The sequence below is a fragment of the Marmota flaviventris genome, chromosome 9, assembly GCF_047511675.1.
Source record: "Marmota flaviventris isolate mMarFla1 chromosome 9, mMarFla1.hap1, whole genome shotgun sequence".
Taxonomy (NCBI): Eukaryota; Metazoa; Chordata; class Mammalia; order Rodentia; family Sciuridae; genus Marmota; species Marmota flaviventris.
Window position 1 is genome coordinate 118,926,261 of NC_092506.1, and position 71,361 is coordinate 118,997,621.

General features: G+C 44.2%; 2 protein-coding genes across 2 annotated transcripts; one reads left to right on the plus strand and one right to left on the minus strand.

The window, feature by feature from the left end:
* Nucleotides 1–11,843: 11,843 nt before the first annotated feature.
* On the plus strand, nucleotides 11,844–38,281 carry LOC114100677 (beta-galactosidase-1-like protein 2). Its single transcript, XM_027945458.2, has 19 exons — nucleotides 11,844–11,881; nucleotides 12,349–12,546; nucleotides 14,281–14,349; nucleotides 14,997–15,092; nucleotides 17,160–17,268; nucleotides 20,416–20,508; nucleotides 23,788–23,869; nucleotides 27,499–27,569; nucleotides 30,596–30,680; nucleotides 31,948–32,085; nucleotides 32,690–32,770; nucleotides 33,197–33,303; nucleotides 33,929–34,069; nucleotides 34,340–34,411; nucleotides 34,680–34,758; nucleotides 36,669–36,756; nucleotides 37,095–37,206; nucleotides 37,833–37,949; nucleotides 38,195–38,281. Exons 1-19 carry the CDS (start codon nucleotides 11,844–11,846, stop codon nucleotides 38,279–38,281), a joined length of 1,863 nt encoding a protein of 620 aa, XP_027801259.2.
* A 6,804-nt stretch (nucleotides 38,282–45,085) lies between these two features.
* B3gat1 (beta-1,3-glucuronyltransferase 1) lies at nucleotides 45,086–51,423 on the minus strand. Its single transcript, XM_027945537.2, has 4 exons — nucleotides 51,282–51,423; nucleotides 46,760–47,268; nucleotides 45,762–46,058; nucleotides 45,086–45,172 (listed from the first exon to the last, which is right to left on the minus strand). The coding sequence occupies exons 1-4, from the start codon at nucleotides 51,391–51,393 to the stop codon at nucleotides 45,086–45,088; spliced, it is 1,005 nt and encodes a 334-aa protein (XP_027801338.2). The 5' UTR covers nucleotides 51,394–51,423.
* Between the last annotated feature and the right edge of the window lie 19,938 nt (nucleotides 51,424–71,361).

Consider the following 71,361-nt stretch of genomic DNA (forward strand, 5'->3'; position numbering starts at 1 on the left):
ATTTGTACAGGAAATGGATTTAAAACAACCAACAGGGGAAGATATTCTATAATACTTGATCCAGTGAAAAATCATTTGCCTTTCTGGAATTTTGTACAATAAAATCTGAATTTTGTTTCTGGGAAGTGTTGGTTTATGATTGTCAAAGCAAAAATTTCACCCAAATATTACATGATATCCTTTGGAACATGGTTTTGTGCCATGATAATTATATTGTTCTTTCCTAAAATGTGAGGATTTTATCTGTAAAATTTAAAAAATTTAAAATTTATTTATTTATTTATTTTAAATTGGAGGGCTGGAAGTTAGGTCCAGAATAAACCTGTGGAAACCAATGCTAGAATAATTTTCTCTCTCTGGCCACCTCACAGCTATTCCAACATGAAACACACTAAACCATAAAATACGTACTAAAAAACATTCTACAATGCTCAATGCTCTGGCTTTTCACATGAATGGAATTATTACTTAATTTTTTTTTTCTTCGAAGTTTGAATTGTTGGTTGCTCCCGCTTGACAGGCGCCTTTAATACCTGCTTTGTAGTGTAGGCTGTGGATACAAAGGTATTCAAGAACCCGACAACACTTGCCCAATATTTCCGCTCCTGCATTTCAAGTGCAGGCAAAGACCTTTTGAAACTTGAACTGCTTTTCTGTAACACGGTGGGAGACCAGAGCTTGTCACCTGAATCTCAGGGGAGTAGGAGATAACCCGGGCCCCGTCCCCGCCCCGCCGGAGCCCCGCCGGAGCCCCGCCTCTACTTACGAGCTTCCCGGCCGCACGGGGCGGGGCCGCGGACCGCAGCCAACAGGCAGCAATGGGCCTGGCGGGTCGCGGCTGGGTTGCCCAGGCTACCAGCGCGCGGCTCCGCCCTCACTTCCAAGGCTCTCGCTTGGCACAGAGGGGCTGGCTGGAGTGGGACCTGGTCTCTGCGAGCAGCAAGAGAGCAATGACCACGTGGAGCCTCCGGCGGAGGCCAGGCCGCACACTCGGACTCCTGCTGCTGGTCATCTTGAGCTTCCTAGTGATCCGCAGGTGAGAGAGAGTCCCGTCCAGCACCAGCGGGACTGCGTTCACCCCAGCCCTCCACACCTCAGGTTCTCGCCTCCTGCAGTCCACGAATCCCGACTTCCCACGGAAGCGTGCCTAGACTCCTCTTTCTTGGAGCTCAACACCCTGGAGTCCCTCTGCGTCTCCAAGTACTCTGATCCAGGAGTCTGGGCGACACCAGGCACTGCCCTCCCCTAGTCGCCTGTGCATTGGAACTTCTCACTCCCTGTCCCTATTTTCGAGGTTCTGCTCCGCCTTCTCAGCACTCTGGGAATGTCAGCAGAACTAACCTTCACACACTCCACCTAACCCCCTTCAGCTGTTCTCCCAGGCCCTCAAGCCTTTCCTCCCAAGCCTTCTGGGAGTCTCCTCTTCCCAGAGGTCAGCGCCTCAATGCCTACAGCTATGGCGGATTTAGCCCACTCAGCAAGGTCATAAGGACGTTGTCCATTGCCTTCCTGGATCTTCAGATCTGATGTATTTGCACGATGCTAGTATTGATAAGTGGCTCTCTCCACTTTCCCTCATTCACCAGCTGACTCCTCCATCCCTGCCCATTTAGAATTTTTTTTTTTTTTTTTTTTTTTTGGCTTGGGCTCCCTGATATAATCATACCCAGCACCTGTGTAAAAATTTTCTGGCTTCTCTACCCCAGAATTTTTCTAAACTGTATTTGTTTTTAGACTTGGCCATCTTTCAGGTCATGCCTGGCACTTTTCATATTCAAAACCGTCCGTGTTGCTGGGGAAGCCAGCAGCAGCATGCAATGGTTTGGCACTGGAGGTTGGTGAGAAGCTGAAGGAGGAGCCACTGGAACTGGTAGCAGGGATATCACCCCTCAGCTTTGTCATTGGCATCTTCTCTATCCCTTTACTTCATTTCTCTGAACTTCCCCTGTGAGATAGGGATGTTTTTGATGGAGGTAAAGATCTAAATGTTTTTGCTGTCAGAAGAACAATTGGAAACTTTATATTTACCATTTACACCTTCTTTGTTTTTTGTTTCTAAGATGAGGGGATGTCATAACAATGTTTGAAATAAGAAAATGGCTCTACTCTGGGGTGCAGAACACTTACAAGGCATTTCATTTCCCATCTTGGCCATGATCACTCAGTCATCCTCTTTGAAGACTGGCCCTGGCTTTTGTAGGGTGTTGAGCTTTCCTACAGGTGCTGAGGCTGATGCAACTCCCAGAAGAATTGCTCAGAGCAGTGGCAGCAGGAGTGTCTTATATACAGCATGATGTCAAGGATCCTGGGCTCCAGAGAGAATGGGTTAGCTGTGTGCATATAGCCTGTTGTTGATCAGGAATACAGTAGTTTTGCATCAGACCCAAACTGAGGGCCAGCACTAAAGGGCTTGAGATAGCATACTAATAGCCCTAGGAAAGTGCATGAGAAGGAGAGTGGGTGTTTGTTGTTGTTGGGCTAAATAGAGAGGAGGTGTCAGGCAGCTGAATGGGCTGTAAGTCTGACCTTCTTACAGGTGAATTAACCATGTTCCTGCCCATGTGGGGTAGCGAAAGAAGAAGTCAGGCTGGGGCCTATGGAGTTGCCTGGGAATGGCATTAGAGAATAAATAGCTGTGACTCAAGCCTGGGAATAGTTTGAAATGCTTAGGAAAGATGTTGTTTCTGCTACCCCTCTTACTTAGCAGGTAAGACAGAGACCAGAGATGCTCTGAACCAGGTTCAAGACCATCTCTTAGGATCCTTTAGAATACACTTCTTGTTTATATTTTTGATTGTCTCACCCTCCTAGGCACTTTCTGCCCAATTCCTTCTGTTCGACTTGGGCTGGATATCAGTGATTGTGAATTACTCTAGTAGCCTGGAGGCTGGAGGAGAATAGACTCTTTGTCTTTCTCTCTTCTTGCCTTACCCCAGCTTTGATTGGATCATTAACTGAGTGGGAGGTGGGGGCCTCTCCCAGCTGTTAGTGGGGAATGTTGGTGTGGCCCATGGAATATAGGTCACATGGAAACTGGCTTCTCAGTTCACAGCATTGTGAAGCCCCAGTTGTCAGGATTCTCCCTTCTTCTGTACCCCAGAAGGCAGGTATGTGGATGGCAGTGGTGGTGATGGTAGCAGAAAGAATTTAATAGTAATATTTCTTTCTTTTATTTCTCTCCCAGACTTTTCCTTGGTTTGGTTCTTGGATAAACATAGTTTTATGATTACATGATATCTAAGAAATAGGAGGACTGGATTGACTTGAGGAGGATTTGAACTTTAGGTTTTTTTAGCTTGAACAATGGTCTTTCTTAAAAACTATCTTTTTTAAAGTATAATTTTCATGAAACAAGGTGGACATATATACATATAAAGTTTGATAAACTTTGATATATATATATATATATATATATATATATATATCTCCATCTTTCTCTCTGTCTCTGTCTCTCTCTCTCTCTCTCTCTCTCTCTCTCTCGATGTATGTATGTTCACTCATCTGGGAAAATACCATAACAATTAAGAAAGTGAAAATATCCTTTAGCCCCCCCCCCCCAATATCCTTGTACCCTTTTGTCATCCTTCCTTCCCACAGTTTCCTTCTCCCCAAGCACTGTATATTAGTTTGTATTTTCTAGAGTTTTATAGAAATGTAATGTAAAATGCATACTTTTTTTTTTTTTTGCTTAGTTCCTTTTACTTAGCTTATTATCTTGAAATCTATGATGCTTATATCAGTGTGAGTCAGACCATTGAGCCAATTGCCCTCCTCTTTCTTCCACTCAATCTGTAAACAAAGAATGCTTGCTAAGGATGTAGTTAAGTTGGTAGAGTGCTTGCCTCGCATGCTCCGTTCAATCTTTAGCACCACCAAAAAAAAAAAAAAAAAAGAATGCCTGCTTGATATGATCAAGGCAGTATGATTGAATTTTCCTTAATATAAATGCATCACTGAACAATAATTCAATCAGCTCTGCATCTCTTACAACTGAAATTTTAGCTAGCAAATACTGAGAGAAAGGAAAGCCTCCAGTAGGCAGCCAGCATTAAGCTCCTGAAAGATATGTTGATTTCTCCTTTCATCCCTGTCATTCTCTGTTCCTGCACTGCCATTATCTGGATTCTGGACACCAAGCACTTCCTGTAAAAAAGAAAAGGGGTAGGGGAATTCCATTAACTCTTTCCCCTTGGTAAAGGTGGATAACTTAGCTATGCTGGTCACTTTATTTGATCCAAATCGTAGCCTGTCTTCCAAAGGTATGTGAATGGATGGTGTCTCTTCCTGTGAGGTCATTGATTTTATGAGCTTTGCCTAGATGGACTCAACTCTGCTTGGAGGCCTGAGTCACAGTCCTTGGAATGTTCAAACCCTTTGAATTCTGTCCTTTCATCCTCTAGAGGTGAGCCTTTCAGCATTTGGGAAGTGCAGGTAATCACCTGTTTGACATCAGAGGTGAAGCAAAGCTCCTTGTGCAGTGTCTTGTCATGCAGGAAAGGTGGGATGTTTGATTCACTTTGTGCTGGTGAGATGGCACCTGGACTCTTGCAGGACCATGCTAGCCAATAACTGAAGGAGACCAGAGTTTTCTTGGAGAATTGACACTATCCATGAGTTTGCAATTTAGGAGTTGGGAATACCCAGAAAAGTGGGGGCAAGGAGCTGCACAGACTAGGCAGCAGAAATATCAAAATACCAAAAGGTTCTTCCCAACTTAGATCAAGGAAGTAGCAAATGAAATAAAAGCACTTAGTCTTTGAAGAAATGATGCATCGTGTCACCTCAAATGCTTCTCTGGAAAAGAATTCAGGAGATTCTGGAACGTGAAGACAAAAGCTTTAAGAACATCTTGTACCTGGAAAGGACCCTGGAGCCCATTTGCTCCCTCCCACCCTTCTAACCTGCCATCTCCAGCAGAGGCAGTGTTCTTTTGGTATGGGGCTATTTGCTTCTTTGTCTCCACTCAGTTTTTTTTTTCTTTTTCTTTTTTATTTATATATGACAGCAGAATGCATTATAATTCTTATTACATATATAGAACACAATTTTTCATATCTCTGATTGTATACATAGTATATGCGCACCAATTCGTGTCTTCATACATGTACTTTGGATAGTAATGATCATCACATTCCACCATCATTAATTACCCCATGCCCCTCTCTTCCCCTTTAACCTATCTGCCCTATCTAGAGTTCGTCTATTCCTCCCATGCTCTCTTTCCCTATCCCAGTATGAATCAGCCTCCTTATATCAAAGAAAACATTCAAATTTGATTTTTTGGGATTGGCTAACTCCATCCACTTACTTGCGAATGCCATGATTTTATTCTCTTTTATTTCTGATTAATATTCCATGGTGTGTATATGCCACACATTTTTTTTTTATCCATTCATCTATTGAAGGGCGTCTAGGTTATTTCCACAGTTTAGCTATTGTGAATTGTGCTGCTATAACCATTGATGTGGCTATGTCCCTGTTGTATGCTGTTTTTAAATCCTATTGGTATAGGCTGAGAAGAGGGATATGGAGATTTCTTGGAAAATTGGGAATGGAACCACCATTTGACCTAGTTATCCACTCAGTTTTAACTTTTCTTAAATCAGTTGCTCTGGATATTAAAGACCATTTTAAAAAACAGTGCTTATTGTGTGGAACTTCTGGGATAAAAGAGAAAGGATTGTTTTTAGAGACTTACAGTAAGGAAGCAGATGTTTTTTGACTGATGTCTGTTCATTGGACTCTTGGTGGATACTCATTCTTCTGTACTCTGACACTCAATAGAACAGTGGGGTTGCTCTTTCTAATAACAGATTGTGTTTATCTTAAAATTTCAATTCATAGGTAGATAATAAATAAATATGATGACTATTCAAGGATGAAGGGGGATCTAATGAAGTGAAGCTCCCACTCTTGTCTCCTAGGGACCTTCTCTCTTCCCTCCCACCAGAGACTGTTTATGAAAATGTTTTCTCTTGGAGGTATTGTATGCATCCACTTGTTCATTGGACAACAGTTCTCTATTGATGGGTATTGATTTTTAAAATATTTTGGCTACTAAAGTAAACCAAGTGAAATGAATATCTGTTAGATATATTTCTATAAGTAGAACTGCTGACCAAAACATTCATTTTAAATCTTCATAGTCATTTTCAAAATAGTACATGTCATTTCTGTTGGATTAGTATAAAGGAGATTCTAAGCTCAACTCCACAGCCTAACAGGAAGAAATCCTGTTTAATATGTGTGGAAGACAATGTGGATTCCTTGGGTCTTACAAGAACTAATCCATCTTTTATGTACCCTTTTCAGTAAGTCCCATGTGATAGATTTTAAAATATATGTAACACATTTATGTTGTTTTTTATTTCATGAGGTCATTGCATTCAGATTTTTAGAACATCTCAAAGATCAGAGTCTTATTAACTGTAGAGTCCTTTTGAGTTATCTAATAGGATTTTCACTTCTCTCTAGACTGAGATAATTGATCTATTTTAATTTACTTATTTTATCTATGAGGCTATTAATGAAAAATTTCCCATAGTGAATGTACAGTGTTCTAATAGTGGGGCACCTTGTTGCTATTGTATGTGGTAGGTTACTGATGAAAGTTTTTGTTATTTTGCATCTTAAGGTGTTGGCCTAGCACACACTTCCTTTAGAAAGTCTTGCTCTCCAAACCACAGTATTATTTCTGGTCAGGTCAGTCACCTGGTCTGATTTGCAGGAGCCTGGGTATCAGCCAGTTCTGGCTTCCTGAACCTCATCAGGAAGAAGAACAGAGGTAATGGGATGCATTCATGCCTTAGACCTTGTGTCTCTGCAAAATGCATATACTTGCTTTGGGCTTGGCATCATCCAAGTCTTGTGGAGCATTTGATTCTTCTAGCAAAAGAACCCAAAGTATTGAGCTCAGATCAAGGGGCACATCTAAGCTGGGCCAGGCACACGGAGTGAATTCTATTTCCCTATGGCTACCATTCTTCACGTCTCAAGGATTAATTCAAGAGGCAATATTTTGAAGTATAGGTGTTAAGAGAATGGCCTGGGCCAAAGATTAAGTACTTCCTTTCTTACACCCTTAAATTTCACTGCTAAGGGCAGAGAGAACAGAATTGACAGCTGTTGGGGGCAAATGGACATACCATCTAAGATCATGGTCTCCAGTTTGAGTGAATGAAAAAGTGAGTGTTTTCTTGGTTAGCATGTTAATATGATGCCTGAACTCAGATTCAGTTGAATTTGTTTCAGGAGGCCCAAATAGGAGCACTGTGTACCTGAAAATTGAACTTATAAGCTGTTATCTCAGATAACCAAGTGCATAATTTGTATAAAGTACTTGGGATCAGCAAGGACTTGTGTTTTGGGACTTGAAGGACTGTAATTGCAGACACCTGCTGCAGGTGTCTAGCTTAGCCATGGCTTTGGCCAACCTCATACTGCATGAATGTCACCTGATCTCTGCCTTAGGCTGTCCAACTCCAGCTGCTCATGACTCTGTCTCTGTTGTGTCCAATTGTATGGATCCTGGCTCATTCATGTGAGATCAGACTCTGCATGCTGAACAAATGCCTAAAGGAGATGACCATGATCCAAGTGACGCCTCCCAATCCCATCACTAGCCAGGGTTCTGATCAGATTTTGCAGGATTTATTGGTGACTTGGGAATGTGCAGTGCACATTCAAGATTGTCCTCATTAGCATGCCTTATTCAAAGAGATTTTTCAAGGAGGTGACTGGATCTGATGTCCTACAGCCACCCTGTAAGACCTGCTTTGAAACTTGAGAATCCATTCATGGTTCCATTCAGAGTGAAAGATGTGGAAACCTGTCACCTGTTTCTTTGCCTTCTTCCATTCAAACACATCCACCCAGAACTTCTCATGCCCAGGAACACCTTGCCTGCTAGAGTCTATACTGTACCTTTTGTCCTCATGACTCACTTCAATGATTAAGAAGACTTCACCCTCTACTCTACTTTCTCATCAGGAACAGTCTGTTGAGAATTCTGTTTCCTAGGTTGTGGTAGAGCTCAGTCTACTTTATGTGCTGTTCTTCACATCTCATGGCCCCATCAAGAATCCTGACACATTATGCCTTCTTCCAGGCACCTGGCCTTAAACTATGAACATGGCCACCTCGTTTTCTAGGTGGAGAAACAGAACGTTACTGAGCAGTGAAAATCCAAGGACAGATTGTAGGGTGGCAGCTGAAGCCTACTATGTGATGTCTGGTTCCCTATGATGACTGAAAAGTGGCTTCTCTAAAATGAAGCCAAATACTAAAGCAATAGAAATTCCAGAAGAAAGTGTTACTGTAAGCTCTAGCTGCAAAGAATGTAAGTTGCCCTTGGTTTTGTTACTGGCAGCCAAGCCAGGGAGCCTGCCTGGATCCCAGCTGGCCCAATTCAGCTGCCTACTCACATAAGCAAATGATGTAAAAAGAAACATGAAGGTAATGCAATTTGATTGAACTCGGGAGAAGCAGCTAGATTGTTTCTCTGTAGGTCTTACAGAGGGGTTATAATTTATAGAAACAAAAGCCAGGTAATATATACACCTATATCTAGGTAAGCTGTGAGAACATGTCAGTTTCAGCTTCATTGGTGCCAGCCTAGCCAGATGATAGTTGTTTAGTTTCCAATATCAGCACAAGGATGTTCTCTGTTTCAGTTTCAGCCAAGACATTTTTATCATGAGTGAACAACTCACTAGGAAAAGCAATAGAAACAGGGCTTCCTCAGGATTTGGTTAGCTCCTGGGTAATAAGCCTAAATTTAAAGTCTCTCTGACCTTTAAACCAGCCAGACATAACCACACAGTTGATATTTCCTTTATTTTATTATCACTGAGTTAATTGCTCAGGAAATTATGGGGCTATTCTTAATATGATAATCATTAGTATTAATGATCATGATTAGTGTTAATAACCATTTTCATGGTGCTTTCTCATTTGATACGTGAAGCTGTGAATTGCATCATTTCATTTTCTCATAGTGAATTCCTTTGAGAAACCCAACATTTATCATTCTCATTTTCTCACCGAATATATCTTTTTTAGCAAGGCTTTGAGGACATGCTATTAACCTACCAGAAAATTTCCAGAAAAGAAATAGTTGAATTCTCTGGAATTTGGAATTTGATAACAGCTAACATTTTTTTGTATGTGATGTTTATTTCCTGCCTTTTAATAAGACTGAGAAGAAATATTTTTTTAATAAAATCTAGAACATGGCAGAACATAAATACAGTAGCAAGGAGAAACTCTAACTAGAGAGAAACTATATGTATATGTGTATGTATGTATATATGTGTGTGTGTGTATATATGTGTGTGCATATATATGTGTATATATATGTGTGTATATATGTGTGTGTATATATATAAATATATATATATGTAAATATATATATATATATATAAATATATATATATATATATATATATATATATGTAAATATATATATATATATATATATATGGTTGCTTCTCAAGCTTTAACTGTAGGATTAGGTTAAAATGCAGATTTTGATTCAGCAGGTTTAAATTAAGCACAGTTTTGGGCTTTTCTAACAAGTTGTAGATGAAGATACTTCTGCTGTCTACAACCACACATGGAGAAGTCAGCTGATTGGTCATCCACAAAGGAATAGATTTGGGATATTTGGTAGTGGCAGGGACTATATTAGCATGAAGTTCAAAAAGAGCACATTTCCATCCTTATTGACTTCTCTGCACTTAGTAGGGTGGGGAAACAATCATTAGAATCAGTGATGTGATGTGTGCTAAGTCAAGAATTGGAGATTGTGGTTTCTAAGTTCTGGCCAGGGAATAAATTTTGCTCCCTGCTGGAGTGATTGTTGAATTATGTCATCTTTATCTTTGAAAACAATGAAATTGAATGTGTAGGGCCATTTTCCTTACCAGACTATCAAAATGCCCCTGTTTTGAAGAATCTGTCCATCTATTTTTTGCTCCAATTAGCTTGGGGTGGGTCCAGCAGGTGCCTGGGGAAGGGGCCTGATGAATACTTCAAGCAGGGAGGGCTGAACAGAAAGGAAAGTGTGTTCTTTGGAGTAGGTATGGTCAAAATCAAGGGAAATTGTCTGGGGTGTGGGAGGCTTGAGATAGCCAGTATGTTCATGAGCTTATAGCCAGCTGAGAACAAGGGGTTGTAAAGGAGGATCTAGATGGGGCCCTGGGGAAACACTGAGGCCTCTGTTGAGTAATGTAGTGCTTTATCTGCTAGGATAGAGGTCAGTAGGATTTTTTGAAAAGGGCCAGATATGAAATATTTTCAGCTTTGCAGCTTTATAGACATATTTCTGTAAAAACTGTTTATCTGTTCCCCAGAGCAGCCATATGTAGATGGTAGATGTGGCAGTTTACCAATACAACAATTTATGAATGCTGAAATGTGAATTTCATGTAATTTTTTATGTGTCCCAAAATATTATTATTATGATTTTTTTCCAGCTGCTTAAAAATGTAGAACTATTCTCAGCTTACAAGCCTTACAAAGACAGGTGGCAAGTAGGATTTGTCCTCTGGCTAGAATTGGTTAACCCTTGTCAAAGGGGTTGGATTGATCTGATAGAATTTCAGGATACAGATCCATTATAAAATTTTAGAAATTATTACACAACTTGGCACAAAGTCTAATACATAAAATATTATACACTAAAATGGGAGGGGGAAGGATTATATCATATTAGCAACATAAAACCAACTGAGGCTAGTCTTTGCAATATAATTGTGAAAGCAAATGCTAACATAAATTTCTTTTGTATAGTGATAATATTTCTTCATTGCACATTATAGGGTATTTAATTTCTACCTGATCCTCATAGTAGCCTTTCTGAGAAGTTGGAATGGGCATTAGCCATATTTTAGAGGATCAAACTCATGTCCACAGTGTCATTAATCCAAGGTGACAGTGCTACTCAAGGATTCATGACCAGATCATCCACTTCCAAATATTCTGTCCTTATTCCCCCATTTAGGTGGTCCTTTGGAAAAAGTAAGTCCTAAAATGTCATTTGCAAGTCACTTGTTGGAACAAGGAACTTTTCCCTTTAGAGAAAAAAAAAATGGTGATTAGGTCTTAGGTGACAGAGAACATAGCTGGTATGTAGTCCTGTAGCTTCAGTGTAAGTTTCAAAGCTGTGGGCTTGCAAAGCAGGAAGAGGCAGGTTGGGGAAAAAAAAAAAAAAAAAAAAAAAAATATATATATATATATATATATATATATATATATATATATATATTTTTTTTTTTTTTTTTTTTTTTTTTTTTTCCCACATTCCATGAGTGGCCCAGAAAACAAAAGGTCAGTAATGACCATCTTTGCATCCTGTTCCCTTGTCTGTGGCCATCAGCCCCCTCAAACTTGGGCCTCTTCCTCCTGTAAACTCAGGGAACTATTTTATGCAGAGGAGCATAAAATATGCCCAGCAATATGCCCTCTGGTGTCAAGAACTGTACTGAGAAGAGGCACCAGTTAAAATTTGCTTTTGCCTCAAACTTACTTTTCATTTTTTTCTGTCTTCAACTTTTCTAAAATTTACGGCCACACATTTCCAGCTTCCCAGGTGTTCTGGCCAGCTTTCTCTCCTGGTCTTTAGGAGCCTAGGTGGAGGAGAGGGGGAATCCTAGGAACTCTGGGGTCATTGGGAACAATTAAAAGAAGTCCTTTTGGCCAACCCCAGAGATACTTTTTCATGGATTATAACTGTCAAACAGTCTTCCAGTCTGAGTTATGCTGGATTATCTCTTGACTGGTGCTTGATCTTCAAAAAATAACTTAATACCTGAAGTATGACCAATGAATAGATGCTGTTTAACATGGATGCCTCTTTCCAGGTATCTGTAACTCAAGTCAGGTGAGAAGGCTCAGAAGTACTATTCCTAGTAGCTGCTGCTTTAATGTTTAGTCAGGTGGCCTAGAACACCTGGCCATATTAGGAGCCTGTGAGCTATAGCTGCTCTCCAGACCCTAATGCTAGAGAGCAGCTCCTTCCCATGTAGCATGACCCTGCTTCATCCTCTCTCCTTCTAGCACATACACATCTTCATGTTGAACATTGTGTTTGTCTTGTTCCTGACTGCAGCGTCACCTTGCTCTCCTCCTGCAGTGGGGCCCAGCCCTGTGAGTGTTGCTGAAGAAAGACACCTTCCAAGGTTTGACCAAGTTGGAGGGTGGGAGCTGGGCCTGATTGCCTGGGAGCAGGCCCTTTTCAGAGATGCTGAGGGCCTGTGAAGAAGGCAAGGGAGCCAGTTGCCTCTTTGCTCCCTTGCTCGCTGCTGCCAGTGAGCTCCAAGGCTCCATCAGGGCATTTTCTCTTTCCAGGTTGGAGTGGAGTACTCTGATCCCTGCATGGCTCCGACATCGGCAGTTAGGGTTGCACATGAAAGGCCAACACTTTATGCTAGAGGATTCCATCTTCTGGATCTTTGGGGGCTCCATACACTATTTCCGTGTGCCCCGGGAATACTGGAGGGATCGCTTGCTCAAGATGAGAGCCTGTGGCTTGAATACCCTCACCACGTGAGTGCTGTGCCCCATCCCCTGCCACCAAACCTGGTTACCAAATAGGGGTTCCTGGTGTCTGCAGGAGGAAAAATATAAGAGGAGGATCCAGCCTAAGCTTTCTGCTTAGGTCTATGGGGTAAGAGTCTCCCTTCTTTCTAATCTCTACAGAACTCCCTATTAATAAGCACAAAAAGTTGTGAAATGACTACAGAGTCTAGAATGACCAGGTAACAATGTTGAACAAAAGAATAGAGTGAGAAAGGTAGGTAAGTGTACATGTAGGAGGGTTTTTCTTTTTTTCGTTTTTATTTTTCTTATGTATGTTGTGGGGCAGCTGGTGGGGGTGGGGCAGGGAGAGGGGACAGTTGAACAACTGAATTTTGTTTTCTCACAATTTTGGATGCTAGAAGTCCAAGATCAAGTTGTGAACATGTTTGGCCTATCCTGTGGCCTTCTGCTTGGCTTATAGAGGGCTGTCCTCTTCCTATGTCCTTGCATGTCCTTTCCTATGTGGATCCATACTCTGGGTATCTCTTCCTCTTCTTATAATGACCCAATAAATAAATTTTTAACAAGCAACCTGCCCAACCTCAGTTTGTACAGCAAATGAACAGAGTCTTCTTCAGGGAACAATCTGAGAAGCAATGTCCCACATTCCTTTTTTGGCATGATCCTGATTGCTGTGGTTACCATTTCAGTACCTAGTGTGATTTTGGCACATGATGGGTATGCAATACGATGTTGAGTGTGCAAATCGTTTTAAAAATAGGTTCATTTGTGAATAATATTGATCTTTTCATGGATTTTTTCCCCCCAATTTCCAACAGATACTTGGATGAATGTCTATAAAATAAAGTGGGTTATCAGGCTGGATTGTTCCATTTTTGAGAAAAAATACATTATTATAAATCAAAAAGATGGATTTTCTTTGCTGGTTTATGAACTGGCTTTGAAGAGTTATAGGAGTGTTCTGAGATGTGACTGCATTTTTGAAAGAAATGTGGATAGCATCTCAGAACTCCTGAAGATTATGGGAATACTGCAGGATAAACATTCTGCTTTGGTAACAAAGCAGAACAATCTACATTTGCTGAAACATGAAACTCTTGAGAATGAATTGGAAGCCATAAAGCCTCCCTTCACCTGTGAATATTCTTTGCAGTTGGAGAAGGTTCTGTTAGGCCCATGATGTGGTGGTCAAGGAGGAGAGCAACTTTCTTAACTATTATAGTGCATGAGTGTTATCTCCCATCTCTTGAGTTGGCCTCCTTTAACAGCTTACTGAGTGCCATTATCTTCCCATTAGAAGCCCCATTCTATTGCAAGTTTTGGAAATATGGATGCTTTAGTAAAATAGGATTAATAACTGAAGTTTCTTTCTGCCCTACTTTTATCTCTTTTTCCAACATACTTACTTCTTTCTCACTGACAAGGGATAGGGATGGCAAGCTGACCTGTGCTCATTGAGCCTGACTTTTTACTCTGCGTGTCTCATGCTTCACCTAAATCTTGTTGAACTTCTTCTTCTCCTAAGGAGATGTGATGTTAGTCCCCTGGGGGTTGCCTTGCATTCTCTTCTGTCCCAGATCTGTTCAGTTAGTTCTTGGTTCTGGTCCTGAACCCATTAAGAAGCATATCTTCAGCCATCATAAAAGAAACATATCTTCTTTTAGGGACAAGAAAGTTAATCTAGGAGGTGAAGTGGAATAATTGACAAAGTCTTGCCTATAATTATATTTTCTATTACAGCTATGTCCCATGGAACCTCCATGAGCCAGAAAGAGGCAAATTCAACTTCTCTGGGAATCTGGACTTAGAGTATGTGGTACTGCTGCTTCTGTGACCAGGCCCAGAGTGGGTGACAGATACATGGCCGTTTAGTTTAGACTAAGAACCCTAGTGGTATCTGGGCTGTGGTTTGAGAACCAGACAGGAACCAAGATCTGGAGCCTTGTTCTCAGGATGCTCTGAGTGGCTCTGTACCCAGAACTCAGTTGTTCTTCAGCAATGATGTGTTACCCGGGGGGTGCTGGGCTGCAGCCTTTGACCCAGCCTCTCTATTGCAGCATAGAGAGGCCAAGATCCTTGGTGCTTCCTGACTCTAAGTGGGATCCAGCCACCTGGCTGGGGTCAGAGATACTCTGTGAGCTCTCAGGGGTATTGCTGGGTAAGAGGCTCTGCACCCTGATGCCTTTATTCCTTATGCTGCCAGTGGGGCTGAGCTGATCCTGATTTTGGGAGCCAGTACAAATGCAGCTCCCAGGGCCACTGGCCTCTGACCAGAAGGATTCCCTTTTCTGGTGGGCTGGGCTGACCCTCCCCCCTACCCCCAGTTTTCCTGGTTAAGAGAAGAAAGGGAATAAGAAGCTAGGTAACTCTGACACACTGTCAGGTGTGAGGCTCCCTCTTCATGCCACCTCCCTGTGGACTCTCATGAGAGGGCCTGACTTTGTTTATCTCCCCAGGGCCTTTGTCTTGATGGCTGCAGAGATTGGGCTGTGGGTGATTCTGCGTCCAGGCCCATACATCTGCAGTGAGATTGACCTTGGAGGCTTACCCAGGTAAGCCTGGCTGAGAGAGGCCAGTGTGGCTTAAGGGATCTCTGTGCTAATACAAAATATTCAAAGAATATTGATTTAGTTTGGTTATCAAGGTATAGTTTCTATTCTGTGCTAAATTTCCTTTTCAGAATAAGTAGCATCCAAAAGGGGTAATTTTGAATGATGTTGCAGTTATTGGCCTTGTAAAATTCCATTGGATTGTGTTAAGTGGCAAATAGCAGCAAGAGGATTGGACATTCTGGAGCTTTTTATTCTTCTGGGCCCAACTCAGACAGATCATTTGTCTGCCCTTGGCTTAACTTTCCCTCACTACAAATGGAAAAATCAAACCTGCCCTATTTTTTAAGGGTATTACCAATCATTTTTTAAAAGTTCAGTATTTTGGTAAAGTATAAGAGAAGCTTTTGTTTCTGTTTTGTCTTCAACTTTTCTAATGTCTGATCTTCCTAAATGTAATTTGTTGAACTACAAATCTGGACAGGGATCAGCTGGGATCCCATTCATTTCCTTATCCTAGTCATTACTGCCATTATTTTCCAGTAAAAAAAAAAAAAAAAAAAAAAAAAAGATTTTCTTTGTTATAATAGGTATAATCTTTCCTAGCCTCATACTGTACCAGATGGTTAGACCCAGGCTCCCCCACCCTATGCTTCCCCAAGAGAAAAGACTGATCTCATTTTCCCAGAGTCTCCCGGGGAACTTTCTTCCCACAGCACAAGCTCCAAGGCCCTGCTTTGTTTTCTCTCTAAGTTTCCAGCTCGATCAGCCCTTCCCTCAGGGGCTCAGCCTGTGTCTCCTTCTCTCCATTACCCAGGCTCATTTTCTTTCTCTCTCTCTCTCTCTCTCTCTCTCTCTCTCTCTCTCGGGCATTGTGTTTGGAACAAGGCTGTGAACACAGCCAGAGTAGAGTCCCAAGTCCCTATGGATTACAGGGTCAATGATTTCCTGGAGCTCAGCTAGAGGAAGATAGGATTTAACAATCTTAGAAGCAGCAAGAAGCTCTGGACCTCAGACCTTCTGCCAGGCTCTGTGTGGCACCTTTGCATTTACTAGGGTGTCCCTTGAGGCACAGCAGGGGAGGGTGAAGCCACAGTGCAAGTGATAAACTATACCTTTGATGTGACGGGGAATGTGGAGGTTAAGCACTAGGTCTCCTCCATTTAAAAAAAAAAAAAATTATTCTACTTTGTTATATATCACAGCAGAATGCATTACAGTTCATATTACACATATAGAGTACAATTTTTCATATCTCTGGTTGTATACAAAGTATATTCACACCATTCATGTCTTCTCTGACTTTGTTCAGGGCTTTGGAATCAGGACAAGGGATGCCCCAGAGTCTTTTGTTAGAAAATATGTTTTTTTTAGAATTTCAAGTGGGAAGGAAGTACTTGGACTCCTGTTTTAGAACCAAGCCATAGTGCTGTGTTTCTTTGGGGGAAATTGACATCACAGCAGTCAGGGTAGAGAAAGAAATCGAATCTACTGCTGCTGCCACTGGCCAAGCTCTGCAGGGCTGATGTGGCTCATGCAAAGAAGTCTGTGGTCAGCAGGGACACAGCCAGACTGCAGTCTCCTTTCATGGGCTGTGCTGGATCATTTTTTTGGGGTGACCCTGGAAGATTGTGACTGTGTCCTTCTCCAGCCCCAGTGATGATTCCTAACCCTTTTGGCTTCACCATTTTGTTGGGGAAAAGTGATGGAAATGCTTGCAACCTGGGTCTTGGGTCCCATGAAAAGCTTTTCTTACTGTGTGGCAGTGATAGGTAGAGGTCTATAGCTGGAAAGCTGGAAATGACCTTCCCCCAGAGTTGTGCTAGTGGGTAGGGAAGCAGTGGAGAGTGCAGGCTGACTCTGTTGCTTGCCCTTGAATCTGTCTGTACATCACCTAACATCCTGGTTGAGTGGAGGTAGTGAGATAGGAATGACTCTCAGCTCATCCTGGTCTCCAGAGTCATCCCTGAGTTCTCTGGAGCTACTACCTTCTCGGCACCATGAGCCTGCCCCAGGAAAACCCCCAGATCCTGATTCTAATGATCCTGTCCTCTCCCTTTTCTTTCTAAGCTGGCTACTCCAGGACTCTGGCATGAAACTGAGAACAACTTACAAGGGCTTCACTGAGGCAGTGGACCTTTACTTTGATCACCTAATGTCCAGGGTGGTGCCTCTCCAGGTAAAAGCAAACGGACTCTTTGATATTTTACTTATCTTTCTTCTAGGTAGTAGGTAATCCTAGATAAGTTCTCAGACCAAGGGGTCCACAGTTCTTTTCAACACAGGAACACACTCTTCCTTACTGCCTGAGTTTTAGAATCAGAGGGACTCGTGATAGCGATCTTTTCAAAGAGCTGTGTATTTCAGTGTGGTATCAGCCAAAATTAAATGGACAGACAAGTGTCAGGACTCACATTTCTCTGTATAGTTCCAGAGTCATGACTCATGATGGGTAAGTAGGATGTCTTAATAACTGAAAACACCATGTGTCTATGTCCCAATAGCACTGTGGCTCAGTTCTGCAGAGTGGAGCACACATGGATAGGCCTTGTGTACTAAACAGATGATTTTTTTAAAATTAAATTTTAAGTACTTTTCAAGGTACTTCCCTCTGCTAACCAAAAAGGTACTGTTTGGTATGCATTTACTATTTAAACAAATATGTTAAAATGAGTCTTGGAGGGAGTATTTAATATTTTATATAATATTTTATGTAATAATTAGAAGCAATAAAAAAGGAGAATGGGAATAATTAAAGTTGCTTAAGTCAAACCATGAAGAATGGCATTGAGGAATTAGTACATCAAAATTAATGTATCAATAAAAAATTGCTCTTGAGTTAATTCTTTGGAATATTCATAGCATATATAAATCAAAGAGAACAGCCAGCTAAAGAACAGATGTCAATTAAATATGAATTTCAGGTAAGCAAGGAATTTTTTCTTAGTGAAATATTTCCCAAATAGCATGTAAGTTTTTACATTTAGAAAACTTATTCGTTGTTAATATAAAAATGTCTTCATTATAAAATGCAAATGTAACTGGGCATCTTATATTTTTATTTACCAAATTTGGCAGACCTAATCATGAAAGAAGCAAGAAGCTTGGAAGTTATTAGCCTAGATTTTTGTAGGGAAGATGGAGTTACTGAGGAGATTCAGCAGGTGGTGCTGATAGGTTGGGTGGTGGAAGAGAGGTGGGAGCACTATCAAGGCCATTATGGGAACATAGTTCAGAGGCATTCTTGGGCATGGAAGTGGCATAACTAAGGGTTTTTTTTCCTGGTTATAATTATTTTATTCATTTCTTAAGGATTATATATAATATCCTAAATTTATGATATCTGATCTTAAAATGATAACAACTTAACTTTGATTACATAAAAAACTACTTCTTTATATTTCTATTTCCCCACTTAATTGATATAACAAATTATATCTTTTTATATGTTGTACTCAATAATCTTTATTCTGGTTTTTATGTTTTAAATCTTGTAGAAAATAAAGTGTCATTGTACATTAAAATTACAATAATATTGCTTTACATTTTTTTCACATTTTTAGTTTTACAGGAGAACATTATATTTTTATATAACTTCAAGTTACAGTCTAGTATTTTATTTCAATTTGTTGCATTTATCACAGAGAAAGTTCAGGGGTAATGATCTCCCTCAACTTTCCTTTGTCTGGAAATGTCTTAATATCTCTCTAATTTTTGAAAAAGTTATCTCAAATACAAAATTTTTAGTTGAGACATTTTTTCCTTACAATGTTGAATATGTCATTCCAGATACTTTCTGGCCTTCAAGATTTCTGCTAAGATATACCTGATAGTATTACTGAGGATCCCTTCTATGTGACAAGTCACTTTTCTCTTTCTGCATTTCAAGAATCTTTGTCTTTATATTTCAACAATTTTGTTTGTTATATAAAGTGTCTCTGTGTAGGTTTCTGGGTTATCCTGTTTGGAATTTTTTAGCTTCCTGAATGTACATATTCATGTCTCTTCCCAGATTTGAGAAATTTTCCGCCATTATTTCTTCCAAATGATCTGTTTTCAAGCTCACTTATTATTTCTATTTCCTGTGTGAATCTGCTGTTGAACTTCTCTAGTGAATTTTTTTTTGTTTATATACTGAATTCTTTCAGCACCAGAATTTCTGTTTTGTTTCTTTTTAAAAATTTCCATGTCTTCAATTATATTCTTATTTGTTCATATGTCATTTTGTTGATTTCCTTTAATTTTTATCTTATTTTTTCTTTTGCTCTTTAAATGTATTTTTGACAGTTATAACATCTTTGTCTAATATGTCTGGTTATGTGTATGTGTGTATGTTTTTAGAGACTATTCTGAGATTTATTTTGTTCTTTTGAACAAACTATGTTTCTCTGTTATTCTTTTTATAAGCCTTGTGTTTTTTGTGAATCATTGGGCATTTGGAGGGAAAAAAAAAAAAAAACAAACTTATTTCACTCTGTCTTTTATGCAGACCGGTTAGGAAGTTCTTTCACAATTAATGGGCTTCTGAACCTAGAGATCAGGCCAGAGTAAAGACACAAGATTACAGATGTTTTCTCAGAATATCTTCTGTTTGTACCTGTCTATATACTTTCTTCACACCCTAACTGTTTGCTTTTACATGTCTTCATTTCCCAAAGAGTCTCATCAGAGTTTCTTGGGTGTTCTGTCATATTCTTCTGCTCATAATTTCTTGCCCACAGCCATCCACAAGTCTGTAGTCTTCTGTAGTTTCACATGCTATAATATCTCTCACTGAATCCTGAAGCTTCCAAACTTGATGTTTCCTGTTGGTGTTTCAAGTCAGATGAGACAGAAACAAGTTCTCTGGGCAGCTCACAGACAAACTAGAGAATTGCATATAAGTTCCCTTCTGCCCCCTCCATCCTGGTGGAGGGAACTGGAAATTTGGGACACTTTATCCCAACCATACCATGTTACATTGAGGAGAGATAGGAGGGGGTAGGGATATGTAGCAAGATTTTAGTAAAAACATAATGAAATTTCCTATTCTCTTGCATGTGACTATCTTGATTGGATAGTCACTTTCTTGCTTTGATTTTGACTGGTTTCCAGAGCCCCTATAAACTTATTTAGTCAGTTTGTAGTTATTTGGTGTTTCCATGGAGAACAAAGGCCTGATGCTTCCTATTCCACCATCTTGATTATAGTATTCTCAATTACATTCCAAACCTTTTGAGACTTGTTTTTGGATACGTTGATAGTAATTAGAGATAAGTATGATGAATTTAGATAATATGGCTCTTACTACAAACTCAGCTTCTGATTATTTATCTCTTTTCCCCAGTATAAGCATGGAGGACCCATCATTGCTGTGCAAGTAGAGAATGAATATGGTTCCTATGACAGAGATCCTGCTTACATGCCTTACATCAAGAAGGTAAGAGTCAGCTTGGTTCATTTCTTCATATTCCTTCCTCTAGAATGTCTTAAAAGTTGTGATGTATGGATCTAATATTTTCCTCATATTAATATCATGTCTCCCAACTTCATTTATCAATTAATGAATTTGTCTCCATTGTTTTATTTTAACAGGGTTTTCACTTATTTTCCCTTTATTGAGTGGGATTAATTTGGGGATTGCAGTACATATGTGTGTTGCAGGAGCTAAGAATATGGAATTGATTTAATTGTGTGGCAGTGATTAGGGAAGGTTTCCTCAAGAGTCTGCCTTCATTCCAGTGCCTAAAGCCATGGCTTTGAGCTTTAGCTACAGGTTGGCTTTCCCTTGAGAGTTTTTAAAAATTTGAATGCCCCAGTCATATATATAAGAATCTCTGGGGTAGTTCTCAGACATCCAATCCCATTGTATGGGGGAGGTTGAGAACTACTGATTTAATATACAGCAAATCATGGAGGGAAAGGACTAAGGTAACATATAAAAGAATAGGCTAATATTAAAATCTGGTTTCTGTCAAATTGTAGCTGAGACCTTGAACAAATGCCTCCAGTTTTCTAAACCTCTTATTTTTCTTCTAAACAATAGGATTACAAAGAGTCTCTGCCTCTTAACTGTATTATGTGAGATCATACAGATCAACTCTATTCTAGACAAATAGTAAATTTTTCAGTAAATAAGACTTTGATGGAAACTTTGGCATTTGTTTCAGAGTACTTTGAAGGGTCAGCCGTGGTGTGACTTGAAATGTTAAATGGCCTCTGTGAATGCATCTAATTAGAAGCTGGATGGCTTTGGATTTTGATGGCCTGTGCAGGATCTCTTCTGCTGTCACACACAGATTCATTTTTTATCTGGGTCCTCTGTAGAGTGAGGACCAAGGCTCAAGCACTTCAGCTTGTAGATTCTTACAGACTTTCACTTCTTGTGTGCAGAAAGCTGTCTTAGTAGAGTCTAAGCCTGTGTTCAGGAATGGTGACATTCCTTAAGCTGGAAAGGGGCAAGTTCAGACCTGATGGTCAAGGCCAACTACAGCCTGAATAGAGTCACATCTAGCTTCCTTTTCACCTTTGAATTACCTAGAATAATCCTACTGCAAACACAGGACTTGAGAGCTTCCTATTCTATACCTTGTTCCCTCAGACTACCTCTTATAACCTGTGGCTTCTCCAGTATTTTTTTATACTGCAGAGAAGGAATGTTTCATGAGCTGCAAGAGATGAGAATGTAGCTTCCTCAGAGACCTCTCCTGTTTAGTCATGCTTTACTGGTGTGTGGCACCCAGCCTCTTGTCATCCTAAAGCTCTTGGGAAAATCCCCTTCTGAACTGCCATGCAACTTTCCCTGGGGGGCAGTGTGGGAGGCAGTTGCTGAGTTGTGGACATTGCCAGCATCGCTTGACTGTGGGCAAGACCCCTTTCTCCTTTCTGAGTCTTAGTTTCATCATATGCAAAACGGAGACATGAATGGCTGTTGTGCGGGGGCTCTCACCCAGGAAACAGACTTGGGCTTTGGCAGGTGGAAGATCCAAGACATAGTTAGGATAGTAGACATGCTTTATTCAGTGGTGGCCACAGCCATTAGCCAGCCCCCAGCCTCAGCTTCAGCCCCCAGCCAGTTCCATTTTAGCTCCTTCCTTCTTAGTCATATATAGTTAAGTTATATATACTTATATATAGTTAAGATATTAATTAATATATATTAAGATATTAATTCTGAAGGACCTTTTTATATGCAGGCCAAACAAAGAAGGCACAATGCCAACAAATTATATAAAGGGAGGGCACATGCTCATACTTAATATTTATGACCTTGAATCTATATGCTGAATCACAGTGTTTCTGGCCTTGACTAATCATAATGTAGCCAGGTGCCAGCCCTGGCTACATACTAAAACATAACGTAGCCCGCCAGAAGTCTCGGTGAGGGAGCTTAACTACAGCCATTTTGGGGCCTGCCCCAACAATGGCTTTTTCTAAGGCTGAGTCGTTTCTCTAAGAATATGAGATAAGACACAAAGCACTTAACTGTGCATGGCCTGTGACTGGTGTCAGGAAATTGATAATCATCTTTTACCGGGTAGAGTCAATGAATTAATGACCATGAAAATTTAAGCATGTGCATATTATAGGTCTTTAAGTAAATGTTTGTTATATATAGTGAATGACTGGGTGGATAGTTCAAGGGGGTTGATCCAGGGTTGCTGATAAAGATCTTATCTTGCTTCATGGATTGAACTCTTCAGTGTCTGTCATCCCTGGGAACTATAACCCCATTCTGTTCTTTTCTTATCAGCCTATGGGATTTGTTCTTGGAGGTCAGATCCACTTTATTCACTGACTAGATAATCTCTCTGCCTCCCCTATTTCCAAAAAACTTCAGTTGAAATATGCAGTCTTATTTTCATAATATCTGCAGTGAAAATGATAGGAAGATCACCTTTGCAGTAGTTTCTGTTCCCAATGAACCCAGAGTCCCAGAAGAGAACCTTTGAAAGTGGGCAGATTCTGGGTTTAGCACATACTCTCTCATCATACTTTATTCAGCCTTACTGAAGCTCTTAGTCTCTACTGTTAAGATATTAATTCTGAAGATGCAGTGGGACAGTCTACAAAGTGCTTAACAGATGGCCTGGTATGATAGTAAATGCTGTATAAATGTTAGCTATTATCTGAGTAGTAACAATCCTTATTGCCCCTCAACTATAGCTTCTTCCTTTTACTTATTCATTCTCTGATTTACAAACTCCAGGAGTGCTTTCTGCTCTGCTCAGTCTGGGTAGTGCACCACAGTCACATCACTGAGGCACTGCTGGGCATCATGCTCTTGCTTTTGATCACACTCACACTGGCTCAATGTGGGGGAAAGACAGTGAGCTTGTTCATGGTGTGGGTGAAGTGAAAGATGTGGTGCTGTCCTGGAGGTCTGAGCTACTTGCTGGAGCCCAGCAGACTCCTGAGCCATAGCTGGCCACTGAGAGGTCCATCTGAGAACAACAAACTGACCAGACCTTCAGAAACATCCATGGGCTGCCAAAGATCAACAGCCCTGTCCTCTGCTACAACTAGAAATCAAGTTTATTGGAGCTTTGCTGAATCAGACAGGTGCAGACAAAATGGGCTTTCCTCTGTTTTCTGTAGATATATGCTTCCTTTTAATTTTTTCCTCTTGCTCTTCAGGCTACCTCATTCTCAGCAGTATTACACTGCAGAAGCTTTGGAGAATGGGGATAGACTTTGACTTTTCCTTTATTCCCAACAGGCCTTAGAGGACCGTGGTATCATAGAACTGCTCTTGACTTCAGACAACAAGGATGGCCTAAAGAAGGGAATGGTCCATGGAGGTACTTGCAAGGAGCCTGTGTGAGGGGCCCTACTATTCATATTCTTCCAGGCAGGACTGAGGCACAAGCAGGAGTCTTTCTGATTTGTTCCTGTCCTGTGTGCATGGCACCAGACTGGGAGTTCTGAGTTACAGTGGGTGGCAGGGCCCATGTCAGAGATAGATATACTATGACCAGCTCTTTGTCTGGTCTACCATTCCTGCTGTACTCTCTGGTCAATAAAAGCTTTTGGTAGATGCTGCCCCACACAAAGGCTTCCTTTAATTAGAAAATTGCAGCTCCATTTTCCCTCTATTGCACATGCCCCAAACCTTGTCCTCATTCTTAGCTTCTCTCCTGTATGCCTGATACATAAGCCATGGGCATATTCTTTTTATTTTTAGCTTTATCTTCAAAATACCTAAAGAATCCAAACATGTTTTACTCTCTCAGCTGTCACCATCATTTCTTATGTGCATTACTGCAGTAGCATTTTGACTGACCTCCCTTTTTCCCCCTGACTTCTCCAGCAACGTTTTTTCAACGTAGCAGCCAACATTTTCAACATTTCCTCAACATAGTAGTATGCCTTATAAATATATCCCAGGTTACCTTACTGTTCTGCTTATGCTCTACGTGCTCCAGAGGAAAGCCCAAGTTTTGAGGCTGACCTTGTAGGACTTTCCAACACAGCCTGCAGGACTGTCTGGCCTCATCCTCTGCTGAGCTCCCCTCACCCACTCTGTTCTACCCTCTTGGCCTTATTGCTCTTCCTCAAACACACTGGACATGCCCAATCTCAAAGACTTCATATATCTTTCAGAGACTTGCATGGCTATTCTCCAGGGTCACCTATGCAGCAAGTACCTTAGTACCTGGTAGAAATTGTACCTCCTCCCAAGGATCACCCATTCCTCTCCCTTGCTCTATTTTGTCTTCTAACATTAGGGGAAATCTCTGTTTCACCACAGCACTAAGCTCTGTAGAGGTTGGTTTTTTTGTGTCTTATTCCAACTATGCTTTCCTGCCTAGATATGGTGTATCTCTCCTTTCATACGTAGTGGGACTCTTTTTCTAGGCTCCTACAACTGTGCTTGCCTTTGCTGTATATACTTGTACTCCACTTTGTTTCTTTTGCATTTCCTTCCATAGGCTGATCTGTAGGTAGGGAATTTTATCTTTAATATCACCCAACAGAACCAGGAAGGTCGTGAGCTCAGGGAATTACTGCTTGGGTGCATGGAGAGGATAGTGAGTTAACAGGATCCTGAGCCTTGGGGGTGTGACCAGGGCCAGCAGCGATTCCCATTGTTTCCACGAGGTGATGCTGTCTCCTAATGGCTGCTACAAGGATGTCCAGAGCTTTTTGTGACCTAATCACCATCCTTGGGAGGAGCTCTGGTTCCTCTGATGCTGGCGTACATTTTTAGTGCTGGTTAGTCTACTAATTAAAGGCCCAAGATGATAGGGAGTCACTGATCTTTCCATTTCCTCCCCTCCTCTGTAGGCCCCACCCGTCAATCCCCTAGTGACTCCTGCTACTGGGAAAGATGCTTTTTAGTTTAAAAAATGAATTAAAGCAATTCATTCACACAGGCTAAAAGTAAAAACAATAGAAAATATTTATCTAAAAATACAGCATTGCCTGCCTTCCCATCCTGTTCCCTAGAATGACCATTTTAAATTCTTAAGTTTTTTCTTCCTGTACTTTTCTTACTGTGTCTAAATAACGTGTATATAGAACTCTACATTAATTGATTTAAGATTCTCGTACTTCAACTGGCTTTTCAATGTGCTTAGTTTTCACTTGCAAGATAGTAGTTTCCTATTTATTTGTCTTTTCATTTCAATTTTTCTCTTTTATTCCTTCTGCCATCTCCAACCCTTGCACCCTTTTAGTTTTTTTAACACAGTCTTTTCTAAAATCTTCTAGACACCCATCATTGGTATTTTTCAAATGCCTGTGCATATCAGATCCCACATAAGGTCCTATCTGGCTATCTGGAGGCCTGGTTCTTGTATTTCTGATCTGCTGGTGACCTACCATACAGTTTTCATCCTGAGACTGACCTGTGTGTTTCTCTTTAATTGGATCCTGCTTACTGGAGTTCTGGACATTGTTCTATCATTTTCTAGCAACCACTGCTGCACTGAAGCCCAGAGACATTCTGGCTAATAATCTTTTAATATATCCTATTTTCTCTCTCACCCCCATTTGTAAAACATTTTAGAATTTTCTTTTTATTCTTGGTATTCTGGTGTTTCATAATGATGCTCTTTGTTGTGATACTTCTTATTTTTGTGGCATTTTGGAGGTGTATTTGAATTAGCATAGTCATGTCCATTGAGGCTGGGACATTCATTTGGGCCTTGGGTTTCTTTCATAATGCTTTATCATCTTTTTTCCTGATCTTTTGTTCATTCCTGTTATTTGTATATGAACTCTCATTTTGATTCTCTGTGTCTTTGGTTTTTCCATTTCTCGTCTCTTTATTTAGTTCTACTTCTTTCTGCTTATAGGTATTTCCTCAACTTTTTTTTTCTAATCCTTCTATTACTTCCTAGATCATATTTTGCTTAAATATGTTTCTTTTCTCTTAGCATACTTTAAAAATGTGTACTGTCTTTCTTAACTCTTTCTGAGAATATTTTCATCTTTTTTATTTTTAACATTTTATTTGTTCCTTTCATTGGTTCTGCTTACCTGGTTTTCCTTTTTTCTGCTCTGCCCAGTCTTCCAGGTTAGGGGATATTTTCAATTGTCTGGCTCGTATAGAGCAGTAAAAAAGAAACAAAGGGGGGAGGGCACTAAACAGCCTCTTGGAGCTCAGAGGGTGGGGTAAGACTTCAGAAAGGCATCCTTCCCTGTAGTCCATTATGGGGCTATAGTGGTCTGGTCAAAATGGCCTGTTTATGGCCCTTTTTTTGTACTCTTGGTATTTCTACAGAGCAGTCTTTGGTCTTCTCTCCCACCTCTCACTCCATACTCCTTGAGAACAATTTTCTAAGAGTACACTAACCCCACTGAGCCAATGGGCATGGGTGCTGAAGAAACTCAAGGACCCGGACATGATGTTGCAATGTTGCAGACGGGTATTCTCCCCCTGCATGGAGCACAAAGCTTGGGGCTCAGTGGGGTGAGGCCTGAGGAGGTGGTGGAAACTCCTTTCACTGTCTTGGGCCATTTATTGTTCCTCTGTCCTTTTTCAGCTTTCCAAGATTTTCTTGGCACTTTTTATCTACTAATATTTCTGCATTTTTTTTAAGTCCTGGAGATTGATGGGGATTGAACTAGGGGTTCTCTACCACCAAGCTATACCTCCAAGCCCTTTTTACATTTTTATTGTTTTGAGGCACAGTGGTGCACATCTGTATGTAATTCCAGTGACTCCATAGGCTGAGGCAGGAGGATCGCTAGTTTGAGGCCAGCCTTGGCAACTTAACTTTGCCAGCTTGTGCTGAGTGGAGGAACTTTCAAGATAAAACAGCTAGGTCTCCTGCCATCAGAGGAGCTAACTTCTAATTGGAGGTGGGCAACAATGTCAAGATTAGTTAATTTATTGTGCTGGTAGATGAAGAAGGGTCTGCAGTAATTCAGAAAGTCTTCCTGACTTTAAGAATGTTTTCTCTCTCCTCTTTTGTCTTCATAGTATTGGCCACCATCAACTTACAGACACGACAGGAGCTGCAGTTAATGAACACCTTTCTTGTGAGTGTCCAGGTAAGGCTGGCACAGGGAAAGCTGTACAGATTGTTCAGCAAGTTCAGAGATTCTGTGCCTGCCACTTTGCTCAGGGTCCTCCCCCCAAGTGGGGGAGAAGGATCTGGTTCTGTTCTGAAGCTCATGGTTCTGTTGCTGCACACCTCAGGGGAAGCAGCTCATAAACTACTCCAAAGGATTGCTGTGCAGGTGGATAAAGCATGAGTGAGATCTGCTACCTTTTGAGAAAGAGACCTTTGTGTAGTCCTTGAATTTGTAGACTCTGCAAGCCTCAGACTGCTCCAGATTAAGCGGGAAGAGAAACTCTTCCCTGTGCTGTACCATATGAGGTATCTGACCTTAACCTAGAAAGATTATTGTCATTTGCAAGGCAAGAAGCCTGATCCATTCCAGGTGAGGAGGAGAGAGAAGAGTTCCTATCTGTATCCGAGCATCATCAGATTGATGGTCACGTACAACTCAATCTGCTACAATTGATCTCTTGGGTTTGTATCTCCCCTAAGGAGATTGATGTGATCTGGTCCAAACTGCAGCCTGTCCCCAGAATTGAGAAGCTGCTTCTTTCACTCTGACTTATTAGAAGTTGTGAATACTCCCATCTGTTGCATATTCACATTGATCCCCAGATAATAGTGGAGCTATTAGAATGTTTGTATCAACACTGGGGAGATGCAAAGTTTTTTCAGTTCCAGCTGTTCAAGCATGGTGCTGGCAGAGTAAGGCTCTGTAGGATGAGGGCCATATGTATGTGTGTGTGGTATGGCTACTCCTGGAGCATAGATAATAGCCAGAATGGGTGGAAAGGTTCCTTGGAGGAGATGGATAGGGCCTAACCCAAGGTGGACTTCTGTTGGAAGAGACAATGGATACAGATGGATTGAGGTTGAATTCCTTTCTCCTCTAGTATTTCCTGAGTGCCAGCTCTGTGCATGGAATGTTGTTAGAATCTATTACATTCTACGACAGACAACAGGGTCTGTTCTCATGGAGTTTGTACTTGGGAGGAGAGAGACATATGGAACATGCAATCTCACGATGACCAAATAGAAGTGTTCTTGAGTGCATTATACTGTGAACTACCCCCGCACCCATTTGGCCGCTCTAATATGTGACCATGGGCAAGTCACTTAACTTCTGTGTTTCTCTTTCTTCTTTGGTTAAGTAGGGATAATGAGAGTCTCAACTCATAGAATTGTTTGTGGATTCAGTGAGATTTTTTTTTGAAAAGTACCTCATGGCAGCTGATAGAAGTATGCACCTTCTGCTGGTCATCCTGGAAAGGTAGCCATGCCTGTGCCATCCATGCCAAGTTGCCCTGTCAACAGAATGGCACTGCTAATGGACTTTCTTCTGTACAGTTTAAGAATGTTTGCTTTCCTTAAGGAAGTAGCCTTGGGTATTTTCTTGTTTAAGTCAAGGGCTCACTTAAATGAACACTATAATCCCCAGCTCTGGCTAACTGGGGCATACAGTAGCACTTCACTCATCCTTATGTTCATGCCCAATGATGAAGGTATTTAAAATGTTTCTTTAACACTTCCCGTATGCCAGGCACTATGTACTAAAAGATTTATGTGTCCTGTCTCTTTCAGCTCTCCCATTAGTCATAGGCACTAGTTACTGTTATTACTGTTTCATGGTTAAGAGATAGACCTGGAATGGATAAAATACCCATTAAGTGATTGATTAGGAGTTATAGGTCTGATGAAGATCTCCAGGTCTTCACATTTACAGTGCAATGACCTGGGTCATGCTGGAACCCTCCTTCCTTGCTCCTGGCACTTGTGAATCAAGGAGTCTACACTTGGCACTGGAGAGTCCTGAGATGTGGGACTTAGTATCTGCTTATTCCTTTTGGGTGACTTAAATATAGTACAGTATATGTTCTCTCTCTCTCTCTGTCTCTCTCTCTCTCTTTTAAAATATTTTTTAGTTGTCAATGGATCTTTAATTTATATGCGATGCTTAGGATTGTACCTAGGGCCTCACACATGCCAGGCAAACGCTCCACCACTGAGCCACAACTCCAGCCCCCAGTATATCTTCTTTTGGGGGGAGGTAGATGACTTGTGCCATCCATGCCAAGTCACCAATCTTGCTTTTAAAAATGAATAAATAAATATTGTTACTACTTTGGCTTTTATCTGGGAATGGCTGTTATGTTGTATACAGTGGATTATAAATTTGCTTTATCACTCTGCATCAGATTTCATTGCTCTAACTGACAGAGGGGATATTTAATCAATTGTCACTGAAGGAATAATGAGGACTCCTGAGTACAGAGCCTAAAATTCTAGCAAATCAGTCCTTATATTTCCCCTGGTCCTGCATACGATCTCTGCATGCTTGAGGCAGTCATGCATCCAAATCAGTATTCTAAAATAATATTTAAGACTTGCTGAATGTCCCACCCAAAGTATGAATATACACTGTGACTTGAACTATGACTAGCTATGCTGTAAGGCTCTGATTTTCTGATCTAGTTTTGCCAACTACTGTTTAAACTAAGCTAAGCCTTTAAAAAGTGCCCACGCTGCAGCTGCCTGAATCTCCTGGCTAAAAAGAAGCAGCAACTCAGAGGGGTCTGGATCTATGGTACCTCTCAGGTATGAAGTCAGAATGGATACAACATTCTCCTTTCCTGGAAGGGGATAAGGCAAAGGTTGGCATGATCCAGAAAGCAACTGAAGCTAGGAAAAGTCTTTCAAAACAGATGCTGAATGCTAGTGAGACTTAATTTTAATACATTAGCATCCACTGTAAGCATCATTAAAATCATATTAAGCATCAGAATGTACCGTGTCAACTTTGGTTGTCTATTCCACTGTACACCTCGAAGTGTGGAGGCCAAACATGGCGGGTGAACCATCCTTGTCTGTGCTCTGCTCCCACTGGCTTCTCAGGCAAGGGGTGTAAAGCCAGGGAAGAGGTGGGAGAAGATAGGTCCTAGGCTCCCCTCCAGGAATGATGTTTCTCTTTTCCTTTTGGCCAGCTTGCCTGTCTAACTCTCATTTTGTGGTACCCAGGGGATTCAGCCTAAGATGGTGATGGAGTACTGGACAGGGTGGTTTGACTCATGGGGAGGCCCACACAATATCCTGGATTCCTCTGGTGAGTACTTGGCATTGGCTATGTCCAGTATGTTTGTTAACCTAAGAAGGAAGAATGAGTTTTAAATAATCTGCTAGTTGATATATGGAGCTGTAGTGTGCAAGACTTCTAGGATCATTTGTGTTAATAGTCAGCTATTGGTATTTCAGAGTCATTTGTCTTGACACTTGAAATAAACAGTAGGACTTTCCACATTGCTTTTGTATGTTTTATGTTTTTGTAATTAGAAAAATAACGCATACCTATTTCAAACACAGAAACTATAGAAAAGTATAAAGAAGTAAAAATCTCAGGGCCCAGAGAAAACATTGCAGTTGTTTTTTAGTTGATTGAGGTTTAGACAGTGTAGTCAGATCCTGATGACCCTGTCACCTACTTATGCCAGTCAATGACACAAATTGACAGCTTTCTATAATATTGTACATAGATTTATATCACCAGCTTAAAGAATGCAAAGAATCCCTTTGGATTAATAACTGTACAACCATTTATTGACCTAGTCTCTTATAGATACATGCTTAGGTTGTTTTCAGTGGCTTTGGTTAATTGAACACCATATCACTGATCATTCTTGAATGTTCAGTTTTGCATACTTGGTATATTATTTTTCTATGGATAATCAATAGAATTATTATACTAATGCAATTTTAATGTGTATTTGTCAAACTGACCTCCAGAAAGACAGTAGCAGTTTTTACTCACCATTATTAACTGATAGTACTTATATCCTACAGATTCATCAATATCCAGTATTAAAATAATTTTTAATATTTACCAATCTGACAGGTTATTGTTTAGTTTGCATTTCTTTGATTTATATTAATAATATACATACTAACCATTTATTTTTTTCTTCAATATTATCTCTTTATGTCACTGGTTCATTTCTTAATTAAGGTAGGACTGTGGGAGGCAGTCAGAATGGTATCTCTAATGATACGCACTATCTTTTTGCATTTTTACCAAAGGAATAACTTCTGGGACACACACTGGCTGGCAGAGGATGCAGGCCTGTGTTGTAGGTTGTTCTTATGGTGGTTAATAGACTCAACTAGAATTTAAATGCAACTAGAGGCCCAAGCTCCAGGCCATGAATTCAGGCCCACTTCTCTTCCTTGTTTCCTAATCTTCTGTAGTTGGAGCATTAAAACTGAAGGGCAGAGAGATGAAGTGGACCTTGAGGAGGCTTAGGAATAAGAGTATCAAAGGGAGTATTTAGGACTTGTCTTAGACTCTCACACATCCCTCCTTCTTCCTCCTTTTGTAGAAGTTCTGGAAACAGTGACCGCCATCATTGATGCTGGCTCATCCATCAACCTCTACATGTTCCATGGAGGCACCAATTTTGGCTTTATAAATGGAGCCATGCATTTTCATGAATATAAGTCTGATGTCACCAGCTATGGCAAGTATTTTCTAATACTGGTTCTTCCCAGCATCTTCAGGGCTGGGGCTTTTTGGAGAGTCCTTTAGGGACAATATCTGGCACCTTTAATGATTTTGATTATAAAGTGCTTGGGGAAGGTAGAGGCCTAGTTCGAATTGTCACTTTTAAAGTTCCAGAGCAGCACTAGACTCAAGATGCTTGGTGCTTGTGAGCCAGTTACTCTGTGAGAGAGCTCTTTGGAGGAAGTGTACTAGAGAAAGGGAAGGGAAGGGTCTGTGGTGATGGGCAGCTTCTCCTCACTGCTCAGGCTTTTGAGAATGTGTGGCTGAAGTGTCCCCCCCTTCAGATTGAGAGTCCCCAAAGGTTAGGAAAGATGCCTCATTTTATCTACCTGCAATTAGAAATTTAGGTTCATGCTGTGATTATGGGCAATTTTTATATTATTTTATAGGGTGTAGAATTTATAGTATTTTGACTGAGTGGTTCATACTATTGGTGATTTGCCTTCAAAATGGCTGGGCCAAGAAGCCTACTACCCTACCCCAGCTTCTCTCTTCTTTGCTGCTGTGTTTATTATTCCAGGGATAGGAATGACTATGACCAGTTCATGGATATCTTTCAGACTATGATGCTGTGCTGACAGAAGCTGGAGATTATACAGCCAAATATTCAAAGCTTCGAGAATTTTTCGGCTCCTTCTCAGGTACCAGCTAGCAGTTTAATACCAGCAAGAAGAGGAATGAAGCTCTCACTTGGCAAATTGCTTTTGTTCTCAGCCCTTTAAAGAGTTACCTTCTCACAACCTCATCTCAATCCTAGTTGACCTGTATGCAGGAACATTCTAGACAAGGAGGATTTGAGAGGCTGTTTTCATATAGTGTGCATCTTGCCAGTTTCACCTTTCTATTATAGAGGCATTAAGACTCCTTATCTCATATGGAAGACGTGAGAAAGCCCCACACTTCCCCTAGGCATTGTCTCCTAGAACCATCTAAGCATATGCTGAAATTAGTCTGTTGTTACTACTGGTACCAGGATAAAGGAGCATATGGGACACATGGATAAAAGACTGTTGGATGCAGTGACATTTGGGTCCTTTAGGGATGTCTGTGTTGTCTGTCTGTTGTAGATGCCCCTCTACCTCCCCCTCCTAAACCTCTTCCCAAGATGACCTATGAGCCATTGATACCGGTTTTCTACCTATCACTGTGGGATGTCCTCAGTTTCATAGGGGAGGTGAGTACTGTGGGCCAGGGAAGCAAGGACAGTCATTGGGAGGGTGAGCAGGGCCCAGAAACTCTCCAAATGGATTGGGAGGTGCTGGGAAGAGCAAAGCCAATTCTAGAAGGCTTAGAGGTCTCCTTTCCAACTTTAGAACTGAGTGAAGAAAACGAACTGGTGCTAGAGTGTGCAGTGGGAAGGAACAAGAGAAATCGAAAACAATGGGAGTCTTCCTCCAGCTTGGGGCTAGAGCTATATTTCTCTAGGGGCAGAAGTGGGGGAAGAGACAGAGGAATGCACTGAATCCTCCTCTGTGAAGAGGGGGCACCTCCTGCAGCTCACTAAGGGATGTTGTAATGCAAAAATGACAGTGTCTTAAGGAGTTAGATATCTACTAGATTGCAAGGCTTTCTTCTCTCATGGCATTCCCCTTTCCTTGTTTTCTCATCCCTATAACTCTGGAGAGCCATAGGTTTAATGCAATAAGTCATAATAGAAAAAGGAGGTTAGAGCTCCTCTTACAGCTTCTCCTCCAGTGTGCTCCCTTCCAGGCCAGACCTGTTTGCTACTTCATGTGCCAGTGATTCAGGGCAAGGCAGCAAGCCTGGCCCCTATGCTTTTCTGCTATCTTCTGTTGCAGCCAATCAAGTCTGAAAAGCCCATCAACATGGAGAACCTGCCAGTAAATGACGGGAATGGACAGGCCTTTGGGTACATTCTGTATGAGACCATCATCACCTCATCTGGCACCCTTAGTGGTGTTGTACGTGATCGGGGACAGGTAGGAGCATCTCTTCTTGATTCCTGGACCTTTTAGTGACCAGCCTCTGTATTATACATCTTATTCTCTCTGCCCTCAGAATCAGCTATTGCCAGTGTGTAAAGTTGCCCATCCCTGTCATCTCGGTGACACTTTCCAGCTGTGACCATGTACATTCCTTCCTCCATGCCTGGCTAAGCCCCCTCCTAAGCATGTACACACATGGTATAACCTATTTGTTTCATCCTCCATCCTGTTGACCATGGATGCTTTCCATCTTCTCTTTGGCAGGTATTTTTGGACACAGTATCTATAGGATTCATGGACTATAAAACAACGAAGATTATTATCCCCTTGATTCAGGTTTGTTATCCTAGGGAGCAGGGTGATGGCTAGCCCCAGCTGCTTCCAAGGAAGTTTGGTGGGAGTCAAAGAGGAAGGCCTGGAAGACAGGAGCCTCCTAACCACAAGCTGTGGATGGAGAGGAACGAGCATGCTTTCTTACCAGCGGGGCTCTTACTCCCATCCTCAGAGCATAGGGAAGAACTGGGGTCCACAAACCAACTCCCAGGTGCAGCAGTGACCTCATAGTTGGGTATCAGGTGATCATCAGCCACTATGTTCCTGGCAGGGTTACACCTTTCTGAGGATCTTGGTGGAGAATCGTGGGCGAGTCAACTACGGGAATAATATTGATGATCAGCGCAAAGGTAGGTCCTAGCACAAGTGAGAAGAGGTGCTACTGCTTCTCAGACAGGGTTTCCCCCTTTCCATACAGCACAACAACAGGCCATAGAGGTCCATTACAGGGAGATGGGCCATGGAGGCACACTGTAGGGAGGTGGGCCAGGGAGGCACAGTACAGGGAAATGGGTCTTAGAAGCCCACTGGAGGGAAGTGGATCATGAAGGCACACTGCAGGAGGTGGAAGCTGAGTTGACCTATATGTGAGACAAGGCAAGTGGGTCAGAAAAGCCTAGCTGACCCTTTTCCCTATAACACTCCATGCTTGTATTTTCTGTGTGCTCATGAAGAAACCCCATGAACAGTGAGCTAACCTTAGTCCCTCTCTGGGCTGAAGTCTGCTTTTTTGGGTAATGGGTAAGGATCAAGGAAAGAGATTTCTAGAAATCCAAAGGAGGGTATAGGACCAGTGCCTTCTTAGGTCTCCACACTGAAATTCTTTTCTTCATCCATCTCAGGGAAATCCATAAATCATTTTTCAGTGGTGAGGAGGAGGAAGTAGGATATAGAATAAACCAAATGCCTTTTGTCCACATGCTCTTCCAGGAATATCCCACCAATTCACTCTCTTTTTCTGGCCTTCTAATCTTTTATGTCTTAATTTAGATCTTACTTTCTTTTATCTGTCTGTCTAAATGTTGGTGTTTTAAGTAAGTTATAAAAAAAAAGAAAAGAACTCAGATAAAATAAATCCTGCTGTGTTGAGGGGGACTGATGACCTTCCAATTCTGTCACAGCTGTTTGTATTTGTAGTGGAGGAAATTTGCGCATCTCTCCCTTGGTCAGATTTTCAGCAGAGAGCCTTCTGGTAGCCTGCCAAGGATACGATGTGATGAGACATTGGGGCTTCTCCTCTGGAACGGCCTCAGAATAGGTTCTAGCACTATCCAGGCCCACTTTGTCTTCCTTTTCCTGAAATAGTTCCCCAGCATTCCTCTCGGTGCCTTTTCTGGCATTTCATCTCTGGGCACATCGTACTTCCTTTGTTCTCCTAGGGGTTGGAAGGACCTTCCACTCTGACCCTTGTTGCCAGTCTTTGCTTCTCCAAGACGCTCATCAAGTGTGTCCTGACCCTCATTGTGGAGTTCTAGCCTCTGGACCATATACAATATTTATAAGTCACAGACTTCCCCTCCAGAAATGTGCATACACACACACACACACATACACACACACCCCTTGTGGGCCATTTAAGAGTATCTGCAGTCCCTGTGAAGCCTATTTACCTTTTCTAGATCTCAAAATTCCTAGCCTAGGAGCTCAGCAGCTCCACTATCCAGAGTCCTTGGGGGGCTGCTGCACAACCTATAGAGCTGATCCAAACCCCAAGGTGCTGATCAGTAACTATTTGGGTGTATACAGTTCTTCAGTGTTGGATACCCAAATGATATTGCCATTTTCTCACAATTTCAAGAAAAACCTGTCTTTAGTTCAAGGTTGTGTAGAAAATTTCTGACTAAATTGTTAGGTTTGTTAGTCTGAGATCCTATTTGACACTACCTTAAAGCTAGGCCCGAACCTTTGGCACGTCTTGTTCATGCAGAGTTTCCTTCAACGAGAGGTCAGAGTTTGTTTTCACCCTTGTGAGAGCTCAGCTTTGTCACTGTCCTCAGATGTATTATTCTTCCATGGTAAATTCTAGGGCCTGGCATATAATATTCTTGTTCATTATTATGTCCCTTGGCATCTCTATGGGGGGGGGTTATACTACAAGTGCTGAGCTCCTTAGGCAGTATATGTTTCAGGAGAAATCTTCCTTGCTTTGAGCTCCCTCTTCCTGGAAAAATCTTTCTAGAAACTTTCCATGCATGGCCCTGGTCATAGTTAGGTCCTCTTCCTTTGGACTTGCTCATGTTTCTTTGCCTCCTTCCCACAGGCATAATTGGAAATCTCTATCTGAATGATTCTCCCTTGAAAAAATTCAGAATCTACAGCTTAGACATGAAAAAGAGCTTCTTTCAGAGGTAGGTCCTTGCCCCACACCAGTTGTGTGAGCTCATAATAATTTGCAGCAAGAGTGAGCACAGCCCTATCCTCACCCCACCAGGATCCTGCAGATTCCAAGACTCAGAGGCCAAGGTGGCTTGTCCAAGGTGAGGGACAGTACCACCATTAGAACCTGCATTTGTAGACTAGGAGAATGCTCATTATACTACCTTGCCGCCCTTCTTGTGTTTTGGTTAAGAAGTAGGGAACTTGGGAGCTTTAAACAAAGAAGGGACATGTTTTAGGAATTAGGTACAGAACTGAACAGATCTAAGAAAGTCCCCTTTCTCCCTTTCCTGCCCTGTTCTATCCTTAGGTTCAGCATTGACAAATGGACTCGTATCCCTGATGTACCTACATTCCCTGCTTTCTTCTTCTGTGGCTTTGTAATTGGCTCTTCCCCTTCTGACACGTTTCTGAAACTGGAGGTTTGTAAGCCCCCTTTACCTTTCCGCGATTCTTTCTTCTGTTTTCTCAGAGGGCTGATTCAAATACCATTGTGCTTGGCCTTGATGGAGTACTATATAACACCTGCCTTCCAGGGCAGCAGAGGGAGCTCAAAGCAGAACCACCTGATGACACTTATCAGGGCCCAGGCTCCTACATCCAGCCTGGGATTGTGTGCTCTGCCTAGAAGTCTCAGAGCTAGTGGAGATGAGGTGGAACAGGCCACCTGTTAGTCTCCATGGCTGTTGAACATTGGCTCACTTTGGTCTTTTGGAAACTGAGTGAAGAACACATCTTTTTTGGCAGTGGGTGAGTATCAGGGATTGAGCTCAGGGGCACTCGACCACTGAGCCACATCCCTAGCCCTATTTTTGTATTTTCTTTTAGAGACAGGGTATCACAGAGTTGCTTAGCACCTCACTTTTGCTGAGGCTGGCTTTGAACTCGCGATCCTCCTGCCTTAGCCTCCCAAGCCACTGGGATTACAAGCCTGCACCACTACGCCCTATGTGAAGAACATATCTGATGTGTCTTCTCTGCCTTCTAGTGTGACTTTGTCATCAGTGGCTCTCATAGTAGACTAACACACTCTCTACTCTGTTTGAAGGGCTGGGAGAAGGGAGTTATATTCGTCAATGGCCAAAACCTTGGACGTTACTGGAACATCGGACCCCAGGAAACCCTCTACCTACCAGGTCCTTGGCTATTCAGAGGAAACAACCAGGTGGGCACACTTCCAGCCTCCTTCTGTTTTACTCATAACTTCCTTCCCATCCTTGCACCTGGCATCAGATTGCCTCCCTGGGAGCCCTTTGGGAGAGGGCAGAAGTTTCAGCTTGCCTATTCCTTCCAGAGTTGTTGTTCCTGTTCCTCCCAGTCTGGTTCCCAAACCCATCCCTTCCATCCCTCCTGGCTTCCTTATCTGGCTCCAGGACAGACCTCATAACTCAGCCCTTCTTTTCCCCACAGATCATCATTTTTGAGGAGGTGATGGCAGGCTCTGTGATACAGTTTACTGACACCCCTTACCTGGGCAGAAACCAGTACATTCACTAAGCAGCAGCCCTGGCACCTCCTGCCTGGTGAGCTGCTGCCTCCTGCACTCCCCTGCAGGAGTGTCTCTTTAGTAGCAACCTCAGGGAGCCCAGAACTAGTTTATTCCCTGCTTCAGTCTGAAACTCTAATCCTGGGAATACTGAAAAGAAAGATGGAATGACCCTGGGGCCCTTAGACCTGGATGGCTTCTCGGCCTGGTTCTGTGGATGGAGCCTTTCCCTGCTCTTCTGGAAGAGGCCAGAGCGATGTCTCTGAGGGGATGGGCATGTTCAGTTAGATCACAAAGTGATGAAACCCTGAGCCCTCAGAAAAGGTGCTGGTGATGGGAGGGCATCCTCCCCTGTACTAGTCATCACAGCCCTGCTGCTTAGTCTTCTGGACATAGGGTATGCTCTTCAAATATTCCCTGTGGAGCTTGGCCACATCCTGCATGGCCCCTTTCTGTCCCTGAAATCATGGGTTTGTCGCTATTAGTAGATGAGAAAGAAGAAGGGGCATTTCACCTAAGTCGTTTTTATTTTTCTTGACCCTTTGAGCTGCCTCTGGGATTCTGGAAGGAACTGTTTGAGACAAACAACCTGTGTTTTTCTCCTTTTCATTCCCACTCACTGCATATGATAGGATGACAAACTGAGTTTAAGAGAAATGGAAATACTTATCCACTTATTTTCCTGAATTAGACAGCATTTCCAGTTATACTCAATGGGAGAAGCATCAGTTGAGGTGGAAATGTAGATCCTACCAGAAATCACAGCCCATATCTGAACTTCCAAGGAGGGAAAGGACAGAAGGCCCAGTTAAATGTCATAGGGCAGGTGACTCCCACTCCCTGGGAATTTGGGTAGTCACAAAACCTCCAGGCCTAACCCAGGCCTTACCTCCATCTTGGTAAATTCTCTTCCACTGTAACTAACCAGCAGGGGGGAGAGGCAACCTTCCGCCACAGTTGTCTCCATGTCCAAATTGGAGGTTCTTGTTTTAGAGATTCTAGAGTCCAGTTGTTTGACTCAGGTTCACTCTCCTGGATTGCAATAAAGCAATAGATTTGAATCAGGTTCTCTTTGCCAATGTCTCTGGTCTCATCTCTGCCACTCTGAGCCAGTGGAGAAGGCAGTCTGGGATCAGGAACATAGTTAGCCTCCTAGCCCTCAGTGATCCAGATTATGACCACACCAACTGTTTGTTGGTCCACACCCCTGTCTTCTCACCACTTCGTCTGCTTGAAATGTGGCTGGATTGGAAGTGCCCCTCGAGAGGAGAGATCAAATACAAATCCATTCTCATGCTGGTGGGCAGGGATAAGAATTTTCCAGATGGCCAAGAGTATTGCAAATGAATTAGCTGGAGGGTGGGTTGGGGCAGGGCAGTTTTTCTTCGTGAACCACATCTGGCATGTACTGCACCAAACTAATTATCTTCACTAATAGTTAAAAGTCAAATAGCACATACCTTCTGAGCACAGCACCCACACAGGAGTCCAGTAAAAGTGGGTTATGACAGGGCAAAAAGGCTTACAGGGTGACCAGTTGCATCCTGTGTGTGGGTGAGCACAAGGTTTGCATTGAGAGGGGCACTGATGGTATAATGCAACCATGGAGCAAAGAGCCCAGCAAGATCAGTGGCAGTCAGTATGGCCTGCATGTCCCATTAAGAGGAGAGAAGTGGAGTTTATTAACATGATGGTTGCAGACAGTGACTGGAGAGAAGACAGGGGCAGAGTCCCTAATTTTGTCCAAGCTTACCAGCTCTTTATGTGATTCCTTGAAATAGCAAGCTTTGAAGTAAGATGTGGACAAGCTGAGGGCTACTTGAGTATGGCCTGAGGCATGGGGCAATGTCACAGTGTCACTTTGTCTTGTATTACATAAGAGTGGATTTCTGCAAAGCTGGACACTTGGAATTGTGACAGCAGATTAGAATTTAAAGAACTCTTACAGAAAATCCCTTTGGAAAGTGAACAGTTCCCTAAATTACACTTTTATGCACACCTATGCATTAGCCCTTTCTTAAAAAGAGATCCTACTGTAGCAACTTCTTATTCTTGACTTTATCTGTTTCCCTATCAAAGCACCTCTTGGCAGAACTTATTCTCCAAAATTCACTAAAAGTTTTTTCTAGATCTCTTTATGGTCTCATCTCATTTTCTTTGAAAGACCTCATCTCTTACCCCAGCCTAAATTCCAGGGGTCTCTGGGCTCACTCATTGGGCTCCATCTTTCTTTCATCCATACTCACTGCATGGGGTCTCAACTGTGAGACTTATGTCATGAACAACTTTGACACCAATAGCCCCTGATGTCCATCCATACCCACACTCCAGGTACACAGGCAGCTGTCCTCTCACAATCTTCTGTATATGTATAAGCATCTGCAACAGAATTCTGATTTAACCCATGTGGCCCTTCCTGCATTCTTTCCTATATCAAGAAATATCCATTCTATTCTATGGCTTAGATTATTTTTGGCTCCTATTTATGTCCCACATCCAGTCCCTCAGCAAATACTATTGGCTCTGCATCCTAAAACAAATCCAGAATTTAGTCAATTCTCTCTGCCCCAAAGCTTGAACCCTTATCCAACCCACCATCATCTCATACCTGAATTGTTGCAGAAGCTACCTCCCTGGCCAGCCCCTGCCCTTTCCATTTGTCATCAGCACAAAAGCAAAAGGGTTCTTGAAGAAGTTTGGTTAGATCATGTAGGTTCTCTGCTCCAAACCCTCCAATGCATTCTTGTTTCACTCAGTAGAAACTGAAAGCTTTGCCCTGGATCTTGGAGCTAACATGTTCTGGGCACCCCCCTCACATACCTGTCACACCTACTCCATCCATTTTCCTTGCCCAATCTGTTGCAGCCACATGATGTGCTTAGCTATGAACATTTTGTGCTCATGTTCATAGCTAAGCACTCTTCCACCTAGGGAGAGTTCTTTCTTCTTAGAACATTACATGTTGGGGTATTGCTGCTTTACTCAAAATTGCCTTATCAGGAACAAAATATATTCCATGCATGTCAAAAGAGTTATTATGTATAACTATAGTTATTAACTATAACTATAAAATATACTAATAAAAGCAGAAATAAATAAATAGGGAAAACAAGTCCCTTTTCAGAGGCCTTCTGACTGCCCTCTAAAGAATCTGAGTCTCTCTTTTTACTGTTCTCCATCTCTCCCAACTGGCTTTGTTCTTCTTCTTTCAGCAGATCCCATCTGAAATACTATTTTTTTTTTTTTTTTTTTTGCTATGATCCACCTCCTCTCAGTAGAGGGTAAGCTCCATGAAGACAGGGGCCTTTTCCCCCACCTACTGCCATTTTCTGGCTTCTAGAATAATGCTGGCTCATGGTAGGCACCTGACAAATAATTGTTGGATAGTTGTGTTAATAAATGAGAATAAAAATAAGACAGGGCTGAAAAGAATTAGGACTGTTAAAAACCATATTTGACTTTTAATTTTGAAAACAAATTAAATACAGTTAAATTAAAAGAGATCAGATGGTGCAGCTGCCTGGGCTCCCCCTCACCCCAGCCACTGCCCTGGAAACTCCTAACCCCTGGCTTCGGTTCTTTATGGTGGGGCTCACCAGCAATGGAGCAGGGAACAGACTGGGTTTGAAAAACAAGTCGTCATTGTGGACCCAATTCTGACTTATAACAAACTCATTCCCAACAAAGATGAAGGCTGCAGTCCACCAGGGTTATAATTATAAATAAATATACATGCAGCTAAGAGAGGATATTAGGTGAAAACAACTGAACTAGCAATCTGCCAAAAATAAAATAAAATAAAATAAAAATCCTCATTTTGTTGTTCATTATTAATTTCCTGAAAATAAGCCCTAGGTTTTTGGCTAAGAAGGTGTTCTCATACCAGCCAATTTGACCTTGGTATTCAGGGCTAGTTTTCATGAGGCAGTAGAATGCCCAGACATAAATTCACTCATCTATAGATGCCCTATGCCCACCTCCTTCCTCTGTCCCATGCCATCACACTTGATGCCAAGGAGTCAGTTTCCAAAGCAATATCCAAAGTATAAGAGGTTGGGGAAAACATCCTGCATGGTGATTCAGGGGTCTGATTTAATCAGATGGTTTCATGAATACAGTGGGAAGTTATATTCATTTCAGAATAGGCAGCCAATGCTATACTGTGAATGTTAGGTGTCTGGACTGAATCCCACGTACACATCCAGGAGTGGTTTCTGCATGGCCCTCAGACCTGTCCTATAAATTTTAATGGAGTAAGGGAAGGGGCTGTTAGCAGTTAAAAAATAAACACCTCTGCAGTAGGCACAGGCCCTTTACTTTTCCTTCACGTGGGAGGAAAATTGTGCTTCCAACTTTCAGGAGCATGTGATCACCACCAGAGGGGCTGTCCTGGTCAGAGAGCCAGGGACCTCTCTAGGGTCCTGGGAGAACCAGGGAGCCACTACTCCCTGGGTAGAGGCAGCAGTTTGCAACTCTGTTCTCTCTCTGGAGTGGAGAGGGGACAGCTGGATATGAGGTGGGCCGGCTCTGCATGCTCCCAGCTTCAGGAGAAGTGAGATTTTATTTCCCCTTTTATATTTTAAATTAGAATGAGCAGTTTGTGCTCAAGTCTCCTTTCCTCTTAGTGTCCAACTGATCCCTGCCCCTTTTCCCTAAATCTCTCCAATCTAATTTCTCATCCCTCAAAATAGGAGCAGAAAGAAGTTGGGGACTCTCCTAGCCCCTTCTACTCTCAAGGCTGGAGGAACCGTCTGCCTCACCTATCATTGCTTACTGTAGCCATGAGGCCTGCAGTTTTCAGTAGCCACAGGAAGAAGGTTTCTTCCCTCCCCACCCTGGGCCAGGCAAGGGGCTATAGCCCAGGGCAGGGTGGGGAGGTAGTGTATGGATAGTGGGGGTCATGTTGTTCTTGGTCCAGGTCATTCAGTGACCTGTGTGGCTCTAGGCCCACCTCCTTTGCCAGTGTTGGAGAAGAAGGCTTGGAGAAAGTGGGCAAGAGAAAGGGAGTTCATTCCCACCACAGCCTGAGGTACAGGAGGAATCCACTGACAGGCTTAGGCTCCCCCCACTCAGGGCCGGGCACCTGTTGAGATAGAAGACAGCCTTATTATGCTCTGTAAACATGAACCAGAGGAGAGCCAGAGGTATGTCTGATTTGGGAGCAGTGCTCAGGAGGAGCGGAGGCCAAGGAGTAGGGCATTCACAATGCCTGGAGTTGCTCTCTATCTTCGGAATTCCCTGCTGAGCATCCTGTGTGGTCGTGCTTGGCCAAGGACGGAGCAAGGGAGGGCCATGCTCCACTTCGACTGCAGGGTCTTCTCACCTCCCTCCCAGCCCCAGCAACACTATAGGGCAGGCGTGGATGCCCATGGCACTTGCTTATATAGAGGGGAGCTGAGCACTGGCTTTGCAGGCAACCAGACCCCCTTGCCCTCAGGTCTTTCAGGCTCCCTGGTCACACTGGATGGAGAGAACAATAAGTCTGGAATTTCTGTGCTTAAATTTTGTCCTTTGTCCTGTCATCAAGCTGGGCTCTCTTTGAAAGCCCCCAGAATAGAAAGGAGATGATGGTAGTTCCTTAGGAGTCTGCCTTGGAGGGCCCATCAGCTGTGGAGAGAGGATGGAAGGCCAAGAACAGTGTCAAAGAAGGAGGCTCCTGTGAAGGGAGAGGGGGAACAAAAGAGGTGTCAGCTCAGGGTGGGATCAGACAGGGAACAGCCAGTGTGGTAAACTGCTCAATGTTGAGCCCCTAATGGAGGTCTTCCTGAGGAGGGTCTTCCACTAACAAGATAGGGAATGAACCCTATACCAAGCTCTATACTGATTTGTTCCAAATGACACTGGCCAAGGTGACTTAAGATCAAGGGACAAAACAGACAGAGTGACACCCTGTAGACCCTTTGGGCAGGGTGTCTACAAATGTTCTGGGGCCAGAGAATAGATGTCTGTCCACTGCCTGAGTTCTCACCTCTGTGTGTCATGACCTAAATAGGGAGTCCCAAGTAAGAGGTGTTTTCAAGAAGCAAAGTAGGATCATAAAAAAGTCCCTCAAAAATTCTTGGCATGGCCAAGTACAATTCACTTGTGCCAATATGTCACCTTGGATAAGTTACTTTGCTTTTCTGAAATCATTTCTGAACCTCTAAATTGTAGGTAGATCATATAGACTACCTCAATAGAGGGATTTTAAAGAATCAGATCAACATAGGTGACACTTATATTGTATTTATTATGTGCCACAGATTGTTCTCAGTACTCCCGGCAACTCATTTCACAGATGAAGAAAGAGACAGAGAAGCAAAGTTAGGTCAAACAGAAAAGGGTAGGCCTGGGTGCTAAAGTGAGCACTGGGATATATGCTTTCACTGTGTGCTACACTCTGACTACAGAACCATGGTGCCTTTGACATGGAGCAGTGCATGGATCTTGACACACCCAGTTAACTGAGGGGGAACCAAAAGAAGAAAATGTAACCTTTGGATGACGGAATGCACTGAGCATGTCTAAATAGCAGTCCTTAAATAGTCTAAATAGCAGCATAACCATAACAAGTTGTCTCAGTGGACATTTTTTGGAGTGTCTGGTGGCAGAAGGACCCAGCTATGTGGGTGAAGGCTGACACCTGTTAAGCATCAGGTGGCAAAAAGGAAGGAGACTTGGCCACACCTCTTCCTCTCTGGTCCACATCTGCCCTGTCTTTCCATGATGAAAGACTGAGAGCAAACCCCTTAGAGACTAATGCTGCACCCAAACCTGGTGTTGTGCTGTGCAGTTCAATGCCCTCCCTGGTCTCCCTCCTACCTTCATCCTGAGGCTCAGATCTCCACTGAGGGGTCAGTGAAGCCCTTCTTCCCCTCATTCACCAACACCGGTTTCTCTGTTCGTGTGTGCCAGACCAGGATCTGTGTGTCCAGAGACACAAAACAAAGTAGGGCAGGTTTTCAACCTCACTCTGCCACCTCGCTGCTGCCTTCCACCTCCTGCAAGTAGTCCTCCTGCCCCTCCCTTGCCACCCTTGTTCCATCAAGACTTTCTCAGTTGTTCTTTATTTCTACCTAACCCCTCATTCTTGCTGTTTGTTCATGTGATGTATTCAAAATATCTGTTGGAAATGAGATATATAGAACAGAAAATAGACAAGTCCCAAGATTTCACAAGTGTGTATGTATGTATGTGTGCACATGTATATGTGTGTGCATACACAGGTGTGTGTGTATCTGCCATGGTGTGTGCATGTTTGTGTGTGTGTGGGGGGGGGCAAAGAGCACATTTGTTTAGATATACGGCTAATAATTCTTAGTTATGACCCTATGGCCACCCCTCTCATGTCCCTGCCTACTTTCATTGTGGAAGATAAACTATCTTCCTGGGTGGGGGTTTCAAATAGGCAAGATCATTTTGAGGTGTCTCCTTGCCCCTGATCTGGAGAGAGGCTCTTAATGGTCATAGGAACACTTGCATTACAGTCATTAATTCTGTAGAGATTCCTACCTTGGTACAGTTGGATGCCTTGGGCTCCAAATCATTGAGGGTAACAAGTTCTCGAAGGAGGCTACTTTCCTGGTAGCCTCCTTTCACGCCACGCAGCTTGAAGTAAGCCTGGCTTCGCTGTAGAATGAGCCTCAGGTTGACAGCAAATCCAGCCATGTCTATGGCAAATGGTCGATGGGGATCGAACACTGTCTTCCAGCCAACCACCTTCCCTGCCCCGTTCACCCGTGGGGCCTCATAACGAAGTCCACCAACAAAGGCCACAGGCCACACGGACACCCTCCTGGTGCTGCGCATCTACAAGGGGAAGCCAGAGTCAGAACACCTGAGTCTACCGAATGGCACCCATCCCCAAGGGAGGTGAAATCAATTAATTATATGTGTGGGGTCCATTTAAAGTCATGGGGAAGGGAGATACAGTCCCACCCTACCTCTATATGCCATCCTGTAGATGGCAACTGATGGGCTCCTGCAAAGGGAATCTCCTCTAGGCTGCAGGAGGACCCAACTCCCAATCCAGCTGACCACCTTCTCAACGTGACCCAATTGCTGTTTTCTCCCTTGCACAAAACATTTCATTGTGGCCATTTATCTATCTGAAATGATGACTCCTCCTCCCCTAGGCTTGCATGACCCAGGACTCCAAAGAAACTCAAACTGTTCCACTGAAAAGGTTTCTGGTTGTCATACAAAGTGGCCCTACTCAAAGACCTCAAACTGCTCCTCTACGGCCAGGGCCATTTAGGAGTGCCACCACCACTCTTGCCTTTAACCAGTGGAGGATGCTTTTGCCAACATATGGTATTTTCTGTGCCCTTCCCTGGTCCTCTTGTGTCTTCACCCACCCCAGTTTGGCAACCCCCTTTCCTGGGTTTCCTTATATGTATGTACCCACACCCAAAACTCCCCAGCGTCTTTCTTCTTGCTAGAGGCCCTGCATCCATCAGCATCTCCAATCTCTGTCTGCCAACTCTCCTTCCTCTTCATCCCTCCCGCACCTCCTCAAAGAGCTCCAGACTGTAGGTATTGTCGTCGTCAGCAAAGTACACCACACCAGGCTGGGTGGAGTTACGCGGGAAAGTCTCTCGCAGCCAGCGCAGGGCCAGGTTGCGCTGCATGGTGCCCCGTGGGATGCGCGGGTCACGGGCATCTCCTCGCAACTTGTAGTTGCGGGGTGTCTCCACATGCAGGTGAGTGTAATTGAGACCGGTGTCGCGCAGCAGGCGCGCAGTCAGTGGCGTACGACGAGGTGCATCCTCCACCACTAGCCAGTGCAGGTTGGGAACATGCAGCAGCGTGTTGGCCATGCGCGTCAGCTCGGCCTTTTGAACTGGGCGGCTGTAGGTGGGCGTCACGACGTGGATGGTGGGTAGGGTGTCGGACCAAGGGGGGGGCCTAGTGTATACGTATTCGGTGCGCACGACCTCCACGATGTCACGGTCGGACATGCAGTACTCCCTTGAGTCTGCGCCTGGCACCGCATCCCGCCGTGGGTCGCTGCCCTCATCTGCAAAGATGAGAAACAGGCGGTGTGGGGACAAATGCTGGCCTGGCTCTGGCCCCATTACAGGACACTGACTCCAACTACCCTACTAAGACAGCCCTCTCTACCCACTCTGCAGGAACATCATCAATATACTGCTTTATTTGCAGGACCTGTTAGAATTAAAGTTGAAATCTGCACCCCTGGAATTCTCACAGGGATTTCCCTAACTCCCTAGATGACACGGAAATAATCTCTCTCTTATCTTCACATTAGACAGTCCTGTAATTATTTGAGTACAGCTGGCCATAGCCCAAGCTTGCACTCTCAGTTCCTAAACACACTGGATTTTATATGATGGTGTCCTGACCCTCCCTTCCCTAGTGCCCTCCTTATCTGGTGCAACTAACTACATAGCAGATTGACACTGACACATTCTGTGGTGGGGATGTCACAAAACTCAAGGGCAGCATTAATCTCATGGCTGCAGCACACTGTGGACCCTGAAGGATCCCAATATTAACTTGCCTCAGATTTTTTTTTTTTCAAATCTTTTAGTTAAGTGGGGCCTCTTTCCCCTTGGCCATATTAGAATCAATTATTAGAATCATGGTGCAGAACCTAATATTTAATTATTACATTGGATTTTAGTGAGTTTTACCCATAATTGTAAAAATAATTTTGAAACCTGAATATTATTCCTGATTGCATATATTCCTCCATTTTCGTATACAAAAAAAGAAAAAGAAAAAAAAGAAAAAAAAAAAAGGACAAACAGACCTGTTTTAACTTCTTCCAAGGGTTTGGTGTTAATCTCCTAATCTGCACCTTCTTGGCACACTCACTGAGCTATCTGAGACACTAACTGCACACCACTGTACTCTCACCCTATTAGTGTTATTGTCTCCACCTCAAGAATGCCATCAGGGACACTGAAACTTGCAAACCCTGCTCTCTGAGTAAACAGTCCCAGACATGGGGATATTACTTCCTGCAGGCAACTTGCTTCAAGTGCAGGAAGCTCTAATGACCTAGGTATTTCTTACATGCTGGACATCCTCTTCCATGGGGAATTGAGCAGTCTTATAGAAGGAAAATCAAGAGCAATGGCATTGTTTTCAATGAGTTTCTACTTTCCAAATTATGTCATTCTGTTTGAAAAACTCATGTAGCAATGATAGTGTGGCTCACATACTCTCAGTGGAGGGATCATGGTCAGAGGACAGACCTAGAAACCTGAATGCCTGGGTTCAGACCCTGTCTTTCTGTCTTTATTAACTATATGTCCTTGAACAAGTTACTTAGCTTTTGGTGCCTTGATTTCAGTGACTGTAAAATGGAACTAATAATAGCATCTATTTTATTGAGTTATTATGTAGATTAATGAGTCGAGACACTTGAAGGACTCAGAGCACTGCAAGGCATATTTGCTGTCATTTCCTGGTGTGTAGAAGGACATTAGCTGTCCTACTTCCTCATGGCTCCATACAGTTTCAGTAAAGATGAAATGAAAGGGCTGGAGCGAGGTCAAAGAGAGAATGCTAGGCATCAACCATTTTGTTCCCTCCCTCTGTTCAACTTCCACCATCGTTAGCAGCATGCAAGCTGTGTGGGTGCTTGTGTGGAATCCAATACGGATGAACCTAGAAGAGGACCTGCTCCAGCTCTTAGTGCTCACAGGCCAATGGCACAAGACACATAAGAGGAGCTGTGAGTCCATTACCCATGCTACAGAGAAGATATTGTGGCAGGGGGAGACTAGCACAAGTACAGGTCTTCAAAAGTGTTTTTTTGGAGAAGTTTTGGGTAGAACTGTGAAAAGAAAACTAGGTTGAACTAAGAGGGATGGGTGTTCAGGATTCTGACAAAGATATTAGGTTTAATTCATCCTATGGTCAATAAAGTCTTAGAAATCATGGTTTGGAAAGGAGATTTAGGACCATTTTGCCAAGTGTTCTGCTGTCCAGATTATTCCAAACATTTGCCCTGGGAAAGTTCTCTATGAATTGGGATTCTGTACCTGTACTCTGCCCTTCTCACTGGCTTTAGGGCTTCTGCACTTCTGAGACATAAAGGCCTCCTTATGACCCTAATGTCATTTAACTGCAGATTTCACTCAATCCCTCTTGGAATGTTCAGAGAAGACAATGTCAAGTTACCATCCTTGGGAAGTAAAACAGCCTAATGTCTCCAACCCTAGCTCTGCCAGCAATGAACATACTATAATCATTTTTCTAGATGGTAGTTTGAACCCCTCTGGGATGATGTATTGGCAGGATAACAACAGTTCTAAACTGACAAGCACCAGAGGCATTGGGGTCAGCAGAAGATGACATCAGAGAAGCCCAAAGAGTCCAGCACAGGCAGTGAGGCTACAGCAATCTTAAGCTTAGCTCTTTCTCCTGAAAGCTTCGGGAAACTCTAGAGGTTTGCAAGATGTTTATCTGTGTGAAGCAGCACAATGTAGGCTGTGATTTGTGGATATGGCCTGCATCTGAGTCACTTGAAGGTACAGGCTACAGTGGAAACCCAGATCCTACTTCAGTACCACTGTCTTCATCCCTGGGATAGGCTTGGGTGCCTTCCTGTTTTATCATGATCACAAGTAAGATAATTCACATTGGGTTGGGGGGAGGGGGGTCGTCCAATACTAGTAGAGTGCCTGCCTAGCATGTGAACACGGGGGAAGCCCTGGAGTCCCTTCTTAGCACCATGGGTGGGGAAAGAAGACACTTTGCTTTGGTAGAATTGCTGCTTCCCCCAAGTGTTGCATATGTGTGTGTGTATTGAGGGCTGGAGTGGGAGGGGACAAGAAAACATGAGACTGAAGGCTAAGCAATGAGAGCAGATGTGGAGCACATAGAAGCCTTTGGGGTATAAAGTGTTTAGGTGTGAGAGGGAAAGGCAACCCTGGGACTCAGCTGGGAGAAGGCAGTTCAAATCCCAATTCTTCCACTAGCTTCTGATAGGACTCTTCCTCTTTCCAGGCCTACTGCCACTAGATACTAGGGTTTTCTAAGCAAGAAAAGGGGACAAGCTATATACTCTTCTTAAAGGTGCTATAACACAATACAGGGTAAGGTTGGTGGTCCAGTGGTAGAGTGCTTGCCTAGTATACACAAGATGCTGGATTTGATCTTCAGCAACCCAAAATAAAACAATAACCACACACACACACACAAAAAAAAAAAAAAAAAAAATAGGCCAGAAATCCTATCCTTTCCTCCTCACTCCCCGCTAAGTGATCCTGTTCTTTGCACATGGGACCAGGAGGTAAAACTGTATATGTAGTTGTCTCTGCATGTGAGTATTAATCATGTTTGTTTTAAAATTTTCTGTATTTGATTTTTTTTGTGTGTAGGGTTTTTATTTGTTGTACTATGGATTGAACCCAGAGGCGCTCTTCTGAGCTACATCCCCAGCCCTTTTTATTTTATATTTTGAGACAGGCTCTCATTAAATTGTGAAGACCAGCCTTGAACTTGCAATCCTCCTACCTCAGTCTCCCAAGTAGCTGGGATTACAGGTGTGTGCTATGGCACCTGGTTGTTGCTTTGGCTTCTTGGGGCCTTACAGACCTGAGAAGGGGCTGCCTCTCCCAGGACTAGCTAGAAATAATAAACAATTGTCTGCAAACCACTTTTCATATGCCAACAAACCAACTCAGAGGCACACCCCCACCCACCTCCTTTATCAAAAACTGCAAGCCAATCTTACCCTATCCTAAATCACCAAGTACCAGTACCAGACAATTCAAAGCTACCTGCCATATCTTGGAACACACTGAAATTATTCAAACTGTCAAAATCCCAGGCCTGCTCAGAGGTTTTGCTCAGCTCTTTCTTTCCTGCAAAATCACAATAGAGGCATATCTACAGGCTTGCCTCTCGCCCTTTTACTTCCTGAACAATCCCTGTGTCCCTGTGTAGCATGATATGGCCCCTCCTCTTGGGAACTGAGAGTAACAAGCTCTTTCAAGGAGCTCTCACTAAGGAAACTGGGCTGGGGACTAAGCAGGGAGGGTAGGCAGGGCTCACCCTTGTGCACAGCAAGTAGAGGTGCAAGAGTGCTCTGGTGCCAGACAGTGATGAGAAGAGTCCAGGGCAGCACGATGAGGACGATCGCAAGGATGTCCCGTCTCTTCGGCATCTCCAAGGCTGGCTGCGCCCACAGCTCCTCATTACCTGAGTGGCGGTAAGGTCAGGAGAGGGGTGGCCACAGGGCAGCGGCAGCACAGGGGAAAAAAGAAAAGGCATGGGCCGGCCGGCCAGGCATGGAGAGAACAGAGAAGCTGAACGCTGGCTAGTAGGTCTTACCAGCATTCACAACCCACCCATTGCGGAAGCAGGTTTGCAGAGTCCAGCCTGACAGGAGTCTGAGAAGGGGCAGTTGTCCAGGGGCAAGGTCAGGAACCCTCAGAGATGGACACCTGTAAGAGAGAGCAGAAGAGGATGGCCAGAGACCGAAGCATGGGTGTGGACCCCCAGCAAGAGTCAGGCCCCACTCTGGGACATATAGAATCAAGTTTCTCAATGAAGTCTTCCTTGATCTTCTCTCTGAAGACCTCATCTCTGGTGAGAGTCCATTAATAAGAGTCAATAGGGTATAGGCATTACAGCCACAGCTTCAGAGATACCTGCCTTAGTTTAAGTCCCAAGTGTTTCATCCACAAGCTGTGATCTTCGCACAGTTACATCAACCCTGCACTGTACTTTAGTATTTCTCTTCTAGAAAATTGTGTATCTACTTCTCAAGGCTGTTCTTAGAATTAAATGAGTTGATGTTCATAAAGCTCTTAGGGTTGTCTCCCGTGTAAGAGAACAAGAAACGTTAGCTTTTGTGATATCCAAATTTGTGGGCCCAGATTTTTTTTTCCCCATAGCCTGGGTACTGCAATAGAGTTAGGAGGCTTCCTTCAAGAACAAGGAAGACATCTTTTAGGGTTAGGTTCTGGGAAGAAATGTGGCAAATGCATTCCTCTATTATTGTCCATAGGAAATTCTTTTGGGGCACTACTCCATGCAGGATGAGTGCCAGGTTCTGTACTTGGACATGATGACCAGGATTTTGTTGTCCTCAGTTTTGGAAGTAGTGTGCTTTTATTCTTCTCAGGTCTTCTCTTCTCTTCTGATGCCCTTTGGAATACCAAACTTTGCTTTCCATTCTGGTTTCCTGGGTCAGCCTCTGCTCACCTCTTCCCACCAAAGGTCCACTGCCTCCAGAATCTATCTGCAAGGGCAGATACAAGCATCAGCCTTACCTTAAGTGACAGAACATTAGGGTTAAAGGAAACAGAGGCCAATGCAGGAGGAACCATCATTCTGAGCTGTTGTGCTCTACTGCACTCCTTAGCCGACCCTATAAGTGACAGAGCCTAGTGGCACATAAGAATGCTATGGGTCTTGTGTGAGAAGCAGAGTGACCTTATGCCATACCCTTTGGATCAGAGTGCAGACTACTGGCAGGGCTCTATTGGGTTCCACATAAATGCCATATTCTGGCTGATGTGACCTTATATTACATCTAAAGAAGGATGGGGAGTGCTATGCTTTAATATGGTTTGTCCTCTCTGAAACGTGTTGAAATTTGATTGTTGTTGTGGCACTATAGCGAGGTGGGCCCATTAAGAGGTGATGATATTATTAGGAGGGATTATTGCCTTTCTCACAAGAGTGGGTTCATTCCTTGCAAGAACAAGTTGTTATAAAGTAAGGCTATCCATCATGTTTTATCTCTTCCATTTGTGCTTGCTCGGCCTTCTGCTTTATCGTGAGTTGAAGCAGCATGAGGCCCTCACTAGCACCACAGTCTTAGACTTCCCAACCTCCAGAGAATCATGTGCTAAATAAACTACTTTCCTTTTGTATCACCCAGTCTCAGGTATTCTATTATAGTAACAGAAAATGGCCTGACTGAGGCTACCAAAACATCTGAGAAGATTTATTCTATGTTCTTAGAGAGTCACATAGAAGCTTTCTTAAACATCCTGGTTTTCCTGAAGCTTTTAATTCCAGGATGGAGAAAACTGAGGAAAGAAAGTGAGCACCACACCCACTCAGTTGATATGGGGCTAGCTTCCATGCCAGTACTTTCCTGCTTTTAATAGGCTTTACCCTTTGGGAAGTCACTTTATCCCACAGCTTCCACCTCTGACACCTGCTCAACCTCCCACTGGTCTGCTTGGGCTCTTGTTAATGACAACAAGGTTTCCCATAGTGTTCATGATGTACAAGGACTAAGCTCAACAGTTAACACACATCTGTTCCCTGAAGTACTCACAACCACCCTGTGAGGCAGGTTTTATCATGATCCCTATTTTATAGTTGGATCCATGGAAGTCAGAGAAAGTAATTTGCCCCTGGTCAATAATTAGAAAATGGTGCAGGTTAGCTTTAAATCAGGGCCATGTGGCTATATGCTATCATCAGGAGCATGCCTGAACCCTTCAGAACTGGGTCAGGCATGGGGACACATACAGGCCACAGGCTTTTTCTGGCCTGGACAAAAACCTGTTCAAGAGCCACTGTCCTCCAACCTAACTGCTTGCGTTGTGGGTCCCAGAACCTGACTGGACAATGAAGCAAAAATAAAAGGGAAAAGATAGGGACATGGTACAAGAAGCCACAGCAGCATCTGAATTCATTTAGTTTTTGGTCAAAATATCTATGAGAGGAAAGGGAGGGGATTGAGGGAGAAAAGCTCTAAAAATAAACTTGCAATAAACCCAGTTGTGCATTAATTACTCTGGAAGCCATTACGGCTTGAAAACCCCATAACTTTAATGGAGGCTATTATAAGCATAGTGGCAAAATTGTGGAGCTAATTACCAGGCGGTTATTAAGTAGAACCAAGAGAGTCCTCAGTCTTGGAGAAAGCCATCTGGCCAGCAGGGGGTGGAATCATGGGAAATGATGCCTGAGTGTGTGTAGGGAGTGGGGTTGGGGGAGGGTTCACCTATGCCTGAATCCAAGACAGGGCTGCAGGGATATCCAATGTGGGTTACTCCTCCACAGCCTATAGCTTCTGCTTGAGGAAGGATGGTAGTTGTCTGTGGTTGCACGTTGTATCCACTGTGGAACTCAGAATGGCTTCTGGGCCCTTGGTTGGCATGGGCAGAAGAATAAACAGGAAGGTGGTAAGAGAAGCCTGGTCTAGCCAGGCGCGCCCAGGAAAGAAGAGGGGGAAATGGTGGGGAGAGCAAGGTGAAGGAGGAATGGGGGGTTACAGTGAGAGAGGAAAAGTAGTGTGAGCAAGTGTGAAGATCCAGGCTCTGCTGTGGCTATGTCTCCCCACCCCTACACTCATACCCATGCCTGTGACAGACCCTGACTATCACCACTGTCTCTCCCTCAGCAAGTGAGGAAATGAGGAGGCTCCCTTCTCCTGAGATTTCTCAAAGCATCCACTGGGCAGAGACAAAGCCTACATTGTGGTTACCAGGGGTGAGGCCCAGTGGCGGACAGTCATTGGAGGAGGAGCAGCAGCAGCTGGTGGCAGCAGTATCCTGGTCGGCTCCACATGGGACTGTGGTTATGTTGCTTGCCCCTCTTGATTTCTGCTTTCATCCTTAAAGCATTGAGATTGGTCAGAAGAGTTTCACAGAATTTTCAGTTCTGCCATTTTAGTTTATTGAAGCTAAGATAGTTGGGGCTCTGTGAGAATGAAGATGTGAGATGTGAGATATCCCCCAAAAGCTCATGTGTGAGACAACGTGACAGAGTTCAGAGGGGAAATGATTGAGCTGTGAGAGCCTTAAACTAATCATCGAATGAATCCCCTGATAAGTATTAACTGGTACCTGAAGCAAAACTGGGGTGTGGTTTTGGGGTATATATTTGTATCTGGCAAGTGGAGTCGCACTCTCTGCTTCCTGACCACCATGTGAGCTGCTTCCCTCTGCCATACTCTTCTGCCATGATGTTCTGCCTCATCTTGAGCCCCAAGGAATGAAGTTGGCCTTCTATGGACTAAGACTTCTGAAACCATGAGCCCTCAAATAAACGTTTCCTCCTCTAAAATTGTTCTGGTCAGATCCTTTAGACACAGCAGCAAAAAAAAAAAAAAAAAAAAAAAAAAGCTGACTAAAACATCCTGCTTGAAGCAGATGGTATCCAGGTGGGTATCTAGGCCAGAGACAAAGCCAGAAGGACAAAATAACAGCTGTCCATTGGGACACCATGAAAGCCCATAAACTTATGAAGCTGGATCATATCTGGAAACAACTATCTATAGGAATTCATTAGTTTTAGAGTGCCCTGGGCTGTGGATGAGACCTAGGGGGTGCCTGAGACTCAGAGAGAAAGGTTCTGATCATTTAAAATTTGGGCAAATCAGGCTAGACAGCCAGGAATGGCTGGGTCTGAGAGGGTCAGGAGAGTGTGCAAGGTTGGTTCAAGGCTGACTAATTCTACAGTCTGGAAAGGCTATTTTTTCTGAACATGTGTTTGTTAAAAAATAAAAATAAAACCTCAGTAATGCCCGGCATCCCTGAAGGGACTCATTGAATTCCATTTGACAAATATTATGCACATCCAAAGTGAGCAAGGCACTGTTAGATCTGTGGGTGATACAGCAGTGTCAAAGAAAACAGGGGCTTCCCTCAAGGGTCTCCTAGTCCAAACCAGAGGAGACTTTACACAGGTCACTCCAAGGCAAGTGATGTGTGAGGTGCACATAATGTTTGAGAGATGTGTGTGCATGTGCATATGTGTGTCCACACATATTTCAGGCTAGTTACAAACAAACTCAGAACTCATCTACACCACTCATCTCTGGAGGATAATCAAAGACTTTTTACCTAATAAGATTAGAAGCAGTAGTTAGTTGGTTAATCAAGAAAACCATGAAAGTAAGGTTCTTTCAGATGATACATACATACATGCCTTTCACATTTCAAGGTAAATAACTTTTGAAGATCCAGATGTTGCTGCTTCCCCTGAATACAAATCTGTGATCATTTTTCCAAAATTCAAATTGCCCATTGCTGGATGGCTTTTAACGTTTCCACTTTTTCAGCACAGAGCCAGGACTTCTCCTATGCCAAGAGGTAGCCAATGGGACATTTGCACTGAACTGGCATCAAGCTCATCATAGCAAGTGCTCATTGTGGTTAAAGAAGTGGTTAGAGAACTAAGAACCCTTGGTGAGCAGTTTGAGTGCAATACCCATTAGAATGCTTATAACTTATGACATCAATCTTCAGTTAATTTGGAGACTGTTTTTCCCACATTCTCCATATGAGGTCTTTTGAGAGATACTATTTAGTTTTCATAGAAACAACACACTTATTTCAACACATCATCTCAATGGTATCTCTAATGTTCTGTGATGATAACAAGCACTACCATCATAAAAAGGTTGGGGACAAATGTTTGACTCTCAGTAAGCATGTGCTCAGCAGCTTAGGAGCCCAGGAGACCCCCCATCCCTGCATTGCTCTGGCACACTGGCATGGTTCAGTGTGCTTTATGAACTAAATGGAGTACACAGGCAACTTGCTGAATTAGTTGATAAAAGAAACGTTGGTTCAGAAAGTTGGGCTGGCAGTGTGGTTCAGTGGTAGAATACTTATCTAGCATGAGTGAAGCACTGAGTTCCATCCCCAGCACTGCAAAACAAACAAACAAACAAAAAAAACCTCTATTCATGCACAGAAGTACATTAATATCACATCATTCAGGAGCCTGGGTTTTCCAGACAGAGGCAGAGGCTGAAGGCTCCTTGCATGGTATCATAACCAGCATCACAGAAGTTGCTGGGGGAGCTGGTGTGGTTGGAGAAGGTCCCCATTCCTCTGGGCATGAGAGTGGGGCTATGACAACAGGAGGAAGGAGGAATGGAGATTTTAAAGAAAGATAAGGGGAGGGATGCTGGCCAAGGTTCCAACATCTCCCTCCAGTCCTACTCAGGTCTTTCCCAAACAGAGGGAGACACAAACTTTGTCCCAGAAATCTGCAGGAGCCCCTAATGGGATCAAGGGATTAGTATTGATTCTGCAGGCACTGCTCAGAAATAGCCCAATGCCAGAGCTAATCAGCTCCCAGCACAGTCAATCCATACTTCATTAACCTGGCCCTAGCACTCTAGCCACCAGCAATTGCCCTGGGGCCCACACAGCCCTGCTATGGGGCAGGACACAGGAATCGACAGAAGCTTAGAAAGGCTGCATGACCCAAAGACCCAATGTTTAGGGTGAGCAGAGGCCTGAAACTCTGGATGCAGCTGCCTCCTTTGCTGCCTTCTTCTGCAGACACATCTAGATCTTGCTTCCTGGATGTCCTGGCCCACACTTGGGCCCACCCTCTGGGGACTTCTGCCCCAGGGTTTGATTGATACGACCTTGCTGAGTCTGTCCCCATTCTGATGGTCAGGTCCAGTACCCCCAGGAAGGGTCTATGAGACTCTTAAGGCTGCAGGACTCCCCCTTTGTCCCCTGCTCCCATGGTGCTGCATGAAGGAGTAGAGGAAGGCCTGGACCTGGGGATGACTGTCCTGATTTCCAGGCCTGACCCCCTGCTGGCTGGCACCTGTGGATCGTATTCCTGATCTTCTGCCATGTTCTTTTCTATCTGGGAAAAACCAAGCCAAGTAATCAAACAGAAAGGAAGTATTACGTCAATTCAGACTTGGTGTAAAGAATAGTTTTATGTTTTGGTTCTTTTCTAGGCCAACAGTGTCAAAAAATATAATCCACTGAGTTTTTTTTTTTTTTTTTTAAGGAAATTCCTTTGTTGTTCTTTTTCTTTTCTAGCAATAGCCTTCAGATTAGATCTGGATTATGATTCTGTGAAAAATGAAAATTGGGTTTTAGTTTAGTGTGGTTCTCTGCAAGTAAAAGTCCATTCTAGTTCATGGGAGGAATTTGAACATAATAAATATTGACCCCAGATGATTTTGCTGATGTTCCCTTAGTTGTGCAAATAATGGTCTCCAGGCAGAAGTACATCCACTTTCCCTAGAGTCTTCCAAGTGTGAGGACCTGAAAGCAAAAATCAAATATTTTGTCCTGTGAGGACAGCTCAGGTTCTTGTCCTCTTTGGGATCATTGGAGCTGGGGTACAAGCAAACAAATGATTTACTGCTTAGTTGTTCAAGAGTAAGAGAGTCAGGGAGAAAGTGGCAGCTAATAAGACAAACCCGATAGAGAACTGGGCACAGAGGATAATGGTTAGCAGAATCATGGAGGACTCCCAGTGAAAAACCACCATGTAGAGAGCCATCGTGGGTGACAGCCCATGTCTCAGGGATCGGGTACCCTGTGGCTGAGAGGATGAAGGTATCTAACATTAACATGGACAGTGATCAGAACAGCACAGACCATTCAGCCCTTGCCTGCATGATGTAGAAACAGTGACTATCTTTGGGGTTTGCAGGACTGGGGAGCAGTCCCTACAAAAAAAACCCTGCAGCCCAACCTGGGTCAGGGGAGAGGTTTGATGTTGGAATGTAGTGGCCTCTCCCACCTCCTTTACCCTCCTTCATTACTATCCTATCCTCCCCTCTCCTTGCCCTAGGCCCATTCTGGTAGCCATGTCAGCTCTTGGAAGGGGATGCCACTATTCCCATGACAAGCACATCACATTCACTTTCTATTGATGTCAAACAAATGATCATATTCTTAGGAGCTTAAAATAGCACCCATTTGCTCTCTTTAATTTACATGGGTTAGGAATCCAGGCCTGGCTTCACAAGGTCTCATGAGGCTGCAAAGGAAAAACTGGGCTGTGTTCTCATCTAGAGAGTTGACTGGGGAAAGATCTGTTTTTAAGCTCACTCACATCACTGGCAGATTCCACTGCCATGGGGTGGTAAGGTTAAGGACAATATCTGCTTGCTGGCTGTTGGTTGTGAGTGTGCTCTGCTAGTAGGGGCTGCTCACCTCATAGTACCTTGCCACATGGCTCCTTCCCACATGGCCTTTTTCTTTATTAAGCCAGCAATGACAGAATCCAGAGCAGACTGCAGTCCTACAAACACAAAGTAATCGTGTGAGTGAGAGCTCCCATTTTTGCCATGTTCTACTGGTTAGAGGCTCATAGTGAGGGCTTTTCATACCTATAGAGAGGGGATTACACAGAAGCATGACCACCAGAAGAAACTACAAGGAATTCTTTAGAGTATGCCCACCACAACCAGGCAAATAGGCCACCTTCACCTTTGATTCCTCAGCTCCTGCCCAGCTCCCACCCTCCTGAGGGTCACAGCAGGGCACAATCGTACCCATGGCCTCCATCACCTCTCTTCCATCTTCCCTTTACTCTCCTATGCCCAGAAAGAGTGATCCATGCAGGGACAGTACTATCGAGAAGAGCCTGGGCCCTGGACACCCTATGAACCTCTCTTCTCTGTGTGACTTTGGCAAGGGAACCTCTCTGTGCCTGGTTTTCCCATCTATAAAATGGGAATAAGATAGTGTTTCCGCCTCTAGGTTGTTAGGACAATTGGAAAAAGTATCGTCCTAAACTACCTGGCATGTGGTTGGTGCCAATAAACAGACACTCCTGTTGCTCTTACTCTCAGAGCTTGGAAGGGCCTGGCATGGGATTCTTGGACTTGCTTTCTTCTCCTTCTGGCTGCTGGAAGAAAGAAGGAAGCTGCAGATGCTGGGGCTCCCATATCAACCTCAAAAGGAGAAGTAAGAAGAAAGAGAATGGCTGGGATAGTCAGAGATAATTTCACATCTCAAGAGCTAGCCTTGGCCCTACCACCATGGTGTGAAGCCACTGATAAGTTCCTTTGAATTTCCTTGGCCTCACTCTCCCCATATCCTGATGCAGTGCTGTTCCTGGCATGCTTCATTGTGACATGCCTAAGATCCAACCACTATCTTTCTTCCTAGAGGACCCCTATCTAGGGATTTTTTGTCATCCTTTTGGAGGCCAACATGAGACTCTCGGGGCTGTCCTTGATTCCCCTGTCATGGCTGGACCTCAGCTTCTAGGTGCTGCCTGAGTCCTGAAGCTACACCCCTCTGATACGGGAACAGGACAGTTCCTTGTGGGTAGTTGTCTTCCATTGTGATCTGACTCCTGTCTTTCCTCTTCAATTGAAAATGTACCCCAGCTGCCTGATTCACCATACAGATTTGTTCATGCTCAGTATCATTCTGTAAATTTCCTGGGCAACAACTTACTTAGCCTGGTGTTCAAGGTTCTCGTTCCTCTGCCCAGAGTCCCACTGTTCCAACTCCACCCCCTCCTATTCTGTAGACACCTTTGCTCCTCACCCCAGAATCTATCCCTATATTCCAACACAACACCCTGTTCTTCTTCATGGGGCATTTGTGAGAACTCTGTCAGCAGGTGGACCCATCACAGTCCATGTCAGATGTTAATGCCCCACTACCATTCAAAGTAAGGTTGGGGGGCAACCCCAGGAAAGAATCTTAAATTGAGTTAAGATGCTCAAAGAACAGCCAGGACTGGCTTTCAAAGACCAGTTTCCATCCAATGTCCTTCCATCTGCAAGCCTGCCTCCTTGCCTTGGCTTCCAACCTGCCTTCTATTAGCCTCTGCCATTACTCAGTGTGCCTGTGGTACCTGGACCTGAGTGGCTATCACAGGTCCTTGTCTAGAAGTCACAGTATTAGTTTGACCATTGTGCCCTTTTCCTTTCTTACCTAACCTTCCTCTTGAGCCAATGATGTGGCTCAAGAGGAAGGTTAGGTAAGACTGGCAAAGGTGACAGGTGCCTGCCTTTCTACCTCCTGGATGTGGTACTTGTAATTCTACAGAGCTCAGGAAAATGGCTAAGGTTGAGTTTTTTCATTCTGACAATTCATACAGCTGTCCAGGAAAACCACAGAGCCTCACTATTGAGTGATTTTGGGGAGTAGGTAGCTCTCGACACACATGCACAAACATACATGTATGTTAATGGGCATGTGTATGCATCCTCTTGGCTGTTTCAATTATGGCTTTTGAGCTTTGTCAGAGAATCCTATGGTTGTATCCCTGTTCAAATAAAAGACTATCTCATGTGCTGTTGGCACACAACAGCCTCAGGTCCTGGAATATAGATGGGATGATGCCAAGATGTCAATTCAGTTTCTCTGCAGTGCTAGGGTGGGCAGACGGTCCCCACTGAAATCTATCGTTAACACAACCACTCATGCTTAATGGTGATGTGTGGCTTCCAAAATGATTTCCCATTTGTTATCTCAACTAATCATTAAACCTTTATAATACTAAAGCTTTGTTTCTGTTTTACAATTGTAGAAATTAAGACATTAGAGAATTTCATGAATGTTCCAGGCAATGACCCTGTTGCATCCCTCCTGGGCTGAAGTCCCCTGCTGGCTTCCTCCAGGGAGTCTCTTACCTGTGGCCAGCCTGCTCTGTGCCTTCAGCTCAGTAGGAATGTGGGGTCCCTCTTGGCTGTGTGCCGAAGCTGCATTCTCAACTGGCCACTTAGACTTCCCTGCCCTTTGTTGGTCACAGTTACTGAGACCTTATACTATTTTATGCCAACTAGGACATTTTTGAAGATGTAATGAGGTGATAAAACAATTAACAAGAGCCAATGGGTCAACAACTGTTATGGTCTGGGATTGTTCTAGTGCAGTGGGCATCAGGTCCCCCTAAACAGGGCCCATTGCCACCCCATGTGCAGGCGCCAGCTATGGGAATGAGTGCCAAGTGAAGACTGGGCACTTTTCCTCTCTGCTCACTCCAAGGGGAGGTCTCCAATCCTGCATGCAGTCTTCACTGAACAACCTTTATGAACTACAAACCTGAATGGCTCCTTTCTCCTTCTGCATTATGAGCTCTGGGAGCAAGTGGTTCTGACTTGCTGCTGGCAGGAACATCCCCCACATCCTCTGCCTGCCTAGCCTTCTCAGGTCCTTCTGGAGGCAGACAGAGAACTGGAAATGCATTTCACCCCAGCTCTAGGAAGTGGCCATGCCAGGATTCAGGTCCTGCCCTCAGGTTCCACATATGGTTACAGCAAAATGCTTTTTATTTAACCCACAAAGCTTCTCCTGTTTTTGGAGACTCTCTCCAGCTTGCTGAAATGCTTAAGGTACTGTGAGAGGCCTGTGAGCCACTCAGGACATCTCTAGACACAGCTTTACCTCCTACTCACATCTACTGGGTCAGCACCTGCTTAGTGGAGGAGAGGTTCATCCTATTCTGCTACCAAAGAGCAGGAACTAGTGGGGCAAGACGGAGTCTACAACTACTTACAAAACAGCAGCAGCAAGGGCCACAGGGGCAGCTAATCAGAAGGCCCAACCCCTCCCTCTACCAGACTATCATGCACTAGCAATGGAAAGACTGCAATAGCCAGTGAATTCTGGGCTTGAGAAGGTGGGAGGAGTGCTACCCTCATTTCACCAGAGTCTAGAAGCAGTACCCACCCAAGACTGGCTGCCCAGGTACTAAGCACTGATTGCAACAAAGGTCTCTTAAAGCCAGATGATGGAGGTGCACACCTGCAGTATGGAACCTAGTACAGATATACCTGCAAAATCCCTGTGAGACCTAGGTGCCAGAACTAAGCAGACCAGGAAATCTATGTGGATTTGGCCCCAGACCAAGTATCTGAGCCTTGAGTTGGCCAAGATAGTGCCATGGTAGGGCTGAATGTCCTGCATACCAGCTGGGGTCTCAGGCTTGGCACCTCGAACACTATCATTGTCACCACCTTCAACCTGAGGTTTCCTCCTCCCTCTGTTACAACTGTTCTGCCCCTGAGGTCCCTTCTCTGAGGCATCAGTTAAGCCTACTATCTGAATGAGAAAGAGTTAAAGTAAGGGGCTAAAGGCAGTTGTGAGGAGCACAGCCTACAAATACTTGTGAGCCAGAGTGGGCAGTGCAAATACAGCAGGTATGAATGTAATGAATGGAGGGGTCCTTAAATCTCAGTCTGCAGATGGTAGATTATGCTGACACTATCTATATGTTCTACAGCCATATATTATACAGCAAGCTTCAGGGTGGCTATGGATCATCGATCACTGAGATGGAGCCTGAACCCACATCACAAAGGCACGTGCTCAAGGCAGGCTTGCTACATACACAGGGGGGCTCTCCAGGATCTCCTAGGCACTTGACCTCTGGCAAGGATTCTGGAAATGTTGGGACAGATTTCCCTCTCAGGGTCCCAGGAAGGTGGTGGGGTAGAGAGGGTTTGGTACAGGATCCAAGCATCCCTCCACTGGTCAGTGTGTCATGTCTTACCTCCTTCATTGTCCTCTACCTTCTGAGGCAGGATATACTCATTCTGAGGGCTGTCATACATGGACCTGGTACCAGAGGATATTTAGGCAGCATAGGACAGATTAAAGGAGCAACCAGAGGTACCAATCAGACAACAAATAAAAATGGGTCCCTTTCTGCTCCCATGACTTTTGTTGCAGGGCTTCACTCTAAGCACAGAAGTCTCCTCTGATTCACCTCTGTTTAGACATCTCCCAACTGGGAAGGATAAGAGAGACCAAAGATTGAGCAGTTCTTGCTCCATAGCTTATTATCAAAGAAACTGTCAACTGTCTGAGTGGATAAACAAAATGTGGTACATACACACAATTAAAATGGAGGGAATTCTGACACCTGCTGCAAAATGGATGAACCTTGAGGGCATATGCTAAGTAAAACAAGCTAGCCATTTAGGACAAATATTGCATGATTCTGAAAATATGAGCTAAATGGAGTTATCATGCTCAAAGAGAGAGAAACTAGAGCAGTGGTTGCCAGGGGCCAGGGAAAGGAGGAGTTGGGAAGCGGTTTAAAAAGTACAGAATTTCCAATTTGAAAGATGAAAAACTTCTGGACATCTGTTTCACAACAATATGAATATAGCTAATACTACAGAACTGTACACTTACAATGGTTAGGATGGTAAATTTTATGTTATATATTTTTTGACCACAATTAAAAACAAAAAAGCCTGTCATCCAGAAGATCTACTTAGACAGGGTCAACAACACCTCTCAGGGCCTGGATTCTGGAGGGGAGATACTTTCCCTGCACAGAGCTGGGCTGAATGCCTGTGTTTGGTCACAAGTAGGTTGCCTGTCTACCTTCTTGAGTTGTCACTTGGAAAAATCTTCATGAAAAATCAGGCACAGGGCATGCCTGTAGGAAGCACCCTTCAGAGATTTCAGATGTGCCACTAGGAGGAATGTGCACCCACACAAGGCAGCCTTTGGTTGTCTCCCATACTGGTGCCTGGGCAGTAGCAGACAACAAGCAGTGGGCTTACTTGCTCTCCGAGAGAGAGAGAGAGGGAGGAGGAGATTTATGAGTAGGAAAAGAGATTAATATCGACAAATGAAGAGTTAGGAGAGTAATACTTCATCTAAGTTCAGAAACTCTCTGACAGTGGGAGAGAATCATACACCCAGAGGCTCTATGTCACCCCAAGCTGCCAGCAGAGCAAAGGGTCCTGTGCCTGTAATGTAGATCACAATGTGGGTGCCAATTGGCCCCATCCTTTGGCTTCTGTAGGCTCAGTGTTCTCTCTGGAACAAGCAATGTCTCTTCTACTTTGTGGTCCGTGGATAATGGGAAGGTGAAGGACAGGGAGAGAACTGACCAGGAAAGGGCAAGGGGCATTGAGTCAGAACAATGAAATATACACCCAGAATAGCCACTAGAAGGTGGCATCTCCGAGATGACAATGTCCCTGTTCCTAATAAGGCCCTGTTATTCTATTCACTGTGCCTCCCAGGGGGGATAATATCGACAGCTCTGCAAGGGTGTCAGGACAGTGATCATGGCGGAGGTGGCTGAGGATTGTCCCCAGATTTCCTCAGGCTCAGGAAGACACCACCCCCAACCAAAGGACTTTGGGTCTAGGCTAAGCAGGACTCAAGTGGCCCCAAATCCAAGTCTTAAACCACTGAGGGACCCCAACAGCTCATCCAACCTGACTCTTTCAGGCCAACCTTATTGCCTTGGTCATAGTGTGCATGGCTATTTCATAGCAGGCTAGTGATTCACTGACTTATTTAAAGTTTTGTATGTATTTTTGATTCATTGTTTGTGGCCTGAAGGAGCTGACCTTCCCTAGGGGCCTGTCAGAGTTTACACTATATCCTGATCCACTCTTGCCCCTAACCTACCCCTGGCAAAAGGGGCCCCTGACTGGCAGAAGATAAAAGGGTGCCTGTTAGAGAGGGAGAAGCAGGGAGTCAGGAAACTTAGGGCACAGTCTGGGTGCTCTGTGGACCACTCTAAGCATCTGTTCCCTTATCTATGAAAATAAGGGAACAACTTAGAGTCAAAGATTTTTACTTCTGGGAAAAGTCTGACAGACCAGTTACTCTGGGGTGTCCATTCCACAGTCCGTGGCCCCCCATGACCAGTACCTGCTCCTTACATCCATTTTTTTCCCTCCCTTTCACCTCTGGCAGCTTGTCTCTTGCTTCTTGCTCCTGAGGTGTTTTATGGAGAAGCTCAGTGGTATAATTTTCTTGGGTGTGGAAATATTCACTGGTCCATGCCTTTCATATTTTAGATGAAAAAACCAAAGCTTCATAAGTTCTGTCACACAATGAGCTGCTGACACAGCAGAGACCATAACCTGGGGCTCCAGCTGCACAGTCATCTGGGCATGTGACAGCTCTAAGTTCTGTCCAGCCAAGGGCCTCCCCCTGCTGCTTCCCTCTGCTGAGCTCAGGGCCATAGCCTCCTGGTTTTCTTCTCCTCAAGACCAGAAGGGATGAGCCTAAACAGTGCCCTCAAATCCCTTCCTTCACCTCTACTCAGCAAGAAGTCATGGCATCTGATTGGCACTTACCTTGCTTCTTTCAATTCTGGGACTTAAGAAATACTTTTTGATGACTACATTTCCAATAAAATACAGTTTCCATAGTGTCTACCTTCCAATGACCAATGCTTTTAATTTACAAATGAGGACACATTCCTAGTCTCATTTTATTTGTCACATTCTTGTCATGGGTGGGGGAAACTGAGGTTCAGAATTGGGCAGAGTTACAAGAAGCAAGGTCACATGCTTATGGAGGAAAGCCTGGAACATAGTAGACTGTTCGGTAAGTCAATGAATTGTTAAATAAATGAATAATACAAATTGCTTTCTATTTTCAAATAAAAAATTAAAAAGTACCTGCTATTATATGTTCTGAGCGATTAGCATGATTAACTGTAATGACTCATTCCCTCCTCATCAACATCCTATTATTATCCCCATTTTAGAGATGAGAAATTGGAGGCAGAGTTTAAGCAAGTCCCAAAGCCACACACAGCTAGTAAGCAGCAGAGTGGATCTGAGTCCAGTCTGTATGGCTCCAATAGCTACACTCTTAGCCACCGTGGTAAACCATCTATGAAGACAAAGGGCTACAGCAGCTCCATGCACTAGAACTTTCTGCACTATTGAGAATGTTTCAAAATGGACACTGGAGTGGCTGGGGACTGCTTAGAGTGTGGGGATTAACCTAGTGTTAATCTAACAGGTTCTGAACCTTGGTCAAATGAATAGCCCAGAGCCTAAAGTATTACTCCTGGCCTCAGGGGACAGATTGCTGACCTGCCCTAGAAAGAAGAAAGCAAGATGGGAAGAGGTGAAGGAGTTCACCCTGTGCCATACAGCAAGCCAGTGGGGACAGCATAGCTGGTCTCTCACCATGGTCACACTCATCCCATCACCATAGCTTCTTGTCTCTGCTCTCTCTTTTCTGCCATCCCTTTCCCCTCTTTTTCATGTGCACAGATGAGGGCTCATATTAGAAACTCATATCCTGCCATGGTTCTGTACACTGAGCTGTGGGACCCACAAGCCCCTTGGGCAAGGTGAGTCCTCAAATCTAGTCAACTCTTGATCCAGACTTAGACTCTCCACTCTGGGCTTATCAGTGGTGGCAAAGCCTTAATCCCTGCCAGGCACTTGGCGCAGAGGCTGCCTTCTGCCTTGCTGTCAGCTGGTGTGTACGCAAGGAGCACAGACTCATTTTAATATTGGCTGGAGCCAAACCTCATTAGAAAAGTAAATTTGCTGTAGCTGCAGAGGGAGGCAGGGGGTGGGAAAGGGAGAAAGAGAGAGAAAGAAACTCATATAACCCTCCAAAGCTAAATAGAAAACACTAATTTTGGATGGTTTGACGCTTTATGTCCCCAGAACTGGGCGTGGAAGCCAGAACACTGTAGATGTTCAATCAGTGTCAATGAAAGTGGACAGTTTTGAGTGATCTCTGACCATCCTTTCATGTTTAAGCATGGATGATAAGCAGTCACAGACTTGGAGTTTTTGTAAATTTTCTTAGTTTTATTTTATTTTTTTAAGATAAGCGTTGGCTGATAAAGTAGAATGACTACACTTAATAATTAGTAGACATGAAAATAATACTATTGTTGTTATTTACCTAAGAAATGTTTGGGGTTCTTTAGTCCTAGATAATGAAGGGCTGGGTTCAGCACAGAGCCTGGAGGTATGGCCAGTCAAATGTGGTGAGGGCTGGATGTGGGACAGAATGTATCTTCCCAGGGCTGGTTTGGACATAGAATTGCTACTCTAAATTCTAGAGCTATCCAGATCCTGGGAGAATGGGGAAAAAGAAAAAGTGTAAAATGAATAAATATTTGTCTAGCACTTCCCCTAAAAAAATCTGGTGAGAAAGAGGTTCCCCAATTTATAGATATTCAGAAACCAGGACTTAGAGGGCTCAGTTTTTTTTCCAAAGTCCACTCAACTGGTCAGTGGTCAGAAATGGACTGAGTGGGATGTCAGATAGCCTGGCTTTGGTCTGACCCTTCTGTTCATGTCCCCTTGCTGGCCTTCAAAGGAATCTCCAGAGATTTTCTTTCCTGGAGGTCTGGGTGGGAAAAGTGATACATAAAGGAGGCTTCTCTTTCTCCTCCCCAGGCTTGCCCAGACCTACATCCTTCCCCCCATCATCCTGTATTCCAGGACCAGAAGAGGTGGGCAGGGACAGAAGGTAGAGAAGAGCACTCAGCACTGGGAGATGGCACAGCTGCAGGGTCTCCTTGAAGGTTTGTATACACTCTCAATGCTCTTGGCCTGTTTTCTCTCTGCCTTTGAGCCTCCCTCTGAACCCTTATATTCATCATAGCCTTCCTCAGTAAAACATCCCTGGGTCTACTCTGAGGGACCTCCTACAGGGGAGGATGACTGCCAATGTCCAGATGTTGGGGGCTTGGGAAGGAGAGACCCTACCTGGCCCAACCCACTTCCTACTTTGCCTGCCCTGCCTTCTGCCTGTGTGCCTCCCTCTATAATCTTTATCTGTGGTCTCACTCTGTCTCCTTCTCTCTGCCTGTCTCAGACTCTCAGATTTCTTCTCCAGGCAGTTCTCAAAAAACAGGAGTGCTCAGACATCAGTGTGCCAGCTCATTCCTCTCTTCCAGCCACACTGGACCACCAGGCTCCCTCAGAGCCTAGGCTTCCCAGTCAGGAAAGCAAATCTCCTGACCTGCCTCATCAGCCTGTGCCCCAAAACTATGGAAAACATAGTTGACTTGGTTTCCTCTCCCTTAAAAACAACTACGGGAAAATCTAAGTCTATCCAGAAGGCTAAGAGGAAGAAATGGGCTTCTCTTCTGGAGCCCTTGGTCTCTGCCATGGACTTTCATTCTTCACTGGAGCTGTTCTCCCTCAGTGATTTACCTGTCCCAGAATTCAGGTGAAACAGTCCCGCTCACCCAGGAACATACATGTGCATATTCAATCCAGAACACAGGAGCTTCTAACATGTTTGAACACAACTGATTCCCAAGCACCTAGGGTTTAACTACAGAAATGCAAACAGGAAGGCATTGGCTCCAGTGCTGAATGGGGCACAAATACATTAACTTTCCCTCTTTATTTAATACTAGCAAGCATTTTTCTTCCATCAAAAAGGAACAGAGGGAAATGGCATTGCAGCTCCATAACATTTGGGAGTTCTGGGCATGGACTGGGAAGAAAGGGAAATCTTCCTGTGGGGGATGGTCTTTATTCCATAAGAAGGAAGGGGAAGGCTTGATGTTTGGTCTAATAAGGTCAATAATGGTCACCAACTACACAGGTTCAGGGAGAAAATGTGTCAACTCTGTAGTGGCTCTTGACAGAAGCAGGGACATATAAGAGCAGAAAACAACTATTAGAAAATCCTAGGGTTAAAGTCTTACACAGTCACCGGCTTCCTTGAGCCCAGTAACTTATGAAGCTGTGTGCCTGCCATTTTCATACAGTAATGTCACAGTGCTATGCACTTGTATATCCACCTCCAATTATTTTAACAGTGCATACCATGTACCACAGGTTAAAGTAACTGGGTACTGCAACCAGACTGGCATCCATGTAGACTGGGTTATGGGCTAGCCACTGTCAGCAAAAGGCCCTTTCTAGGCTACTGTGCAATAGATACCTCAAGAGTCATTCAGCTCCAATTTCTACAACAAACCATTTAGCTAGTGTATGGCTGAGATTAGATCTGGGGGAGAGGGGGCTGGAGTAAGTGGAAGGGGAAGATGGCCAAGAGCAGGTTTATGTATGTGTGTGGGGGAGGGGTTGGTCTCTTGACCTTAGCTGCTTGGTAGAAAGCTGTCACTCCCTTTCCCTGGCACTGTTGGATCTGGTGTCTTCTTTCTTTCTTTTTTCCTGCCTTAACTCTCAGCTTCGTTTTTTGAAGTTATATGTTCTGGCTCTGGAGGATCAGGACATCAGGCCTGAGCCCAGGTGCAGAGGACTAGAGATGAACTAGTCCTGCCTCCTTCCTGCTTGCTAAATAGAGGGTCTTAAGGACCCTTTGCTACCTTTGCCATCTCTTAGCCCCTCAATATCCCCAGCAGAGCTGCCAGCTCTGGTCCTCTGAAAAGAGTTAACTTGTCAATGCCCGGAGCTGCAGAGCGGTTGAGAGTGACTGTTAGAGAGCAGGGGTGGAGTGGAGGGTGGGGGTGTTGGCCCCTGACTCTCCGGGTCAGCTGGAACCACCTGCTGAGATGGCAAGGGATTGATGGGCTAAGAGCGGGTTCAATTGTTAGAAGCTGTTGAAAACCTGCTCTTCCTTTTATCTGGGTCCGAAGAGGGCAAGCAGTGCTCAGATTTTGTTTCGCAGCCTTTGGAGCGCAGGGCCTTCCAGTCCCGGTCCCCTTTCCAGCAGCCCACCTGGGCTCATGCATCTCTCTCTCTCTCTCTCTCTCTCTCTCTCTCTCTCTCTCTCTCTCTCTCTCTCTCTCTCACACACACACACACACACACACACACACACACACACTCACACCACGCGCGCACCCGGGAGGACATGGCGTGGGTACAAATTGGGACGCATAAAGGGGCTCTGTGAGTGGCAGCGGCTCCCGCGGGAACGCAGGGCTTGGGGGACACTGACCTGCGGCGACGAGTCGGGATCGTCCCCGGCGCGTTCCATCCCGGGCGGCGGCTCCCTACGCCCCGGCCCCGGCGCCCCCAGGCTGCTGCCTTGGGCCGCGAGCGCCTCCCTCTCCGGGAGCTCTCGCGCTTCGGGCCCCCGGGGGCCACTTCATAGCCTCAGGGTCCTTGCGCCTGCCTGCAGCCCCGATCCGGTCCAGCTGCCCCGGCCCGGCTCCTTCTGGGCTCAACGAGGCGGCGGCCAGAGCCTGGGAGCGCGCGGGAGGGCGCAGGCAGGGAGGCGCGGTGGGGGGCGGGGAGCCGGAGACAGAGGTGGGGAGGGGAGTGGAGGGGAGCGGAGCGGAGGCCCAGGGGACGGAGGGGGAAGCGCGAGGTGGCCGGGCGCGCGGCCGGAGCCGAGCCGACCGGGCCGGCGCGCAGTCCCCTCGGCAGCGGTGGTGGCGGCTATGCGCCGGTGCAGCCACGGCTCTGACAGCGCCTCCCGCCCCGCCCCCACCCCTGCTCCCCACCCCCACTCCCCCCGCCCCCAGTGAGCCGGCGGGACCCGCGCCACTAATGGTCGGTACCAACCTCGCCAGCTGAAGTGGGGGCGCGAGGAGGGAGGCCAACGAGGAGACCCCCCCACCCCCCGAGATTGGTATCACCTACCCCCATCCCCTACCCGCGACACACACACCCTCGCCAGCGGAGGCGGCTCCAGCTTTAGGCTCTGGAGCAGGGGCTGCGGGCGGGGCCCAACGTACCCGGGCCTTGGCTCTCTAGAGTTAAAGCGCGCTGGGTCCCCTGCTTGCACCCCCATCCCACCCCGCCTCCATCCTGGCTGCT

Bases quoted from the DNA above. Each gene is read 5' to 3' on its own strand.
- LOC114100677 (XM_027945458.2), top strand. From the start codon at position 11,844: ATGGATGCCTCTTTCCAGGTATCTGTAACTCAAGTCAG. The intron at 23,870-27,498 runs GTACTTGCAAGG...TTGTCTTCATAG, and splicing joins GAAGGGAATGGTCCATGGAG to TATTGGCCACCATCAACTTA. The intron at 34,412-34,679 runs GTTTGTTATCCT...TGTTCCTGGCAG, and splicing joins TTATTATCCCCTTGATTCAG to GGTTACACCTTTCTGAGGAT.
- B3gat1 (XM_027945537.2), bottom strand. From the start codon at position 51,393: ATGCCGAAGAGACGGGACATCCTTGCGATCGTCCTCATCGTGCTGCCC. The intron at 46,059-46,759 runs GTGCGGGAGGGA...TTCCCCTTGTAG, and splicing joins GTCTGGAGCTCTTTGAGGAG to ATGCGCAGCACCAGGAGGGT. The intron at 45,173-45,761 runs GTAGGAATCTCT...CTGGACACACAG, and splicing joins AGGCATCCAACTGTACCAAG to ATCCTGGTCTGGCACACACG.